At 46.8% G+C, this 63,555-nt stretch overlaps 1 protein-coding gene across 1 annotated transcript; it reads right to left on the reverse strand.

The window, feature by feature from the left end:
- Positions 1-647: 647 nt before the first annotated feature.
- Positions 648-51,147, reverse strand: CACNG2 (calcium voltage-gated channel auxiliary subunit gamma 2). The gene is made up of 4 exons (XM_010206348.2): positions 50,937-51,147; positions 5,533-5,616; positions 1,660-1,800; positions 648-1,183 (listed from the first exon to the last, which is right to left on the reverse strand). The coding sequence occupies exons 1-4, from the start codon at positions 51,145-51,147 to the stop codon at positions 648-650; spliced, it is 972 nt and encodes a 323-aa protein (XP_010204650.2).
- Between the last annotated feature and the right edge of the window lie 12,408 nt (positions 51,148-63,555).

The following is a 63,555-nucleotide window of genomic DNA, read 5'->3' on the forward strand; positions in this document are numbered from 1 at the left end:
CCTGTACCAGGTTAAAGGTAAGTGGGAAAAAAACCCCATAAAATTAAAGAACAAAACCCCCCAAAACCCAAAGAGCTGCCTCCTCCTCCTCCCACTTGATTTAGTGTTATTTGTTATTTCTTGCTTCCCTTTTACTTTTTTTTAAAGTCTGTTTTTATTAAATGTTAAAATAATGGTACATGGGAAATCATGCATTTTCTTTTAAATTTATTTCTATTTTTTAAATCTCTTTCGGTTTTAAAGTTTTTCTTTTTTTTCCTTTTTTTCTTTTTCTTTTTTTTTTTTTTAGAGATTTTTTTTTCGCTGTTGTCTCTTTCCTCACGTTTCCTTTTCTTTTGTTTGTTTGGTGTTTTTTTGTTGTTGTTTGCTCACTTGTTTGCTTATCTGCTTGCTCGTTGTGTTTTTTTGTTGTTTTTTTTATTTGTCTGTTTTTGTTGTTTTTTTGTGGATTTTTTTTAAGGTTTTTTTATTTTTTTGCGTTGGGAAGGTCCCCACCCCCCCACCCCCCCCTTCAAAAGGGGCATTTCCACCTCCTCTTTCCCACCCCTCTGCTGCCTCCCTGCCCCCTTCCGCCCTCCCCACCCACGGCAGCCCACCCCGTCTCCTGCTGCCCGCTCCTGCCCCATTTTCAGCTCCTGGCGACGGCTTCATACCGGGGTGGTCCGGCGGTTGGCTGTGTTGGTGTGGATAGAGTCCTTGTTCTCTTTCTGGATACAGTTGTGAACCTGGAGGAAACTGTTATCCCTGTCGGAGTTGTAGGTGGCAGTGGGGGTGGTGGTTGCCTTCAGCGGGTCCCTGGTCAAGGTATACATCGAGATCTCTGTTGATGGGAGGGTATTGAACCCTTTGATCCCGACGGGAGAGGCATCCCTGGAGTGTGAAGGCTCGGTGGAGCGGGAGCTGGAGCGGCTGCGTCTCTGATAGCGGTACCGGTAGCTGGGGATGCGGGTGATGGCGGAGGACTGGAGGTAGTCCGTGGCACGAGCGTTGGCACGCAGCTGTTTGTGCCGGTCTATGAACATGTGAACGGCCAGCACTCCCACCATCTCGGCTATAATGAAGGACAGGGCCCCGAAGTAGAAGGACCAGCCGTAGGAGTAGCTGTTCTTCTTGGAGTCACTCTTGGAGGGGTCTCCAGCGTTGGCTGATATGTATACGATGATGCCAATTATATTACTCAGACCTGCCAGCCGGATGGCGGGGGAAAGAGAATGAGAGGTCAGGAGGGGCCATGCACAGTGGCAGTGGGGGGCATGAGGTTGAGCCCCTGCCCCGAGGAGGTAGAGAGGGGAGGACCCCCAGCCACCCATCCCAGTGGGCATCTTTCCTTGGGAAACTTGGGCAAGACCCTGCTCGTGTGCCTGCTGCATCCCTGGACTGCATCCCGGATGGTCCCTAAGAGATGCCAGCCACAGGGAAACTCTCTCCCTCCAGGGGCTCCCAAGCTACAGAAAAGCCTCTGCCTGCGGGGTGCTGCTGCCTGCTTCTGCAGGACAGAGAGGCATCCTTGAGAGGCTGCTTTCACCTCCAAATATGGCTCATTGGGGCAGAGAAACACACACACTCCTGCCTAGGCAGCCATGCCCTTGCAGGATGTTCTCGCTGGGCAGCACCCCCATTCCCTAGAGCCCATCTCAGAGGTCCTGCACGTTCATTTACCTGCAGACACGAAGAAGATGCCGGCACTAAGGATGATGTTGTGTCGGGTTTTGTAGAACTCGCTGGCTGCAATGCAGAGTCCACCCATGAAAAGCAGAATCACGCTCAGGATCGGGAAAATACTAGAGGCTCTAACAGCCCCTGTGGGGAGAGAGGGAGAGGGGCAGAAAGAACGGCACAGGTGTGAGAGAGAGGAAGAAAGGGCATGGACACAGTATCAGAGTGAGCAAGTTCCAGGGGTGAGGGCAAAGGGGAGAGACAGAGAGCAACATGCAGGAGAGCAGTAATTCAAGGAGAGGGAAAGGCATTGGGGGACAAAAGGAGCGAGGGAGGGAGGGAGAGAGAAAGAAACAAAGCGTGTCAGAAGAAGACTAGTCTGAAGCAACTCTCCCATGCCCTGGTTGCTGCTGCGAAGCCGATGGCCCAGTGCAGGGAGGCAGAGGGGACCGTGGGGCTGGTGGCTGAGCTGAGACGGTGCCCCTGCTGCCTGTTCCCCCTCATGCTGTCTTTTCCTCCACTTTTGGGGGGACTGTGTGCTGGAGAGGGAGCCCCAGCACCATCTGTCTTCATCTCCTGCTGCTCACGCCCACTCTTCAAAGAGCAGCAACCCAAACGCTTCCTGCAGAGCTGCTCAATCTTGAATCCTCCCAAAAGGACACGAGCATCTCCAGGAGAGATTTGTAATATTTTTATAGGGCTGGGAAGGAGCTCCTAGTGCTGCTCTGTGACTGCAGCGAGGACTGAGAAACCAAAGCCCCAGCCCTTTGTGCTGGAAAATGGGGCTTATCCTAATGATTAAATGACTGGGCTCCTTCCAAAGGGCAGCAATGGGTTCGGATGTGCCAGCTCCCGCACACGCACGCTATCCGTCGGTCAATAGGGGAAGAGCTCAGCCAGCAGAAGGCAGTGGCAGAGATGCACATATATGCTCATATGCACATGCAAAACATACCCCAAAGCTTCTGTGGCCACTCTCTCTCTCGTATTGGCACAGCAAAAGGCCAGGACTGTGCGTACGCACAACCACAGACACATGCACGCGCTGCTCGTGGGATGCTCAGTGGGTATCAACGGTCTGCCTCAGTTCCTGTTGCACATATTCTCATTTTTTATCTAAGAAGGCCTGCCCTCCTCCCTTCCCAAGAGAAAATAAGCTGTTAAAGTGTGAAATGAAGCCTTGCTTGATAAAGAAAGGTATCAGACGGGCTGGTGCCATTCTATTTGTGGAGCAAAGATCTGGGAAGGGGTCATGAAAACTTATCCTTCCTCGCCTGCAGGACTGAACCCTACTGAAGCAAGCACAGGACTTTTTCCTAAGCAGGCAGAGACTGTGTTTCAAAGACCCTGTTGGCATCAGGATCCTACCAGGCACAAGCAATGTGCCCCTTTTGAGGGGGGCCTTAGCCCACCGTCTCTGCATGCAGAGTGCAAAAGGCAGGGAGAAACCTCTCTTGCTTGCTTTCAGGTTCTGCCTGCCTGTGTTTCAAGGAACAGGATAGTGATAATAGCCATCATAACAGTTTCTGGAAAGCAAGATGGGATTTGACAATGTGAAGCTTCAATGGCAGTAAGCAAATATCAACCAGACATCCGTTGTGCAGAGGGCTTCTAGAGGCATGCTCAGTCAGTCATGCAGCCTGGCCCCGACCACATCAGTTTTATCAGGGTCTTAATTCCGAAATTCGTGTCTGTTGGGAGAACACAAAGTTGCCAGCTGACGTGGGGAGCTGCAGACATTATGTGATGGGGGAGGACAGCAGCCTCACTAGGCCCCTGCCTTCTGCCCCTCTGAAGGACTATGCCAGCAAAAGGGGCAGAATCTCATCCAGTCTTCCTCAGTCCAGAGCCTTTGGTCTAAAGAGAAGAGGACTCATGATGATGTTTAGATGCTCTCTTACCATCTGTCTACTAACTCGAGTGTCATCTAGCAAAGAGATGCAGGGATGATTCTACTTCCTCTTTGGCAACAGGCATTTGATTTCAAAAAGCCTGAGACTCCTTATGTGGACAGCTGGCAGAAACAAAGCCTGAGCCTTTCTAGCCAGGCCGTGGACACTGCCTCACAATTGTCCTGGTCCCCTGAAAGAGGGAATTACCTAGTCTGATACTAATAAAGGTCTTCCTGGCTGTTCTTGTCAGTACCACCGGGCATTGCCCATGCAGAGCACCCAGGGACTCCAGCTTGGCAGAAGTCCTGGGAAGAGGCTGTTTGGTGGGGTCCCTCTCCAGTCAAGTATAAGCCAGGAGAAATCCCACTTCCCTCAGGAATGGCCTGAGTAGTCCTTTATTGACTTGCCAAATTCCTCTTTGAACCTGGTTCTTTCATAAGAAGGGCTTTACTGTGGGGACACAATCAGATCCTGACGTTGGGCCAAGTTTTGTCTTCAGATCTTGTTCCCTCTGAGGCAACACACCCGTCCTTCCTGAGATGTTCGCCCCTTTCCCCCAGCTCTTCTTTCTGAAGTGCAGCTGATGCTGAAAACAGCTTTGTAACTCCCAAACAGCTCTGCAAGAGCTGGTTTGCCCTCAGAGGCAGCCTGCACAGTTGCTGTGCCAAACCGGATCAAACCCCAGCCTTCAGCTATGCTGTTTAGGGGCCACGCAGCAATTAAGAGACGGATGCTGCAGAAAGGCATTTGAAAGAAGCAATCTCCCTGGATTATTTACAGTTTGCAGTGGATGAAGAACTGTTTGAGAAACCAAGAGGAAGCGGCATGAGATCCGCCTCTTTTCACATACAAATGAGCATCGCGGAGCCTAAATTATCTCTCTCATTGCTGCCGCAGGGCTGGGTCTCCACATCTGGCTTGGAGCACGCCCAGATGACAAGGAGCTATTCTGAAAGACTCACAGCCTTTCCTTTGGAGACCTCTGATGCTTGACCTTGTAGGGTCAAAAGCTCTTATCTCAGATTTCTGAAGGGAGAAGAGCTTGTGATGTTGAAAGGCGTTTGGCTTGTGGAGGGAGGAAGGGAGGGCAGGATAGCAAGGTGGAGTCCTAAAAGGAGGAGTGATCCCTGTTCAGCTGTGCTAAACGAAGAAGCTGCGCTCCTGTGGCAGGTGGAAATGCTGGTTTGTGATCAGGGAGGGCAACACATCATGTGGATCTTTCCTGCTGGACAGGCTGCCTTGCCTGTCTCTGTGTGCAAAGTGGCACAAGGTTCACCTGCGCATCCCAGGCTGGACTTGGAGCTCCGGCTGGGTTTCCTTAGGGACAGGCCATCTGCCTGGGGTACAGCACACACCTCTCCCAGAGGCTCTGAGCGAGCACCAGCTCATTTCTTCAACTGTCTCTGACTCTCCTTGTTCCTGCTTCCCTTTCCTGACACTAAAGTCACTAAAGCCAGCAAAGATCAGGTCTGCAGCCACTGCAGGTAAGTGGTATTTGGGCAAAGATGAAGACAGAAATAGGTGCTTCTTGGACACATTCCAGCTAATTTCTTAAATCTGGTGCAACTGGTATCAGGTAAGGAAATATAAACTTCCTCTGCTTTAGGAGGATGTGCGCACACACACATACGCACCCACACACACACGCACACAAAGCCTCACGTAGCCCAGTCCTGACCTTATGCCCACTCAGCATATTTCCAGTGGATTTGAATGAAGAATCTGGATATATAACTTAATAATTGCCATTAATAAACAATGCCACTGGTTGTTACTATGTGTTTGAAACTTGTGCTGCCGCGTGGGCAGGGCCCCACAGAGGTGAGGAAGGAGCTGTTTTTGGAGAGTGACAAAGCTCTGGGGTCATCTCTGGCCTGCTAAGCCTCACAGTCCCAGTGTCTCCACCACCCTGCCTTCCAAAAGCAAAAAGCACCCAGTGCTAGCGCCTATGAGCTATTGCAAGGAGAAGAGTCTGCGGACTTACGGAGGAAATATTCTGCTGTATCGGCTTCATAATCTGCATCCTCAGGGAAGTGATCGATTTGCTTACACAGACCTTTAAAATTCCCTAGGGAACAAGAGACAAAAAACAAAAAAAAAAAGAAAAGAACAAATGAGAACACCAAAACCTGCCTGGCAGGAACAGCTGCCCTCTGCTTTGCCCTTTGTGCCCGCCCTGCCTTGCCTTCCTCGCAGGCAACTCGCCCAATCCTGTGTGGATGACCGTTAGATGCCCGGGTACTCCTCACACGCTTGCACGCATTATCTCCTTCTTCTCTGCACAGGAACGTGAGGTTTGCTCTCTTGATACAGCCCAGCCTGATGTCCGCCTAGCCCAGCACTCCTTACCCAAAACAGGAGAGCACCAGAGGCTTTGGCTGGCAGGTATGACTCCTGCCCAGTGATGGGAGGAAGAGACAAAGACTGGGTCACGCTGGGAAGCACAAAGGTCAGGATCTCTTCCCTTAGAATCGACCAGCATAGCTGTGGGTGTTTGTGTTTCACCTGAGGTGGCCTCAGTGGATCCCAGCAGTGCTGTGCAGGGTGATCAGGTTTGAGTGGAAAAGGTTTGTTTCTCTCAGCTGTGAATTTGCTGCCTATTCATTTCAGGATACATCCTGTTGTTCTGGCGTGGTATGAGAAGAACAAAAGCTCCTAATCTACTTTCTCCATATGACTGCTTACATTTGCATACCTTAATCAGGCCTCCTCTGTGTCCTCTCACAGACTAAGGCCACAAGAAGCTTGGTGGAAATGTGTGTACACAGCTCAGCAGCAAAATCCTGTTTGCACCGGGGAAGCAAAATCTTCCACCGCAAGCTGGGCCAGTCATCCTCCGTTTCATCAGGCTGCTTTATGTGCAGGGCTTTCTGTTAGCTTTAGTCATGGGGCACCCTTTTACACACACTCCATGACCAGCAATGCCATCCCAGCAGAAGGCCAATGACATCTTGCCATTTTTTTTTTTTGTCATCTGGGATGTCTACCAGGTTCTTATATTTGTCATTCTTGTCTCTGTCCTCTTGAAGTCAGGAATACTAGTTCAGAGAGGTAATCCTCAAGCCATGTCATTGTCATGACCACCGGCTGACTAGTATCTTAAGTGATGAGGCTGTTTGTGCTTGTACAGGTGTGACCATGTCGAAGACAGTTTCACTATACCTTCTGGGATTCCCCCACATCTTTTCTTCCACCTTCCCTTGCACTTCCCTCTGGACTCTTGCACTTACTGACCATTGGACACAGAACTAAGGGACATAATCTCTCCAGAAAGGAGGAATGCAGTGTCTGCATGAAGTGCATGGATAGGCATGGTGATCTCACAGGCTCCTTCATTACAGGTCAGCCACCAAAGTGGCTCAGGCTGACTGATCCTTCAGCAGAAGAGCTTGGAGATGGAGGCTGGAGGGTGACAAATGCTGTGGCAACCTGGGAAAGCTGTTTGGCACCCTGGCCATGAGTCCAGCTGCTGGACCATCGAGGTGTGCAGGCTGAGGGGACAATAAAGCCACCGCACTCAAGGTTGCTGCCTCTGGGAAGGGTTGTCTGTGAGGAACCCAGAGCTCTTCCAAGCCAACCCTACCCAGGCTGAGGCCTTCAAGGGCTGTGTCAGGTCCCTGTATCAGCTCTTGGTTTATTCCAGATGAATTCCAATGATCTTTCAGGTATCTGGGACTAGCTGGAAGAAGGGCCAAGCTCAAAGGATTCCCCTTGAGTTTCTTGTTGAGGCAAAGCCTTGCTGGAACAAGGTTTGGGAAGTCAGGTGGGTGGGTTCCTCTAGGTCAGCCTCCAAGCTTGGCTCTTGCATCTGTCCAGCTTGTTTCTGGTGTTTCTGAGATACCTATTGCCTCTAACTACTAGTCCAAAGAGCTTCCATGAAGAGGCTGGAGACAGCAGAGACGAGTGTGTGTGCATGTAAGAGGTAAGTAATAGGAGAAGAAAATAGGAACAAAGCCTCTCCATGTACCTCTGAAGTGTTATTCCCACGTGTAAACTGTGGGTTGTGAAAAGAGATTATTAATCAACTATCCCCAATTCAACCACTTTGTTCAAGAACCATCAGCTTTGCAGCCACGGCTCTTCTGGAAGAAAAGCTTCATAGCCAAGTAAATTCCCTTATCACACTCCCACCCTGCTACTTGCCCACTTAAATACCTGTGAGGAAGGCAGATACAGCATGAAGGGGTTCATTTCCCTTGCTTGCCCCTGACTGCCTGCAGCCATCTGCCCGTGACAGACGAGCAGCTTGTCACCCTTTGGTCCTTTGGCTGTGGTCACTGCTGTACAGTGCACATCAACACTGCTGCTCTCCGAGGCAACCGGGGAAGTCTCCAGCTTCAGATTACAGCTCCTTGCTCAGCAGATGCTGAGCACTGAGTGTCTCCTGCCCATACGCTCTGGGGAAGCAGGCTGAGCCTGCATGCACCTCCCAGGCAAAGCTCCTGACACACAGCCAGAGCCTCCCCAGTTGGAATCAGCCAGGGAGGGAAGAGGCACTGCATCCGGAAACCCCCTCACTCTATGCCATCCCTTCTCTGCTTTCTCTCTTCTCCCTCTCCTCCACTCCATTTCTTGCTGTGTTTGAGCCTGATTAATTCCTATGTGAAGAATCAAACTGCTCGGGAAAGATCCTGCATTGTGTGCAGGGTGACTTTCACAAGGGCTTGTGCAGGACAGCCAGTCAACGGTTCAGATGCTTAGGCAGGCTGAGGGGACCTTTGAAAATCTGCTTCTGGTGCTGAGTGTCCAAAAGGCCTTGCCGATCTGCCTCAGCAGATTGCTCAGCCATTGGGGTGTCCAGCTTTGGCTTGCATAAAATGCTGTGGCATTGATGAGCCGCCCCTTCACGGCAGGCTGATATGCTGAGCCAGGCTGATCCCCCCACCCTGGCTCAACTGTACTGGGATTCATGAAGAGCAGGGTGGGCACTGTGAGTCCCACTTTAGCCCCTGTGCTCAGTGCTGTATGCTAACTATTCCCCAACGCTGCCACCACACCCTCTCCTCCAATGCCTCCCCGCTCCTTTAGGCAATGGATGGGGAAAAGATGCAGAATTTAGGTCATTAATGTGCAAAGTGGGAATTCAAGAGAACAAGATCCCATTTTTGCTTGGCCACAGGCATGCTGTTAAAGCCATTTCTCTCTGCTTTAAGAGTCACACCCTGTAAAACAGGGGTGACAGCACTCCTCTGCCTCATGCCGTATGGGGAGGTGTTAAAGAGGGCATGGTGTGGGTGCCACAGCCGGTGTCAGCGGCTGTGCCCACACGTGGAGTCGGTGAGCAGCAGATGACAGTGGCGCAGGAACCCACTTGGGATGGGGAAGGCCTCCTCCATGTCATTTCTTGAACCAAGGTCACTCTGAAATTCTCTGATGGACATCTGTGGCCTGCTGAGATGGTGCTGCAGCCTCCCTGGCACCTGTGCTGGTGGAAGCGCCGCAGCCAGACGCGGGGAGGGGGATGTAGCAGCTCAGCAGCGCTGCCAAGGTCTGATAAAACAGCCTTTTCCCGGGCTGCACGTGCTGTTTGCGGAGCCAGCGAGTGAAGAGCCATGTGCCACCCTATAGTTAGTATTCCTGAATGCCTAAGCTAGAGCTAGGTAATCAGTATCTGGGAAGGAGTTCAGGGCTGTGAGGGCCCCTCAAGGGGCTACAGAGCAATCTTTTCTCTGTACTTGTGTCCCTTTGCCCTTCTCATTCCTCCCAACTTGAGCTATTTCGTGAAACAGGCAGGTGCTGAGCTCTCTGGCTTCTCCTGCATGCCTCTCTGAGCCACGTGCTTCCACCTCCTTCCTGCAGCTCTCCCAGCACAGTTTGGGCTCTCCCTCATCGTTTTTCTTCTGCTCACCCACCAGATCTTCCTCCTGTTTCTCGGTCTCTCTCACTCATCGCAGCCACCTCCCTCTCACTGGCGTTATCAGTGTGGGCATCCTTGGAGCAGCCTGCTTTGCGATCTGCAGGCTGCAAAGGAGGCGGGGAGGAACTGTGAATTGTCTCAGGATGGGAAGGCCGGGGATGCCCAGGTCCATGGGAAGTTATAGGGTAACCCCAAAGTCCCCTGGATATTACTGTCTGATCCACACTGTTTGCTTGTCACCTTCCCATGCTTTGGAAAATGCAGTCTGGAGGAGCTAGGACTAGTGCTACACCCCCCCTCTCCAGCCAGTACCTGGACTAGGACAGAACTTGCCCAGCTGGGGCATTAAGAACAGAAATGATCTGCCATGCTGCCAAGAGGTACCGAATGTCTAAGATGCATGAAAATCAATGTTAACTGTGCGTTCAGCCCTCAGAGAGACCTCCTCCAGCGCTCCCGGGTCATTGTTTGGGTACACGCTGTCTATCCAGGACAGTTGGCAGCCGTCAGCTCTGCTGCAGCGAGAGTCAGACTGAGTTACCCCCGATGAGAACCTGGCTCGCTATCGTTGGTGATACGGTTTATTTTTGTGCTGCTTTGTGCAGCCCTGTCTCTCTCAGAAGTCTCGCTTGCCTGCAGAGTGCAATCTATTGCAAAATACTAAGTTCCAAAGAATGAAAGGCTACTCCCTTCCTGCAGGGTAAGAACACTTTTAAATGGTCAGGACTGTACATCTGAAAACTGGGAGCCAGAGGCAGAGGGAAAGACGTCCAAAAGGAGAGAAGCAGACAAAGCGGGATGAGAACAGAAAGACCTGTTTTCCCAGGATGATTTGTGGTATTTCCATTTATGGAAAAAAGTAATCCACTGAAAGCTTTCCTTCAGTCTCACTCTCTAATTTAGCAGAGGTTCTGGCATGATGACTTCTAGAGAAATAAATAAAGGGGACTGGATATAGCTTTTGTCTCTAAAAGCTCAGAGAGATGGCTCAGTGTTGGCCAAGGATTCAGTACCTCATTCTACCACACGCTCCCTGTATCATTTTAGGCAAGTCACTTAACCTCCTTCTTCTTTCACTCAAAATGGGAATAGCGGCATTTCCCTGCATCAGGGAAATAGCCTGAGTATATTTATATTAAAATCATGAAAGTGATCAGACACTGGATCATTTGGACCAGATAATTCTCTCCACCTACCAGTTCAAACGTTGCGTGCTCATCTTTGATGTGACCTCCCAGTTCAACGTGAAGGCTGCACGCACATGAAAGCTCTCCCAAATTCACACTTGGGATTCCTGCCTTAGATGTAATCTTTGTTGCAGATTAAGCTAGTATTTGCTATCTAGCAATGAAACAAATGAGAGCAATGGCTCACAAAGGGCAATTTCTGAGCCACAAACACAAATGTTCCTTCTTGCTCCGGGCCCCTATTTCTGAGAGGAGTCAGTTTGGTACCAGGTGGTGAAGTGGGGCCCAGAGCCAGCCTCTGGGCTGAGAAGGCAAATTCCAGAGCTATGTGGCAAATAGTTGGCATGCCTTTCTTACATGTATTGGAAAAAGTCTTCCAGACCAGGAGAGGAGGTCCGCCATCCCTGTCAAAAAATGACACTAGTGATACTGAGTTTTTAATGCCCAACCCGACATGACTTCAAGAAGGAGGAGTGAAGTTTCATGAAGTGCCAAGGGAAGCATAGGAAAAGCCCTTCAAAGGCATTTCGATTGCTCTCCACCCTTCCCTGAAGGAAGCACTTGAGAGCACTCATCATTTGGGGGGATCTGAAGCTGATGAAGAGCAGAGGGGCAGGAAGCACAGGCGGTGCTGGCAGGCCTCTGTTTTTTACCCACCCGTGCTGACATGACCAAAAGAAAGGCTGACTTTTCAAAAGTGCTCATTATCCCTTTTGGGGAATCTCTCTGTTGTTAGCACCTTACAAAAACTAGGCCATCTTTCCACATGCCTCAGGATGCTTTTAAGGGTTATACCAGCAAATGTAGCTCGTGCCACAAGGGATGGTCATTTTGGGGCTTGAGCAGGTGCTGCTCTGGTAGCCCTGACCCTGAATAGTATCAGGGAATGCTGTGCTAGGGACAATACCTTTTGACTCAGGAGGATAATTTTAAGATCAAAGAGTCTACACCTCTCCCTAGGAACAGAAGAACTTTCCATTAGGAGGTGAAGCTCAGTGGGGCAGCAAATAGTGTTTGTGATGGAGGGGGAGCTTAGGACAATAGCAGAGATCCCACGGGAACAAAGAGCCATCAGGAATCTTGCCACCTTCTTGTCCAAATGTAATGCATCTTCTTTGATGTGGTCTTTTCCAATGTAAACATGTAGCACTGCATATATTAAAAAAAAAAAAAACAAACAAAACCTTGGCAACATAACCAGTATGTTGCATACATAATTCTCTCCCTGGGGAGAAGATAAAAGAACAAACCACATGCTACTGATATCAGGCCCCATCACTTAAATGTGCCACTGGAAATCATTCAGATATTGTGGTGAAGAAGCCTGTAAAAGAACCGATGCAAAATAGAAATTGATCTTACAGTTATGAAAGAATATCCCCCCTGCCTACAAGGTAGAGCCATTATACCAGCTCTCCTCACCTTGTTATTAATAATCCTGTTTATTGCAGCTATTGCCGAGGACGAGATGATAAAAGGAATTTGCTGCAGTAAAAATGCTACAAACGCTGCCTTACAGACCATTGCTGCCTTGATGAGCACGAGGGAAGGGTTATATCACAGTGCATGAGCAACGACCAAAGCTACAGCTGTAAAACACCCCGATAATACCAATTCTAGGGAGATGAGTCTAGTCAGGAGATGATTAATAAATAAATACAAGAAATGCAGAAATAGATGAAAAAGGGAGAAAAAAGTGAGGGGAGAAGGGAGCACGGGGTAGCACTGAGGAGGAGATGATGTGTTGCAAGGAGAGAGATAGAGTGAACAGCCACTGAGCACCGGGGAGAGAAGTCTCACCCAAGCCAATACCAGTCTCCTGTTTTTCCTTTTCCAGCTCCCTGCAGCCCTCCCTGTCAGCCACCCTATGAAGGAGAGGGGGCTAATGATAGGAGATGCCTGTGCCACCGCGGAGGTCGCCACGTGGTGCCTCCACATCCCTCAGCCTGCCCGGCGCTGCAGCTGTGGTGGCTGACGGCGATCGGATGGCGCTGCATCAGGGCTGGGCCCTGCGCCTGCTCTCAGCCTTCAATCACTCCCTGTTCTCTGTGTGTTCTCCCTCGGAGGCAGCAGCCTCCTCGCCTTCCCGCCCCGCTCCGCTCCCCAACACTGCTGCATGCTGTTAAGTAGCCGATAGACTCTGCCTCAGAGCTGGCTACAGCTATTCCTTGTACGTGGGTGGAGATGCGGCGGTAGCAAAACCTATTATTAAGATTCCATGAAGATTTCCATTTATAAACACCCTTCTCTTTACAGGGTTATAACTTGCAAAAATATCCTCGCTGCGGCTCGAAATTTCCCATGCTTTGTCACAGGCAGAGAGCGAGATTGGCTGGGAAAACTGGGCAAATGCTCTTGAATGCGTTTTGGTGCAAACACAAACCCAGCACGTTTGAGCTTTACAAGCTGAAACATTGACGGTGGCTGGTTTTCAGGGAGCTGCTAGACATCTGTCCGAGTTGCAAATGAAAAACCTCAACACAGCAATAGTAAAAATCTTTCCAAAATACCCTTCTTTTTTCTTGCATGCATCCATTTCAAACGTCTCCCCTGGAAAATAACTGTTTCTATTTTCTAGGCTTTGCCAGAATCAAACCTGAGCTGAATTTCTTCTGAAAATAGTATTAAACACAAAGGTATTAGGCTCATCTGCCTCTTCCAAAGCTGTGGGTAACTTTGCTCCCCCTCATGTTGCATTTCTTGCATTTCCCTGCTGTATTGTCATTCTGGAATTGAAAGTAGTTTTATATATACATATATAACAAATGCATGTTGTGATTTCATGTATTATGCCAATGAAATAATTTTGGGGTTCTAACTGATATTTTCCCGTGTGAGTGAGTGAGTGTGTAAAAGCACTGACAATATCTCTGATTCCTCAGCAGAGAGAGGTTAGAAACTACTTCTACAGTTGTTAGAATGACTAGTGATAGTCTAGGTAGGAAAAACCACAGAAACTTTCCGGTATACAAGCGCTATTGCAGAGTTTTCAAGGTATACCAGCCGAGTTGGTACAAGCCATTGCCTTTGCCTTGTAAGAAGAGGCAGAACTAGTCTTTAAATGAGATGAGAACCAGAAAAAAAGAATCGAGGAAAGGGTTTGTAAATAGTTGTTGTGCTCAGATGTTGTAGCACTGTGTTAGGTTTTAATCTCCAGGAGCACGACTTAACTGCTGGAGCTGCTGGGGTGGAGGATGGAAAAGTGAAAGCAGAAGTTGATCAGGAGGTGGAGAGAAGTCCAAGCAAAATGGAAAGGGCAAGTGAAAGAAATCAAGATATTACAGAGGATTGAAAAAAAAAATATCTGGCAATTTGTAGCAAGAACATTTGTGTTTGTGTGTGTGTGTGTGTGTAAGGAGTCAAATGTGACACTACAACTGTGAGCCGAGTGACAGGAAGGGTGATGCAATTATCTGCAGTGAGAGGGAAATGATGTGCATAAGGTGTGGGAGGAGAGGAGAGGCTCCATAGCTGCCACAGGCAATCCCAATCCACGGCTGCACATCCAGATGTCAGAGGAAGGGAGATACTAATGTAAGCCTGGAGGGAGAGGAGTGGATGGGATGAAGGAAGTATTTAAGAGCTGTTGCTTCTCTTTTTTTTTCCCCCCCTATCATGGCAACAATATTCTAACTAGGACAGGTTTTGCATATAGAGATACAACATCGAACTCTCAGAAATCAGACCATGTAAACAACATCCTAGCTGGATGAAGACTGGAATGTTTGGAACTTGAACTCAAAGACCTAGAGCTCTGGTGAGTTAGTCTCTCCCCTAGAAGTACGCAGAGGAAATCCAAGGGCCAGAAAATGTACAATTTGGCTCATCTTATTGACTTGCATTCTTCTCCTCACATGTAACTGTGTTGCTGATCTGTAAGCGTGCGTCAGAGGACAGACACATGCTCACCTTGTCCAGTAGGTTGTGTTTGGGGTCAGTGGTGAGGCTGTAACTCTGGGGTGATTGGAAGTTTTTATGCACATACAAGAAAAGAGGGAAAACGAACCCTCTTTTCTCTGTGAAAAGTGGCCTGCACAGCCTGGGACACAGCCACAAGCTGTACAGTGCCTTGGTTCAGATGAGGGCTGAGCTCCTACCCCAGTGGAAACTTTGGCTTGGCTATTCCCAGACTCTAAATCTTGAATCTTGCAACTGTAATGCTGCGTTCACAAGGCTTTTTGCATGCAATTTCCTTAGTCATTTTAAGTTACGAGGCAGGAGAAGAGGAAATTAAAATCTTTCATCTCCAACTCCACACTACATTTGTCTCTGACACATCCAGCCAGATCTATAGGGAGACTCTGTCCTCAGTTAAACTGGTGTAAATCTAGTGTGACTCTGAGCTGCTCCTTCGGCAGATATGGTCACATTCAAGAGAGGAATGGGGCTCGCAGCTGGTAATTAGCGTATGAAGTGTGTGCTTTAGGGTCCATCAGGATGCAAAACGCTATAGAAAAATTATTATTATTAGTTCTTAATAATCGAAATACCAGGGAACCCCGGGGAAATAATCTAAAGAATGGAGCAAGTCAATGACAGAGGCAGCTTTCAACCCACCCTCCCTTTTCTGTGCCACTTAATCCCTCCTCCACCTTCCCTTCCAAGGCTCAGATGTGGAGGAAGGGAAAGACCCCCATTGCATGTGTTTAGCAATTTGGCAGTCTCAGCAAGTCTCCTGTGTTCTCCCACACAGCATCGTCAGCCTGCAGCAAGAATTGTCAAATCTGTAACATAATTGACAGCCAGCACTAGAAATTTGGGAGAATAAGAGGGTGTGGGATTTTTTCAGCTTCCTTCCCAAGGGAAAACCACAACCTTACCCCGATGGACTTTTCACCTCACGGCCCTCCCTGCCCCTATGAAAAGGACTGGGCAGGTAGGAACCACTTGCTTTTTTTAATGATGTCAAGGTGAGAGCTGTGAGTCCAGCCACGATTTCCTGAGTTGGAGTGAGCAGCTCCACTGGGGAGGCACAACTTGTTTTGGCTATTCCAGTGCAGCATTTGAGTGTGAAGTTTATTTTAGGCAGGGAAATAGAACAAGGGAAGGGCTGGGTTTTTCTCTAGCACTTTTTGTACCCCAGGGAACCCAAAGCCCTTCATGCAACACTGAGAAAGATCCCCAGCACGGTGGCTCTGCAGATGAGCATGGCAGCCATTACGTGCTCACTGAACTCGCACATGCTTGCCCTGGGAGAGCAGAGGCAGCTTTACCCATCCAGGGAAATGTTGGTTATCCCTTACTCTGTTCAGAAAGCGCGCTGGGATTTTTTACTGTCCCTTCAGGCAGCCCACCAGAGATGGCCAGGAGGGAACTAGACATAGGGTTTCCTTGGCAGAAAGCCCTGCTGACAGCAGCGCTTTGGATTCAGCTGCAACGTGCGGGGCTGTGCACTCGTGGAGCTTTTCTGCCATGTGCCCCTTATGCCCTGAAATGCACCACCTACAATCAGAAAACGACCCCTCCCCACACACCACCAAGAAAGAGGTCAGGACATCCTAGCTTTGCAATTGCTTCTGGCAGTCGCTAAGTCTCACACTGCAGCACTGGTGTTTCAGGAGAAGCTCGACCCAAAGCAGCTCCCCAGACATGCCAGGGGCTGGGGAGCACCCTGGGAGGAGTGGAACATGAGCGTGCCAAACCTCTTTAGGATTCTCGCCCCTGGTAGGTCCACTCCTAACCTGGGCCTCACTCACGAAATGATCCAAAGCCACCCAAATGCTCCTAAAGCAATAAAAGATAAGAAAATGGAGGGAAGACGGGGTAGGAAGAGTGGAGGGCTGACCTGATGTACAGCAAGACACTTCTTAAAGACAGCTGCAGAGGAAGCCACTGGTGTCTCCAGATCTCTGAGTTGGTGATGGATGGGGACAGACTCCATTGCAGCCCTTTTCCAATCAGCCTGAACAGTGAATGCAAACGTGGCTTACGATTCTTTCTTGGTTCAGGATTTGAAGAGTTGAGTGTGTTGCATGTATGGGTCTCAAGCCATTTCAGACTCATACTTCCCTGTGATTATTTTGGTGTAATGGCTGGCAGGGCCACTATCCAGAGTAACAACTGGACTGGTGTGTGAAAGCTGTAGGAAAGCAGTGCCCTCTCTGCTAAAGGAGCCAGGGCACAGAGTTTATGTTGCTACATATGAAACAAGCATCATGTTTATTTTTCACTTGGGTCTCAGGAGTTCAGAAAGTGTTGGTAAACACAGTCTGTATCCCACAGGGCCCAACAGGGTAGCTGGCTCCGTGTGAGTCTGATCAAATTGCTTTAGGACAGCCGTGCTGTGGCTCTCAATGTCTCCAGATGAGCCGCTGCTGTTTCAATTTGCTGCTTTACTCATAATCCACATCAAACATTGGGTGTTAAAGTAGATATTGCACAGATTTGATTTTAGGTCCCTTTTTATGCAGCTGAGTGAAGAACAAATGCCAAGCCTTGTGAGTGTTGTTAGCTTTTAGAGGTTGCTATTAGAACATTAATAATTTTATTATTGTTATTTCCTCCGGGTTGCAGGTACCCCAGCGATTTACAAGGAAACAAAGTGACTTGGCCCTCTCCTGAAGCGCTTACAACAAAAGTTAGACTTAAGCACAGCACTGGGCTTATTTAACAAGCAAACAGTGCCAGCAGGGTGTTTGGAAGAGGGAGGTTTATAACAGCACAGGATCGTGAGGCATTTATGGTTACGTGCATGCCTGTGTATCCCGTTAGTTTATTCTGGCTTTTAAAAAGAGAACCGTGGAGGGGAAAAGATTTAGGGAGGATGTCTGAAAAAAGGTGAGTGGAGGTCAGCGAGGGAAGGATGATTCGGAAAGGGGAGGTTGAAGGGGAGGCTGCGAAGGAGAAGCGTGAAACTACCTGTGGCACAGCCAGGGAAGGCATACGAGGGAGCAGGTACTGCTGCTCAGTCATAATGACTCCTTTGAAGCTTGACTGCAAGCCGTGCTGCTGAACCAATATTTTTTCATCCATTGAGCACGCTAATTTATTACAGAAGAACCTGTAGGTGTGAGCTATGTGCTAGGACTAATCTCTGAAGCATTTTCAGCTACTCTACACATAACATTACTCTTGCATCCTGGGGAGGAGGCTATTCATAATGGGATAAAATTTACTCACAATACTAGACTAGGGAATATTATTTCTAATGTGATCTGGTCCAGTTACACTCAGTTAGAAACCTGAAAGGCCGTTTCAGGGTTTTGAATCACGTCCAAGCCAGGTACCAAGCCACCTCCTGTGGCCAGGATTGCATTACTTGGAGATATACCCATGAGGGTTTCTTACACCAGACTGTACCTCCCTGCCTACTCCACACGTGGAGTAACGCGGGTGTCAGAATTGGAACTTCCTTGCTTTAAAGTCCATAACACAGGAGCTCGTCTCCCAGGGACTGCCAAAACCCAGACTCCTTCCAGATTTGCCCACTCTCCTCAGAAAAAAAAATATTGCCAATTCTCCACTGGGATCATGAGGCTGAAATTCCAGGCCCTTCCTCAGTTTCTGATTTACTGCTAGGGCTACAGCAGTCTGTGAACCAACAAAAGAAGCTGTACTACACCTTGGATCTTAACCTCACTATCTTACCTTCCAACTAGAATTGCCAGTCAGGAAATGTGCCAAGGTCAAAGAACGGCAGCATTTCAGCCTTACTGCGTGTTCAACTCTCCATGAGTAAATCCCCCTTTTTTTACCCATTCTACAGCCAGTGCTGAAAGTCTTTCTCTCTCAGAGTTGGTCAGAGTTTTTAAAGCAAAATGTCTCAGGAATACAGAGATTTTGACCTGACCACCCGAATCCCAGGTGAATAAGGCAAAAACCTGAACTGTTGTCTTACCGACAGCGTCATCAGTGCATCTAGCTCAAGGTTTTGGTCTACAAAAAAGCCTTTAAAAAACATCTTTGTCCCATCCCAGTGTAGAACAGGAAGCTTTATAATTTCAGAGTTTTGTGTCGCCTGGAAAATAGTTCTCTCTGTTTTTCCAGCCTAGTCTCTGCATCTATCTGACCTCACGTCAGCCACCATGCACCTTAGCATATGTTTGCAGCTTCTCTCTGGGTCCTGCTGAGACAGCTGTGGCTGATGAAGGCACAGCTGGTCAGGTGTTCCTTGGGGACTGTTTGTCCCTTTAACTCTACCCACTGCTGCCACATCTCGGTCTGTCAGTTTGTTGCTTCAAAACCGATCTCTGAGATACGTTGTGCACCAAGACCTTGTCCTCTTGTCCCCTTTGAACAGCACAGCCTTGTAAGGCTGTGACCTCGGTTTTGCCAAGCCAACATTAGAGTCGTGTCAACCTCAAACATGAGATTCCATAAATGCATTGGTCTTTGTCCAAACTATCTCTCCTGGAACCACTTGTAGTGAACACCAAAATGAGCTTTGGTCAAGCTAGAACTGAAACCATGTGGGTTTTCCTCTTGCTTCCTCTGTGGCCTGAAATAACGAATGCACTGTGTAAATGCCTCTTCAGGGCTGCCCTCCATTCCTGCTGAAGGGCTCCTCTTTTCCTGTAGTGCATTTCACAGTATTCTGCAGAGCAGAAGTGGTTAATATATCAGAGCAAGAATGAATGACTTTGCCTAATCACTGGGATCCTGTAACAGCCTGGGCATTTGGAGATTCCCCTGCAGGGGGGAGAAGAAAGAGCATTTCTTGACTAGCTGGAAGTCCTGTGTACAGAATACCTGTGGAGACTGGCAGGGAAAGTGAGTGAGCTGGGACTGGATGCCTTCCAAGCATCAGAGCAAAACTGAGTCTCTCAGTGGAGGATGCTAAATTTTGACAACGGGAAAGAAACAGATAGACAAAGGGTGAGTGGGAGGGGGAAAGCCTTTCCCTGCTAATGCTGTCTGCTCGTAGCATTCAGCACTATTATGTATTTCCACATGCCATCATGTGTACACAGTGTTTTACTGGCAGCTAAAAAGGCAGGATCTTGCCCCCAGGATTTCACAGTACAAAGGCCTCAGCCTTCGGGGCACTAGCAAGTGAGGTTGCCTAGCTCTTCAGAAGATGCTTTGGGCAGCTCTTAAGCAGCAAACTACGAGGTCTGGATCCTGCTTCTGGTGAGATCAGCAGGAAAACAGCGTGGACAGGATTTGGTCTGAGACATACAGGCTGGAATGAGGGAAGAATGTGCCTGAGAAAGGTCACAAGCTGAGCTGTGGCATGTTCGTGTCTTGTTTGCTCCTGGCTTTGGCTGGATATCTCTGAATCATTCCTCATTCTAAAGATGTAATGTAGTAAACAAAGTTAATAGTCAGAAGGGGCAAAGCTTGCCAAGGGCATAGGAGAAGTGGAAGTCGTTAACACAGGAAGACTAGCTGCAGTAAATGAGTCCTGAGGGCAGGCATAAGGGAGGTGGATAAAGTTATGCAGTGAAAGGAGGGGAGAGGGCAGAAGGAGAAGAGGAGCAGAGTCACTGCTGCAGGGAGATAGAGAGAGGGGCCAAGGAGGGGGAGGTGTGCTGAGTGAGCACCAAATAGGGTTGGAGAGGAAGCAGGAAACTAGCTCCAAAAGAGCGATATGAAGACTTGAAGATGAAATGAGTAACTGAACTTTGATGTAGAAGGAGACTGGAAGTTGTCAGGGGATTCGAGAAGAGAGTGACACAAGTGGAACAGCAGGTAAGGAAAAGATAATGTAGCTGCTGCACGCTGGGTGTTTTAGTGTGAGTATTAAGACTCCCCTATAGTCCTGCTGGGCCTCTCCATCTCTGAGAATTGAGTGGGTTTGTGCTTTCATGATCTGGTCTAAATAGCTTGGTAAAGTGTTGCCTCTATATCGTTTTTGCTGAATCAATCAGCCACACATCAGGAATGTTAATTTGTAAGGGGGGGCAGTCGCAGGGAAAGGACTGTCTGTGAGCAGAGGGATGGGTGCCGTCACAGCAGCGGGACACCATGACGCTGAGGGTTTGAGTACCTCCCATCCTGCCCCACAGCTTGTAGGGTCCAGAGCATTTCTACAGAGAGGAAAGCAGTGGGATCACCTCCGACCTCAGGGCCTTCCCAAAAGTTGACCATAGCAGTAGAGCACTTCTCGTACTCTTCAGGTTCGCAAGAGATCAATCTTTGAGCAACCTGGTCTAAGTGCCTTGTTTAATTTGCACCAACCCTTGTTGGATGTTCATCTCAAGATTACACCAAGCCTTTGATTCCCTTAAAGCATTCTCTCTGCATGCTTTTTAGTGCTCATCTGCAGTTTGACTGACTGCTGTCTTTCCTCTCTTAGTCCATTATGGCAATATGTGCAGTGCTGCATTAATCTCCGTTTCTGTCCAATACCATCTGCATTAAAAACCAAATCCAAAACCAAACAAAATCAACGACTTGAAGATATTCCTTGTGATACTTTGTCCAGTCTCTGATTTTCAATCATTTGAGTTTTACTTTTGGAAAGAACAATAGGAATTCCTCCTCCATGTTCAGCAGGAGACTTAGGACGTGGGTAGTCTTGTTTCCATCCCTTCTTAGTTTCTCAAGCTGCTATTAGCTCTTCCTCCCTGTTTCTCTGACACTGATATTCTTCCCAGAACACCCATGTTATTCTTACCTCCTAGCCCTTTTTCCGGGCAAGTACAATATATGTTTTTCATCTTTCAATCACAGATTGCCCTGATTTATCTCAGACTTAACACCACCCTTTCCTGAGCCCTTCTCATGCCTCTCCTCCTACTCTCTTTGCAGCCCTGGAAACATCTGACATGATTCAGTCGCTCATGAAAACAACTACTTCTCTTGACCCTGGTACCTCACATCATTTAGGCCTATCTCCTTACTCAGGCTTTTTACTCCCGTTTCCAGTAATTCCTTAGCTTCTGGTACTCTGCTCAGCTCTTTGAAAATAAGCCATTATCTGCCGTGTCCTCAGGCTCCTCCACCGACACCGCCATTCCATTTAACAAGCACCCAGAGCCTCCTTATTCTTCATAGAGCACTTAAGAGAGTCACTCCCTCTCATCTCTCCTACATGACCGTCCTCGTCCATTTTCGCAGTAGGTTCAGGCAGACTGTAGTGCAGAAATCTAATGATCTCCTTCCTGCTAATGACGCCTGGTCCCGTTCCTTTTTTACCTCGTGGTAGCCTAGTGAAATGGTTGCCCACTCCATCCGTCTCAGCGTATTCATTGTCATGAAGGTACTCTGGTTTCTTAGCAACTGCTCAACTTTCAAGCAGTTCTTCGGACAGGGATGCCTCTTCTGTGCTGGGATCCCTTCTCTGGAGATAAATGATCCTTTAAATCTTTTTCTAACAAAAATTGTAATAGTACTTAACATTCATACTGCTTTTCATCCATAGAGCTCAAAGCGTTTTGCAGAATCGGCGAGCATCATTTTCTCCATTGTGGAGATGGAAAAGCTGAGTCACAGAGATATTAGGGCCAATATTTTCATGTGTTCATTCATTTTATGCATCTTCATTTCTGGGAACCCAGTCTGAAATAACTTAACCTAATTGCTTTGCCGTAGGACTTGAAAGGGAGCAGTAGGTCTTCACCACCTTTGAACAATACAGAATAGAACAGTAGGTGCAAAATACCTCAGACGAGGCACTGAGAAATGAGTACCTATGAAAATGTAGGTGTACACCATCTGATCAAGACCACACAGAGCTCAGTTACTTCTGGCATCAGAGCCAGAGACCTCCATTCACCTGCTGCTTCAGGGCCTTCGTTCTGCCCTAAGTGGTGGAGAGATGTGATGGTGCACAACATCAGAGTATTTTAGAAGTTTCAGAATCAGTCTTCGGCTCGTACTGTAACACATCCATACCTCCTCAGCTGTTTGGGTTTTTTTCTCGTCTGCGAGGAAGGGAGACAGCAAACCTGCCCTAGAAGAACTCGAGGTCTGACAGCTAGGCTTGATGTTCAAATGGTGGAAATCGCTTAAAAATTCTCACCCAACAAAGACATTGCCCTGGGTTTTCTGCATTCTAGATGAATTAATTAATTATTTGGCTCTTCCGATTGCCTCTTCTCTTTCTTTTCTCCGAGTAGTGATCCCATCTCAGATCTAAGCAACCTTTTCCACTGAGACTAGAAAGTGTGTTCCTGCAGAGTGTCAGCTTCAACAAACTGACGTTCACAGACAAAAAAATGTGTTTCAGTAAAGAATTCCTGTGAGCTCTACCGTCCGCTTTAATGTCAATAGTACTCAAATACACATACCTTTTATAACTTCACTGGCTCTTCCCTGCTTACCTGCGGCTTCTCTTACCTAAGAAAGCTTCTGGATTTGTATCAGCTTTGCTCAGTTAACTCCTTCACAGGTAGAATAGTCCCTCCTAACCTAAAATGTTTCAAATAATCCGTATTTCTTTCCTGACATTCTTTGAAATCCATTCTGCATACGGTAGGTGTATCCTGGGTGTTTCTGTGAATTTTTAACTCATCTTCTCTACCTAGGTATGTCACAATAGCAAATCTACCAGTCATAATGTCTGCAGCGTGGTCTGACCTTTGGAATGTTCTTACTCAGAGCTTTCCCAAATTCGTGTGTATAACTAAACACAACTGATATTACATCTTTGCCTTTTCATCTCAAGCTCTTGGTTTCCTGTTCGTTTGGAGACAAGTTTTCAAATTCCTCGCCTTTGTTTTCCAAGCTGATTTGCTCCAGTCAGTGCCAATGCTCACATTTCTCTGCTAGCTCCAGCTTCCTCGGTGTCCCACAGCTCCAGCTGTTGACATACCCTTTTCCGATATTGCTTCCTTGGCTTGGACTAAGGTTTCTAACTCTCTGCTTTCTGGACTCTCTCTCTTTCCCCTCTGTCTTGGTTTCAATTGATCTCGGATTTGTTTTCAGTTGTTTTTCAAAACTTTAGTCTTGTACTTTTCCACTGTGAACCCAGGCCAGCCTGTGCTCTTCTAGTACACAGTGCAAACGTTACAAAAGATGGCATCCAAAGCAATGTAAAAGTACAATCCCACGAGTGATCAGCAGAAATCCCTTCTCTCTTTTGAAGAACCTGGGTGATACCCACTCCCTCAGAACTGTTAACCCTCACTTCCATCTGTTTTCAAACAATTATTGGAGAAAAAGAATCACTTCCCTTGATTTATTTGTTGACTGACACTTTTAGAAGACACGAGGACAATTCAGCCTCTGTCTTTTTTGTCAATCCATTTCTGCCAGCATTGCCTTCAATATATGAGATGTGAAATCCTTTTTATATATTTTTTTTTTTCTGACTGGATATATATACTGAATGACTTTTATCCTATGTTATCACCTGGAAGTGGAAAACGTTTAGTTTCCATTTAGCTTCCATTTAGTTCCGTCTCCCGCCCCCCAGAAAAGGAAGAACATATCAAAAATACACCCAGAAAAAAACAGATGCTTTTGCAGCTTTTGTCATTGTGCGTAAATTCTAAGTTCCTCTATGACAAAAACTTCCAGTAACAGTTTGGTAGTGACTTTAACTCATCAATGGCAGCATCTCATCAGAGTGAATACTTTCTGATTATAGGTTCAAGTTTTCCTTTTTAGAAACACGTTCGCCAAAATGCTGCCATTTGAGTGAAAACCCATGCCAGTAAATAAGTTGCTCGAACAGTCACAGAAGGCGGACAAATGGAGTGGGGACGTGATTGAAGGAAATTTGTTTAAAGCAAGTGGAATGATCTCACGCAAATATTTTACGTGATGCTTACTAGAACCTATCTCCTTGCCTATCTGATAACCGCCACATAATTTTTGCCAAGTAACACACAACATCCCGACAACAGCTCATCAGAGCCCAACCTGTCCCTTTGAATGGTAGGAGTTAACCAACAGTGGAAGATGTAGCATGCTGAGTTTTCATAAAAAAAGCACTAGTTTTCAGTCTAAAATTCAGGTCACATACACTTTTCACTCCAAATGCACATATGTACGCTCAGCCCTGGTTTGACTGCAACCGCAGAATGCCTCCTTGATGAAATAAGCCATTAAACTAAGAAAATGTGACTGGAGAATCAATACTTAGGAATAATGATAGGTAGAGGGTATGAATTGCTACCTTTTCATGGTGAAAATACATCAGCTTTCTCAATTACTGGTGTGTCCAGCTATGTTTCTTTTCTTGGCTGCTCCAAGAAACGCTACTGTTGTAGTCCCGAGTAGTCTTACAGGTGCCATTAGGAGCACAACATCACAATCCTGTTTATTGGGCAGCAAGGAACAAATGCGGGGGTGTCCAGAGATAGTTAAGGTAGTTTAAGTTGTGTGAGTTATGTACTGGGAGGACAGAGGAAAATGACACATTACAGCAGCTCATGCTGCCTCCAATTCACTCAGCTCAAGCTGCGAATGCAGCCAAATGTATACAATTTGCTGGCATTTTCATTAGTTGTAAACTTCCATCTCCTCCGTTCGAGACAGTGAAACTGTTCTTGTAGCTCGCTAGATGAAAGGCCTTTGCTCCCAAGTGGAGAAGTCCTGAAATCAAATCCCAGATGCTGGGTGCAGTGAAATGGCTGCAGTGCAAAGTAATGGCTGCGGGTAAAATAAAGTTGGTATTGGAAACTTGTATTGCAAACATCCGATGATCTGCTTAAAAGAGAGATGACAGTGTCACCACATCTATCTCTGGATCAATCCTGCTACTGTACACCATTACATGCCTAACATATAGATTATAAGCCAGCTGTAAAACTGATAAGCAGCCCTGGGAATCACACACATTTCAAAGCCCACAAAACACCAAGTGCTCATCTACCATATGTGGAGCAGTGACACTCTGTGCCATGGGGAGTAATAGTGAGTACGAGCAAGCAAATCTGGGGCCGTTTGCAAAGTCATTTGTCTGGCTTCCTCTGGCTGCACAGCGTTAGCTTTAGAGTACAGTATCTCTCTCTAATATAGCCCCACTGCCTATCTGGCCTGGGCAGTCAGCTCCAGGGAAATGAGACTAACAGTAATGAATACGTGTGTGTGCGAGGAATTACTGGAAGTGACAGTAAAGAGGAGATGCCTGTGATCAGTGCAGCAACTGCTATGGCAAAGGGGAAAGTTTCTGACCATACAAGATGCCCAAGCTGTTATTAGGAGTCTGCACAATGCTGTTTGCAGCCCTATGGCCAGTGTCTCTGGAGCATCAGCATGCTTTATGACCCAGAGGTTCGGCATCATCTGAAGGCCCAGAGTTTGGGAAGACTCCTCTAGCTTCGGGTTTGACTGCTGTGACTGGACTAGATCCAGTGGACCAGCCTAAAGGCTTTTTTGTGTGTTTGTCTAACATGTATCACAGCAGGAAAGCCTAAAGCCTTTTTGTGTGTTTATCTAACATGTATCACAGTAGGAGATACAGCTTTATGAAATACTTACTGTTTCTAATTACAACCCAGGGTTTTCCAGAACTGTGGCACTGGCTGGCAGACATTCACGTGGTCTCAGATTGCCTTTTACTGTGTTTCTCATCCTCTCATTTGTCCAATAGACCATTGAACTATTGAGCAGCCCTGGCTGACACAGTTTTGCAGCTCTGGGACCTACAGCAGTAGAACCTCAGCACATGGGGACTGTGATCTCTCGTTACATTTCAGAAAAAAACCAAAAGTAGGTTTTATCTGAAACAGTTTAAATTGGTTTGTGTTGCTGCTAAAACTTTCCAGTGCACTTTGCACTATATGATGACAGTAATATACTCCCTGTGCTGTTGTGGAATTTCCTGAATAAGGAACCAAACAAATGGGATTTCAGATGGATATTATTCTCCTTGTGTCTTCTGGCAGGACATTATAACTCAGTGCAGGAATCTTAAATTCAGTAGCATCCATACAGATCAGAGACAACTTCACTGGGTTCATACACCCACCCCTGCTTCCAGGACCCTCAGCACGGCCCAGGTGGGTTATGACATGATGATTCCTCCAGCTTAACCCTTTGCCAACCAAAAGGCATAAGTTCCTGCTCTGTGTGTGTAAATCTGTAAGAGGTGGCTCACAATGAAGACTCCTCTCATCCCCAGGATAGCAGGAAGTCCTGTGTGCATCCACCAGCAGGGACTAGAAGCAGGGTGCATGGGATTTTGCTGGTGTAGAGAGGCATCAGAGATGTTCCCATGGGTTGACAGCCTCCAGTGTGCACACAGTGAGCTCCCAAGGAGCTTGATACTGCAGATCCCAATTTCCTACATCTCTTACTCTCTAGTTCTTGTGATAAAGTAGATGAAGCACTGCTTTCTCTCTACTTGTGTGCACCACTTAGAAAAAAGTCATACAAGGTTCTTTCTCTGTCTTTCTTAAAAGTATATGGTCTAAGCAGGGCTTACAGCTCATATTGATTTGAGATCTAAGATAGGCTATTTTCAGATCTTGATCAGTGCCTACTGAGGGCTGCTGGAGTGAGAAGCTGGGATAAGTTTCAAAGATGTGGTGCACAAGCCACAAAGTATTAATTTTTAAAAAGCCATATGCCTCTCTAAGTTTGGGCATGGCTGTTCTTCAGTGATACACTACATTCATTTGAAGTTCTGCTGGGATATGATATCAAAATTGGCCCCAGCTGGATAAAGCTCTGAGCAAACTGGCCTGGCTTCACAGCTGACCCTGCTTTGAGCACTACCTTGGTCTAGAGACTTCACAAGGTCCCTTCCCACTTGAATGGTTTGGTTATCCCATGATTCAAACTTAACCAACACAACTGACTGACCATCTTTTTCTCTACCAACACCCCTCACCCTGTGATTGGAGGTGAAAGTCACATAAACAAGCACAACTGGAGGTGAAAGTCAGTGCCGTGTCATTGCAAAGCCTGGCAAGCCAGTGCTAAAACACATTCACAGCATGATAACGGCCAAACTATAAATACCTACAGCGTGGCTGTAAAATTTCATCCCACCACAGGATCCAGCTGCTGAAACGTGTCATAACTAGGAATTTCAAGAAGAAAAGGAATCAGATTGAGAAACATATACAAGGGAAGAACAGAGTTTCCCAGATGGGCAACATATTGACAGATTTCTGTCAGCGCATTATATATTGAAGAGAAACTTCCATGATAGTCCAAACATGGGAAAAGGATGATTGCTCCAGCAGATCCACCCCATTGGCTGGTTATGATGTTCTTCATAAGTGGTAAGCTTCTGAGAACATTTTGGGATGGAAGCCCAGACATGGCCTAAGATGTATGATGCATTATTTTTTCCAACTTACCAGTGAAACTGAATCAGAGAAAAAGGAATGAAACTGAGCTCAAACTCAGGTCAGGGATGTTTTATTCAGCTTGGGGTGACTGTGGCTCCCACCACGTTTGAGAAGTGATGTGTGCAGAGCCAGAAAATTGAAATCCTGAAATTCCAGTGAAGCAGCCTTGACAGCCAGAAAGCAATTCACTTTGCTGCATGTTGCTGCATTCTGGTGGAAAGCAAAAGAAAACCCCAGCTTGTGGTTCACAAGAAATTGCAGCAAGAATCTAAAATCCAATGACTCTTTAAAACCACCTTCTCCAGCCCCGGGCATGAGGTTTCCTCAGAGGCACATCAATTCATTTTTGGGCATGCACTTGCTGCAGGAAGAGAGGATCGGGATTATTAGTTTTGTCCCTTCTCCAGTGGGGCTTGTACAAGTTCATTCCATTAATGCACTGAGGAGACTGGTGCAGGCAATGAGGTCATGACTGCAGTTACCTTGGCCCTTCAAGGGTCTCTGGGGAATTGTAGCCCTTTTCTCTAGGAATGCAGCTGCATGCTTTCAACCTGCATTTATCTTACAAAGCAGAGTGTCTCACATTGAAGTTCTGCACAACAGGATTCTTCGTAATGGACTTGACAAATCTGGGGCAGTGCATAGAAAATCTCCCTGCAAGGGAACAGGTTCAGGTGCACCGATGCTGATTTTCACTCTTCAACAGATGGAAGGCTGTTTAGAAGTGGAACACTGAAGATGGCATTATGGCCATCCTCACCCTTGCACCCTGGAGTTGAAGCTGTCAAATGGACAGTTTACACTGGTGAGAAACTCCCAGACCACCCCTACTCCACTGCAACAGGAGGACGGAGCTACTTCTTTCATGAGGGTACTGGGCTTTGTAAAGAGCTGATGTCCCTGTGGAATGTGTCCAAGGACAGATGAAAGATGTGTCTTAGGAAAGAATCTAAGATGAAACGAGAAGTGTAGAGCCATCCAAGCAGATGTAAAGTGGTAGCACTGACTGGCCTGACAGACTCATTTGTATGTGCAAGGTGAAGCCTGGAGATGAGCTGTCAGGGGTGACTGAGCGTATTCTCTCCTTCAAGACTTCTGGATGGGATCCTTAGACTGGGAGCTCCCTATGAGATCAATGAAGCATACCAGTTCCAGACTGTGTTGCCACGCTCAATAGCCTGTGGGAGAGGAGCAGTGTAAAGGTAGTCTTGCCACTCTGGACTCCAGAGGTTACTCTGGCAGCGGTAAGGATCTTCACTCCTCTGCTGTAAGGAAGGAAATGTCTCAGGCAGGAGTAGAGTCCCAAAGGGTCATACAGAATACAGCTAAGACAGGCAGCTTCAGCTCTGTATGAATGGTAAAAGGAGAGGGTTGAACAGGCATTTCCTGACCCATTTTGTTGACCCATCATGCCAGTCTTGGACTCTGTAAGGCTGTTGAGGTACTGCTAACTCACTGTATTAGAATCTGCTTGTTAACTCGTCACGGTTATAAGAGAAGAGTGAAGGCTCATTTTGGAAAAGGCAGAAAGAGAGGGAGTATGGAAAAGATCTTGGAAGGAAATCCAAGGACAATCAGATACAGTCACGATGCTTTGGCTGGGATGTATATTGAATAATACTTCCGAGTTGCCCATAAAGTCAAGATCCTGGCAGAGGATGGATCTGGATGCTAACTCAGCATTTGTGTACTATGGTGAGAAAACCGTGGGGACTCAGTCCACTTTCCTCATTGAAATGATCAACTCAAGTGAATTAACTTGGTTTCCACTTCACCCAACCTAAATCGTCCTCCTTTGAAGTTCTCTTTCCTTTGTCATGCCATGCTGGTGCCCTACATATAAAATCCAATGTGCCTCAAAGGCAGCTGGAATAGAAACCACAGAAGGGACGCAGAGGCCTTTTATCCAAAACAGACCTGCACAGAAAATTAATCCCCTTTTTTGAAGACCATTAACAGCTCTCTGATTAGAAGAAGGTAGCACACCTGGACTGCTGACTATACCTTTGCTAGCTGCCCTTGAAAGGGACAGACTCAGGGGACTTTGCTCACCCACACTAAAATACTTGGTGTGTTAGAGAAAGGTGGAAGGTGGAAAACCTTGTCCTGATGTTACATAAACACATCGTGTAACTTAAACTGTGGGCTCATGAACTGATAACAGTAGTGAAGTAAAAATTGTTCTAAGGGACAATGAGAAGGGGTTTAGTGATTGACTTTTCTGCCATATGTCTCAGAGAGAAAATCTCAATGAAAGCCACCAGTATTAATAAAAGCCAATGGGAACTTGAGGGGAATTATTTTGCTATTTTGTCAGCATTGGTTGGAACACAGGGATTTAGGAAGCTTTCATTTCTAGATGCACATCTAGGAACACTGCTCTGTCTCCTCTGAGCTGTGAGATGCACAAGCCTTTGGGAATGTGTATTTCTCTCAGGATCTGGGTTGTATTCAGCTTTTCAGATTTTGATGGGAGACCAACAAACTCACTCTACTGGCACTCCATTAGCTGGATGAGAACACATGGAACACAGGCACAAAGCCTACCTACGTGCTGTGAGGGAACGGGAAGGATGGAAGGCAAGTTCTAATCGCTGCACCTCTCCTAAAAATCCCCCCACTAGCTAAGGAGAGAAAAGCCAGGATGGATAAACAAATACCTTTTTGCAGTGGGGTAAACTACCAAGTCACAAAGAATGGACTTACAAGAAAGCCCTTCTTGAATTACTAAACAGGACATGTCAAAGAGATTGCTCTCGAGGAAGTGGCCTTTGTCGCTCACTGTCACGACGAGTCCAGGGACTGGAGTGGAAAGGGGATGTAGGGATCCCATAAAGAGGCACATGCTACAGCTGAGACCTTTCCTAACTGCATTTGCTGGTGTTGTACCTGGCTCTGACCAGAGCCATTCGTTGCTCTTTCTCAGGAGCACACAAACATTCTCTCCCATTTAAAAGGAAGGAGAAGGAAGAGCTCAGCTGCAGGGGAGAAGAGAAAAATCAGAGAGCGAGGGAGGGAGCAGCGAAGAAAAGAGCAGGTATAGTGCACGTCCGATGATGTCCATCTGTTCCTCATTAACCAGATGTCCCCCACCCACCTCCTGAAGTGCCATTGACTGTATATTGTCAGGACAAGAAGGGGATAACAATGCCACCATGGTGCAGACATTCATACACCAACAGGAGTCCTGCCATGCAGCCATCCCTCCCTCTACTACCCTTCCAGACAGGATGCCAAGTCCTTCTTTTTCCTAATCAGCTTTTAAACACCTACATCCTCATAAAGCTTCTTGCATTATAATCACCATGTGTTTCATCCTGCTCTGAGAATGACAAGTTATTTCAGCTCGGTTTACCAGAATCAGACTTTACTTCCTGTGTGTCACCACTTCCTGAGGTATTTAAATGTGAGGACAACAAATCCTTGATTTAAAAAGTGAATTCTGCTTGCCAAACTTCATCATTTTAAGAGTCAGAGAGTCCTTGGATTCACACCTGTATCGAAAGAACAGCAACAGATTTATGGACAATTCAACCTACTAAAGATTATTCAGAAATGCAGGAAGAGACATAAATTACTTTGTCCATGTTGTTAGCCAAGGATCATTTATAATAAGAGCCCATCAAGTCATCCTAGCCCATCAAGTCATCCTTCCTCCAAGGGTGATCTGTGCATTGGTCTGTGTGTGGGCATGTCAGAGTAGAAAGACTGTCTCCTACCCTAAGCTGTACTCACAGACTGTTTGTGGGAAGCCTTCCCTTGCCTCCATTCCCCTGATGAAGGCAAAGCACTCTGTCCTCTACCCTCTAAATCATTCCACAGCACGTCTCTTAAATTGTAGCGTGCAAATGGGGCATCTGCTGAGCTGCAATCACAGATAGTGCAGTGCTTCCACCTATTTCCTTTTATAAAAAGATGCAAGCTATGCTGTGCACAGGGTCCCTGACTCACATAACAGCTAGAAGATAACCTGTATCCTGACCCTGTGTTTTCTCTCTGAGCTTCTGCACAGGGAGCTTGAATGGATGGAGGAGATCCAGGTGGGCAGGTGTCCTCCAGAACCAACAGCTCTGAACGCTTGCCAGATGGGCAGCTGAAGGCCCCAGTTGCTTGTTGAGATAAATGTCTCTACCTTTTTTCAAAGTCACGGCACTTACTGAGCTTGCAACGCTACTAGAAAATCACTAAGTTTAAATGGCTCTTCCCTGGGTGCCAGCTGTTGAACGACTGGTCCTGAGCCTCAGGTTGATGTGGGACTTCTGCACGAGTTGCGAGCTCTCCTTGCTCCAATGGTATTACTATGTTGCTGTAACTATGAGAGGAGCTTCAGTGTGGATGCCTGCTCACTATTAGGCAGAAGAGTCCTTCACACATCCTTGACAGTATCTGATCCTTGAAACCTGGTGGGTGATGACTGGGATTGCTGAGCCCTGTGCATATTACAAAAAGCTGAACAAAGCCGGGTAAGAACAGAAAGGATTAAAGAAAGCCTTGAGCGAGGAACAAAGTGGGAAACTTCATCAAGAGGCAGGAGAGAATGGATGGCAGAGAGAGGAGTGACTAGTTTTTGAAAGAAGAACGCCCAATTTAGTGAAAGGAATAACCATGTTCATAAAAGGCAAATTATGAGCTGGCAATCGGAAGGCAGGAGATCCCCCACTGAGTCAAAGGAATAGGGAGCAGTGGGTGGGGACATTTTGCTTGTTGTTTTCTCATGATCTGTACTTTTTGAGAGATGTTGGGTTCGGACGTTGTATGCAAAGCACACATTTGTCACACACGTATGTTAGGTCCAGCAGTGCTCGATGAATTAAAGTGCAAGACACCAGCCTTGTGCCTCATTATAAGATTCTATGAAAGGCTGCTCTTAAGCTACCTGGGGAAGCTGTGCAAGCCTGCAGGGAGAGGCAACTACAGTAGGAGGTCAAGCTCTCAGGAAGAGATGGTCGATAGAAGCTCTGTGCACCTCAAACATCCCTGGAGATGCCCAGTCAGGTGTAGTGCTTTTGTCTCTCTTTACGCTCCAGAGGCTAAAAAGCACACTGGAAACTCAGCAGCTGGAGTCTGCAACAGCAATCTGATTAGTGTCCAACAAATGGCTCCCAGCCAGATTTGTGACAACCTGATCAATCAAACTCAGAAAATCCCTTTTTAGCTAAACAGCTGACTTTGGAAAATATCTCAGAACATAGTTTGGGAATTGAAGGCACCTGCTGAACATGAATGAGAAAGAAAAAAAAAAACCCAACCCAGAGATAAGCAGGTGGAGAAAGAAATGAATGGATAATGGTGAGATGATTCCTTGTGCTGCTGTGTGGAAGAAGGCAAGCAGTGTGAGATGCCAAACTGTGTCTTTTTGCCTGCATTACGTAGCACACACATGAAGCTGTGCTGCCGTGGCAAGTTAACGTGGATGCATTTCCAGGTCTTGTTTTTGCCATAGAAGAACACACCAGAAAATTTCTCCAGGTGAGTTACAACTGAGATGGAAGGTCTGAGGAGAAAGTGGGAATCCAGAAAGACGTGGAAAGGCATACTCACAGTGACTGTTGTTGCTATTAAACACCATCTGTCACAGATGTACACAGGAACTCAGTATTGGATCCTTCCTACATCACAAAGGTTAAATGAGATAATCTGTGTCCTAGCCTCACATGCATCGATGCTGAACATAAGAATCAGTGGTTTATGCTCACTTGGAGTAGCTGTAGATTTGACTCAAATGTCAACTTCAAGCCTTGCTTCCCTGACACTGACCAAGACTTCAACAGCATGGATTTTCTTTGTCTTTTTTTAATGTTGCTGTTTTCTTCTTCTCACTCAAAGCATTGTAGAGCTGGTTTGTATTTTAACAAAATCCTTTTTAGGTACCAAGTAAGCCTACAATTGCAGCAAGAACAATGCCCCAGTGTTCTCTCTTTCCCCTTTGGTTCTAACAACCTCTGAGTATCAAATGGACTTTGCTTTGGAGAGAAAGAACATAATAATGAATGACTTAAAATAGCCATGCTGAAGAAAATATGAGTTTAATTTCAATTGCAGAGGGAATAACGTTTTTTTCCAGGCTCACTCACAGACTCCAGCAGAAGACCAGCAAAGTCTGATGCAGACCTTGCAGAGACCTCTCGTGTTCAAAGAATCTGAGAGCTTACAAGAAGTACTGAAGAGCTCGAATCAACTCTAATACGTCATCGATCTCAATCCATGACATTTCCGTGTTGTTTTAAAGATCATCGATGTACTTCACACTTGGAAAATAAGGCAATACCCTTCTATGGTGTGACAGGCAGTGGAGTCAGGTAAACAGTGATCTAGAAGGATGGTGGAGTGATCTGGATATGGATTTAAGACTTGGTGAAAAGAGACTTTAGCTCTGCTGCAGTCTTTGTGGATACTGGGCTAACCACTTAACCTTCCTGTGCCTGAAATTTTCCACATATAGAATGGGCATGGGACCATTTTCTTGTGCATTGGGGACAATGGGTGATGAAAGGCATCAAGGAGTTAAAAAGCATGCACTTACAGAATGATTTCCGATGCTGTAGAGCAGACAACAAGAACGGAGTGAATAGGAAGCACAAGCTGAAGCTTCACCAGAAGCATAGGTTTTGCTCATGAAAAATGAGACATTTCCTTCAGTAAATCATCTGCTAGTCTTTGTTTACCTGGCCAACAATGGCACTAGTAGGTTGGGAATGTCATCCTGATTGGTACCAGTAAAAACTTTCATATCACAATCTGCCACTTTCTGTTCTGGAGGTGCCATGTGTGTCATGGAAAATAATTTATTTTGAGAGGTTTAAAAATGTTATTGAGACAATTCTTATGTTCCTTCCCTCTGAAAGAAGACATCGGTAACTACTTCAGATAACCACACAGACCTCACAGGAAGTCATAACGATCTTTTAAAAAAAACCCTAGAATAGTCTTCCTAAGCATAAAAATGTCAGTATTTTAAACTCTTGCCATTCAAAGTGACTTCCATAGGGAAGCTGTGGATTTCCATCTTTCTCAGTGGTATCTGAAACAAGGATGGATGGTGTGGGTGATTAAAGATGGCTTTGTGCTGTGTTTGTATTTTTCTGACCATCAGACCAGAAGAGATTGGCTTAGTCTCTGATGCAAGTTAGAGTCACCTCAGGGCTGTTCTAACATATACCTGACCAAATCAGAACTCAAAACAAGGTAACACTGAAGCAGGGGACTCCTGGAACATGATGTCTTGTTACTTGTACTATTTGTCCTTTGGCCACATCCAGTAATTGAGGGGAGGTTTACGCGCTCCTCATCTTTGTTGGGGTTTTCCTATAACAGGGAACTGAAACCAGCAATGTGCAGCAATGTTAGCAGAGGGCAAGGTCTCTTTCCGACTCTATGGAGTCTGGCATCAGTGAAATTAACTGAAACAGCATGATGTTTTCTGTTGTGAAAGAAAGAAGTCACTGACTCAAGATCAGATCTTGCCGGTTTTGGGCCTTGGGAAGGTGTTCGTTGTTTTGGAGGAGACGAATCACAAAAGTCACAGAGTCTGCTTAATAAACGAGACTAATTTTCCAGGGAAGACATACTTCAGCCATGAGAAGAGGTCATAACTGGGTGTACTAGAAGGCTACACAGCACTCCATTCTCATCATTCCCTTGACATACTCTAGCAGGGCTTCTCTTGAATTCACGAGATGGTATCTGCATGACCCCATGACCTGGCAAAAACCTGTATGACACAGCACTACCTGATAGAACCAGTGCAAAAATCACCACAATAACCTCACCTGACCCACAGGACTGACCCTGCGACGACGTCTGATGTATTACAAGTGACACGGCTTTAATCACTCACCAGAGAACAAATGACGCAGGGCAGTGTTGCTCACTGTGGCTCTACTGAACTGGCACGCTCTGATTGGCTTTGGGAACACACCCATTGGGTGATTCATCCAATTAAAGAGCAACCAATCCTCTCAACGCTAACGAAGCACATCTCTCTTCTGCTTGTAGCACTTTCTAGCAACTCCTTTAGGTTTTCTGCTGCTGTCATCACCCTAAGGTATGAGGACATTGTGACTGATGGACAGCTGGTTTGCAGCTAAGGGTAACAGGAAAACACACCTCCTTGTAGGACAGAGCTGAGTGATTTGTGAGCTGATAATCAGAATACAAATGTTTAGCCTGCTAATTGATCACTTTACTGGATTAGTGCTGGTGGGATGATGTCCCCCACCCCAGTAACATGAACATAGAATGGCTAAGGACTGTGCTAAGCAAACCGGTGTTAAAACACTGCTGTAAAGTTGGTAAACTGTATCTCAAATATGGTTTGAGATTTCCTGCAGATCGTGAGAAAGACACTGTGGTTCTTCTCCACTGGAAGGAACAACAAAGATAGCTTCAAGGTGCAGAGGAAACTGCTCACTCAGTTCACTAATGTATTAGAATATGTCAGCCAGAGCATAGATGTAAGGTTTGGGCCTCAAACTCATTCCTGTTGTTTCACCCATTTACTAGCACAAACCAGCAAAGAATTCTGCTTAAATTCCATCTCAAGATATTCTGCGTGTAGGGGAGATCCTGGATGACCTGAGTTCAGTAACTCTTTTCTCCTCCTCTGTCATTCTGGACCAAGTATAATCCAGATATGCTGGAAGATCTAGTCTACATGTGAAGGATAGACAATAGGTTCTGTCATGAGCTGAATTGGTTCTATGGCACCCTCACAATAGATCTATTTTTTCCTGTTAGAACCTGTTTCCCTTACTCCTTTCACATGACCCTTGGTCTAACATTATTGAGATCCCAGTTTGCTTCCTTCCCTGCATGAAAACTGGATCTCCCCTCAGTTGTAGGCTCTAGCTTGGTTCCTCACTCATTTTGCTACTGTATAGTTAGAAACCAGGTTCTCCCTCATTCTCTCTCACCGTCCTCTTAATTTAATGCCCTGGTGTTCTTCTCATCACAGCAGATGATGTGAACAGTACAGATGGGAACCAATCTACCTCCGATCTTGTCATCTCCTCTCACATACCCGACCCAGTTCCCAGGGTCTGGTTTTACACAACTACAAGCATTTATTCTTGGAAGTTGATCAATGGTGCAGAGGCTAAACGTTTGTTCTCTAGAAATAAAAAAGAACCAAAACAAAAGAAAAGAAAAAAGACAACGCTACAGTTATTCTTGTTTTAGGTCCTGAAAAGGGCAGGAAGTCCTACTACATTAGCAGTGAAAGGAACAAGGGTGGCTCAAGGGGGTCTTGGCATGTTCATAAAGTCATAACATTTGAAAGCAAAGTCCACATTTGATCATCTATCAACAATTTATCAATAGCTCAGTGATTAAAACCAAAGCTCTTTCACTTCATTAAACACATTCAGTGCAGTTTGCTGTACACTCCAAATGGCTGAACTGATGTTCCAGTGCAGCCTATTTTTAGTATTCCTGATTAGTTCATTATTTGGGAAAAGCTACTGACTGTGTATCTGTTGCAGAGATCTAATTCTTCACATGGATCCCAAAGAAGGGTCGAATAGGTCTTAAGAATCTGTTTGGATGTGCATTCTACCTCTGTCCCTTCTGTGGTGCAGTTCAACGCAGTGGCATCCATGGGAGTTTCCTCTCCTGGAGTCCTTTCCTTTATTTTTGTCATGAGGAAGAGGCCATGTAACATACTACACCTTTTCCCAATAAAACTAAGATCAAGAATGGCAGAAAACTAGCAGTCTCAGTGAGAATTAAACAAGATACTCAAAATAAGTGATCTCTTGGGTGCCTGAGTAAATTACCACCTCCAGATCAGATTTTATGTATTTTCAGAACAAACTATTTCTTTGCTGGTAAATACTGCAGTTTTGTCATGAATCCAATGAATTTTCACTGGTGAGTGACAACCCTAGAGACGGAAGTGGCCGTGTATCCCCAGGGCAGATACCACATGGGCAAAAGCATTCCAGCACTGCCTCTTCAGCAAGCTTCAGCCCTCATGTGAAAGAACAGGATCTGCAGGTCACATGGAGATTAGTCTCTGTGTCCTTCATCCCTGCCTGCTAAAACTGCAAAGGAGAAATCCAGCTGTGATGGCATCTTCAGGCTCCAGATTTCTCAAACACTCAGAGACATATCTGGGACCAAGCTCCCTTTCAAAACCCCAAATAATAATAGAACGAGATGTGATCTTTCATTCCTTTCAGACTATCTGGGGTTAACAAGTATGGGAAAAACCCTTTCAACCACAGAGACATGTCCATATGGGGATATGGGTACTAAATTTGAATTGAGAGCTGAGAGAGACTCCTGCTATAAATCTCCATGGCCCAACGTAATGTGACCTTGCATGGGTCTTGGAAGCAGCACACCTGACTAAGTGCTGCATCCTGACAGCTCTCAGACGTGCTGCTGATTTGCCCGTGCGGAACACCATGCTTGAGTAGCCATTAGGGCTTGAAATACCTAAGCAAGCTTGTTTGGAGCTATTCGGGTATCTTCTTCTGGCAGTGCCTGGTGCTGGGCAAACATGCCCTCTTCTGCATTCTGCTCTACCTGGAGATGAAGTCAGTTCTGGGTGTAATACTCTCTTACCCACGTCAAAAGCAACAACAGAAAAACAAGTTCTAGACATTTGCTGCCTTCTGCTTTGCTGCCTTTCATATGTCATTTGTCATCTTGGATTGTCACTTCTTTGATGTAGGGATGACAGCTTTCGTGCATGCATGGTGTCTAGCATAAAGGTGTTTTCACCCAACATGAAGCTTTTTGGTGCAGCCACAATGTCACAACAGCAATAAAAGGCAAAATACTCAGAAACCTTCTGTCAAAGAGCAACAGCCAGAAAGGAGCATTAAGTTTTGGTTCCCCTGCTTTAACCAAAGATTACCTGGCCAAACCATGGGTTCTCTGCCATGAAAACTGTGCCACGGGCTTCAGAAAGAAGGATAATTTCATGTGCTTACAGATGTGAGATCAACAGAGAGCCTCAGAGTAGGAGGTGGCCATGTTTGCCTTAAGGTATTTACATAGATTAATTTCTTGAGTTACCAAGTTGGGACAAAAAAATTTTACTCTACTTCCTTTGATTCTTCCTCTCCTCAGCTTTCCTGTGTCAGGCATGACCATAAAGAGCCATGACCACTGGTCACAGTTTCTAAATTGCTGCAGGTCTGTGGCTGGTTAGTTTGCGTGATTGATACTGACTCGTCCATGTGTGTCTAGACCCTTCTTTCTTGCGTGGACTGGAGCAGGAGGGAGAGGCAGAAAAAGCTCCTACATGTAGCAGATGCTGGCATCAGACAGGTAAATCTGTCCCATTCCACAAGGCAGAGACAATGAATGAGGAAGTCTTTCTCTTCTTCCCTCAGCTTCAGCTGAGGTTCCTGCTTCTCTCAGCAATACAAGTCTCTCCTACCTCTGAGTCCCAGGGTTTCTTTTGACTCACCTCTTTCAGACCATATTTATCAATTATCACCTTCCAGCACTCACACTGCATTCCTATTGCCACCTCCCCATGCCATGTTGTGGACAAGTGCTGGGTCCCCTTTTTCCTAGTGCTTCCTTCTGGATGTCTATACTTTCCAGCTGCCACAGACCCTTTCAGCCCCAACTGTCCTTCTGTTTCCAGCACACAGAGATGCTTTCCTCCAGGAGGGGAGGAAATGAGGAAAATGAGGAAAGCAGGGCCAGTCCACTCCCAGAAAAAGAAAACTTCCCTTCAGCTTCTGCAGAAGAGTATAAAACCTCCCTGGCCCTGGTGCTTTTGCATCCTCACAGTGCTCTTTCTCAGAGTCTTGCTTTGCTCTGAACGCTTTCCCCCTCGCTGTTCTTGTAAATGTGGGCCAAGCTGTAATGATGCAGCACACAGAAAAACACCTTTCTCCTGTGATCTTAGACAGCCCCTGGAATTAATTCCTGGAAAGCCACGCTTGGCCTTTCTGAGCTATGCTTTCCTCTGAACACATGGATGAGGTGATGAGTGAACATAGGGAGAGCAGAGCAGTGATTGAGGAAGAGTGGTGCAATGATTAGGCAGTCACCTGAAATTTAGGAAAATGGTCAGTCCCGTGCTTTTCCTGCATGCTGTGATGCCATTTGTGTTGCAGTTCACTCGACAGGGTAGACATATTAGTTTCTCTGTTGCTCCCTTTCCCAACAGCAAAACAGCTGCACTGCTCTGCTCTGATTCTTGGCAGCTGTTTCCTTCGAGACCACAGCATACAGTTGCAATGGAGATGTCTCAGCTAGAGGACACTGTACGACGTTCAGCTCCAATTAATCTCCAACACCAAGCCTGTTCACAGCTGCTTTGTTACCCCAAACCCTTGTACTTCATGATATAGACCGTCATCCTCCCTAGCTTCCTCCCAAACCCCTGTCAAACTTCTCTGTGAGTTTTCTCTTCCCTATAAGGAATTACATGGCTCTTGCTTTTGGAGACACTGAGATTTAAACAGCTCCATGACTGGAGGACTTAGGGCTCTAGCCCACTGTGCAAGCCTTCCCAGCCTGGAAGATATGAAGGAACCTATCTGTGGCTAATTCTTCAGGGAGCAGATACGTGTCTCTACTCTTATTTTACAGGTCAACTTAACAGTTTCTCTTTGTGCTGCAGAGACTGAGATGACAGGGCTCCAGGCAAGCAAATTATTTGAGGAATATCTGGGACAGAGGCTTCTACACCCAGCTGTTGCACTTCCTATCCCAAAAGCACACACAACAGGGGTGCTCCGAAGCAAGTTGGAGGAGATAGGAGCCTAGAGATAGCTATTCTTGGACCTTTCCTCTCCCCTAGATGCATTTTCACAGTGCACTGGGAGTCTCTGTCTCTCAGTTGCTTCCTCTAGACACCGACCCCTCTTACTGCCCCCAAAATACTCTAAACCAGTCTACGGTGTTTGTGGCCAAGTATGAACTACCAAACACAGGGAAACCATCCATCCCATGGTCATGTAATTCAGTAAAACTTCATAGTTGTGTCAACCTATTCCCTGTACCTCTAGAGCTCCATTCCTAAGCCTCTGAACATTTGATTTCTCTCCCTGCAATACCACCCCTCCTGCAACCCCCCACGGGATGACATTCTTTTCTGCTCGAGTCCTTTCAGACGCTACTGATCTTGAAGCTCCCCGATTACCACCACTTTTCTTGTGATGGTGACACCTTAAAAGACAACAGCAGCTGCCTATAAAGGGCCTCTGCCATCTGTTTCCTCTGCCACTTCTTTGAGACAGCTCTAGCTATATACAGAAAAAATATTTATCACAGTTCATTCACTCCCTCACTCAAAAATGAGCAAGAGAAAAATGTCTTCTCTCATGATTTTGCCACTGTCCTTCAAAAACCCGTGACCCTCAGCCTAAGGAAAAGGGCAATGCTTGAATCTAAAAGGAAGCAGCAGAACCTCTTGATGATTGATCCCTTGAGACCTTGTACTCTGAAGGCAATTCTAGGGGGAAATCTGCATTGGGAAATGACTCCTCGTGACTGCCTGAAAGGCAAAAGCCAGAACTGGCCTCTTCATCTCAACAGCAAAGCTTTCATACCGACCATATCTGAAAGGAGACACACATGTGCACACGTGCACACACAGACACACATACACAAACACACTTAGCTGTCAATCCTTTTCCACCACCTCTCCACAGAGGTTGAATGGGATGGAATCAAGGCCAGTAGTTCCTACCCAAGAGGACTATGGGCTAGAAATATAAAAAGGGAAGAGACGTCATTGGAGTGAGGGCTGGGGGAGAACATAGGAGACACGAGAGATGATGTGGAGAAAAAGGGAAAAACCAGCAAATTCTAAAGAGGACTGATGGAGAGAATGAAGAAAAATTGAAGCTGAAAAAAAACCTCCCAAGAAAAGAAACTAAGAAAGAAGGTGTTAGGCAGCATCTTCAGGAGGAAAGAAAGCTCCAGGAACAGGTTCTCAGAAATATACTGATTGCAACGGGCAGGTCACAGTAAGGTTGCAGAAGTCAGCAAATAGGTTTGGATCAAAAGTAGCTTGATTGACAGTGCTTGGTCTATGCTAGTGAATGAACATGACCATAAATCTGGGAAATATTCAGTGTTCAAGTGTGATCCATCACACTGCAGCTACACTGTTGGTATAAACAAGACCTGAAGAGAGAGGGAAGCTCTCTGAGTGATAGCAGATTTAAGAATGAAATGTAGTTATGAAGCAGTGGGAGGAGAAAAATAAAACAGACGCTTAAAAAAAAAAAAGTATTTAGGAGCAGAATGAAAACTGAGAAATAGGAAAAGAAAAAACCAGAAAGGGACAGCAAATCCAGGGGACGGAGGTGGATAGTGTTATTCTTTATTTGACAGAATGTATGCTTCATACAACAAGCTAAATCAGAAATTTGTAGTTGTTCGCTTCTAGCAAAAACACACATCCAAAGGAATTCCTACCGTGGAGAGGGTGGCATTGCATCCTCATTTTCTGTTTTTCTCAGCTAGCAGGTAGGAGTATATGCTCTGGGGGAATGGGAGGTGCAGGATAAAGTCCATATGCTTCTCGGGGGAGTTATAGATTTGATGGGAAGCTAGTATAAAAACTTCAGTGGCCTGTGCCACAGAAACAGAAGTGGATTTCACCTATCCTGCAGGGCTTGTTATGAAAACTCTGATTGTGTAGTTTGGAACTTTATGGGAGAGCTTTTCTGTAACACAAAGAGGATAAATGGGGCTGGGAGACAGAAAGCTGTCAGTAAATAAGAAATATTCAGTGAAAGGTAGAAATGAAGAAAAAGAGAAAGGTGAATGGCAGAGGGCTCGTGGTCATCTCTGCCATTTTACATGCTCACCCATCCAAGGCGAGGAGTCCCTAAGAGGATTTTTGCCCCACTGGGAGGGGCAACAAGGTTGAACTTTTCTAATAAAAGTGAAAGACAATGAAAATAGTCTGAAAACAACCTGCTGGACCGGGTGAACAGCTGGTATGAATAAATGCAGAATCTCATCAACTTTGGGGCAGTCGCACCCACTCCGTGAATTTAGCCCCTGATTTGTTTGGTATGGCACTGGCAAAGTGGGGCCGTGGGGTGACCTTGGGTGCACGGCTGTGTAAAGCATGCACGGCCCTTCCTCAGTCCCCTGCTCCCCTCACCTACACAGACAGCGTAAGTGCTGTGGCTCCATCCGAGCCAGGGAGGTTGCATCGGTGCAAACGAGGGGAGAACTGGGCCTTCATCTCTTGTGCAGAGAAACACTACAGCGTTGTACGTCATCAGATGCCAGTTCAGTAATCATTTCCACAGAAACAAGAGAAAAGAGACAACCTTGTTTCTAATTTAGTCATGATAGCATCAAAGAGACCCAAAGCCTATTGCTTTCTGGGAAGCAGGGACTCGAACAATAATAATTCTTCGCACATATATAGCACCTTCATGGCAAACTACTTACTTTATACCCTGGGGTGTGAAGAAAAAGGACTCCACTTAATTCCATATGCTCTTAATTGCTCTCTATCCCAGATCCTTCCTACAAAAATATGATAGAAATACCTAAACTTGCTGTTTAATTTGTCAAATTAGGACAGTCATCGACACCAGCAGAAACGCAGGCCTAGTTTGCATCTTACATTGCAACTGCACGGCAGAGCATCTAGAAACAAAAGAAATGCCAGACTAAGTAAATCTAAGTAATCCCTGACAAATGTTTCAGGGAAGAGGCAAGAACCACATGGCAGTCAGACAGGGGATAGGCTGCCCTTGTGAAACGTTATTCTGGTTTTTATGGAGACTGGCTTAATTGCTGAGTTACGAAATACCCAAAATGCTGTTCACATCCATTAGGAAGACGCTTAATTTTCGTGAACTCTGTCGTAAATGCCCACTTGCTTGCTAAATGCTGTTAAAATCTTGGCCACGGGAGCTCCGATGGCGATGAGCTCCACAGCCCTGATACGCATCAGATGAGAAAGCTTTAACTGGGTCTCCGGTGACTCACGTCAGGTCTTCTTGTCTGTGTGTTACAAAATGGGGAAATCAAGAGCTACTGATCCATCTTCTCCAGGCCTATTCATTATTCAACACAATCCAATCACTTTCCCTCTTGTTCACCTCTGTTTCCAGGCAAACATGTCTAGTCTTGCAGGCTGCCTTCAGACACGGGGTCTTTCCTACTCCTCCTTGTCCCTGTCCTCCTTTGATGAACCCTATTCAGGCTTTGCCAACCCTGCCCTTGGATGGCCCTTGCTCTTGAACTCTCTGCTGCTCCCCATGGTCTTCTTCTGATGCCTGGGGACTGGCTAGTGGTGGGTTTTTGGTCTACAGCCATGTGCTGCACTGGGCCACTTGCAACAATATCCCTGTTTCTGGCATCCAGAGAGCTGCTGTGGTTCATGTAGAGCCTTGCACAGTACGCAATCCCCCTTTTCCCCACCAGTCAGCAGTACCCTCTGACCTAACTCACTGGGCTTGGAGACCTGAGCCCCGCTCACCTCACACACTGACTCCTGGGAATCTCAGAGAAAATCATCCCCCTGTGAACAGCTTGGAAAGAGTGACTGCTTTCTGAGACACTTCTTTCTGACAAACAGAGATCCTTCACTGTAGTGCACAACAACTGCCCCAGGGTTATGGCTACAGAGACCCTTATTTTCTATTTGGATCCTGGCCTGATCCATGTCTGAGGGTTGCCAGGGAGGGTATTTAGGGCTGCCGTGAGCTTCTTCCAGCCCAGTTGCTGGCTGCATGAAGATGAGGCAGCTCATCAGCTGAGCTGTCAGTGTGCCCTCTGGCCATGGGAGGTTGAAGGCAGCAAAGTGGAGGGATGTTGGCTTGACCACAGGCAATGAGCAATAAGGGGAGCAGAAGGAGGAGCTTGCGTCTCACTTCCCCCAGAGATAGCTGGACTGCCTTGGGGACAAGAGAAGATAGCAACAGCAACTGGTGTCATACCTTGATTTGAGGAAGGGGGACACTGGCCACAGAAAAGAGGAGGAGGGGAGCCAGAGAGGGTTTGGAAAAGTGTCGCTTTAGGGCAGCACAGCTCCAAAAAGATGGGGTCCTTTGGCTGGAGGAAATAACTGTGAGATGGGGAAAAGCCAGGGGAAAAATTATGGCAGAGAGAAGAGGAAGAACGACGGAGAGATGAGATGGCAGGAGTGAAAGGGACAGAGGAGACCAAGGGCAAGGTAGTATAACAGAGGAAAGAGCAGGGGGGATGGTCCTCAGAGACCTTGGAGAGAAACAGGGAGAAATAATGAAGGAGAAGCTGCTTTTCAGAGAAAGTACAGAAGAGACATGAAGATGAAAGAGAAAAATAAAAAGGAAAATCAGGGAAGGGAAACGAGAACAAATTAAAATGGAGATGGATAGAATGAGTCAAAGATGGAGGGTGAGGAAAAAGCTGGGGTCACATAGGCAAGGAAAAACAACTTTTAGGTGTATTATATTTACAATAGGGTCTGTGTATGCCTGACCTGCTCTGTGCTCTGTGCTCTGTGCTTCGCCTGCCAGGCAGTTGTCACCCTGGGATGGGGGTTGAGGGGGCATGAGATGGAGCCAGAGCCCCACTGCTAACTCACTCCCCTGACAGCAGCACCCTCTCTTCCCTCCCGGAGAGCCCCCTGCAAGAGGGAAGCTTTCATGCCGGTGAAAGGCAGCAGCACATCCCCTGACAACGAGTGCAATATGGAAGAGAGAAACAGCGCAGGATGGAGCATCGAGGGCTCCCCCTGGGATAAACCGGGTATGCTTGATTGGGAATCTGTTCTTAAAACAGGGGCAGGGGGCAGAGCCATCTTGAGAGCCTGAAATGTTCCCTGCTCCCCCCGGCAACCTCCTCGCTACTGCTTCTAAATTAAATAAATATGGAGATTCTGCTGTCAAACCTCAGCTGTCCTCCTCTCCCCAAACTCTTGCTCAGATCGAACGAAACCGCAGCCAAGTGAGGCGGGAGCTCGGAGGGCTGCGTGGGGAAAGGGACGGGTTAAAAGGGAAACGCTGGATAGGAATAGCTCCTGGTATACCTGGCAAAGAGGCATTTGTTCTATCTCTGTGTAATTTCTTTATACATTACTGCTGCCACACTGCATCTCCATGTCCCTCCCACCGCATTTCGCTCTCACTCTCTTCAGCAAGGCAATTTCTGGTGCATTTCAGGACAATATTAACCCATTCCTCTTTCTCTGGCAGCCGGAAGACTCATAATTTAAAAACAGTTTAAAAGTCAGTTCTAGCAACTCGCTAGCGAGAAGCAGCATTTCCTTGTCAAAGGTACCAAGCTTGCAGGTCTCAAATACCTGCCTTATCAGTGACTTACAGTCAGGTGTGAATTTAAGCTGAGAGGAGAAACAAACCCACCTGGAGTCTGGAATCCTGAGTAATTCTCCCTCACTATTTGCCACTTCACTTTCTAAAATCCTTTGTCTCCCTCTCCATCCAAGGCCTGTCCAGCTCTGCACCCTCCTTCTCTCTGGCAGATGCAATGCCAGCAGCAGTCAGCTATGTGCCGGGCCATTGCCTCCTGCTGCATTTCCAGGCTGTGCTAGGCTGCTCATGGTCCTGAACTGTGAAGACACGGAGACCCTCACTTAATCTACTGCTGTTTTCACTGTATGTTCCAAAAAGCCCCTGGATTAGGACAGCAAGAGTCAGGGGAAAGGATCCTGGCAGATTTGTGGATCCTTGGAAGTAGGACGGTAGGCAATTCCGCAGCGCAAAACTAAGCACGCCGACAGAAATGAAGGGTAAAAGAAAGGAAGTCAGGGAAGGTAAAAAGGAAGACAAGGGGAAAAGAACCACTCTTAAGATGAGTGTGAAAGGAAAGAGGTGGCCCAGGAGCAAACAGCAGCGAGGAAGCAGCGCAGCACCAGGATTGCCTGGCAGAAGCTCGCCAGCTGCCTGCGCCCGGCCTCACTGTCCTGTCAGCTCTTCATTTCTGCAAACACTGGAACTGCGCTGAACTCTCATGCGCTGTTCAGATATAACAAGCTGGAAAGGGAACAGATCAGCTCATTAATTTTCCTCGGGAAGGGTCTCTAGGCAGGAATTATTTTCTGCACCAACATCCATTCAATTACTTGCCTTCACACCAGTCAGATCTACAGGGATGTCTAACCCCATGCACATCACTCATGCCTGCCTGCTCTGGACTCTTCTCTCCCTCCTTCTCGGTATAAAAGCCTCCCAGACCTATCCCTTTCCTAATAATAATGACAACATGACAAAACCAATAACCTACAGATATAAAATACATTTCATTTGCTTGCTTCATAAGACCCTGATAAGGCATCGTCGCTCACTTCTCGAGATCCTGTAGAAGATCTACAGGAGCTAATGAAAGAATTAGACAAGGCATCACTCATAATAAAAAGTGGGTTTTAAAGCATTTGGTGCCAAGAAGGAATTAGGCTGGAAGATCTGCAGCCATTTCAAAGTTGTGAGAAGTGCAGTATCCATGTGTGGCATGAGCTTCTAGATCTCAATCGCTTGCTGTATGAGAGTTTTGTGCCTACGCAGTTAAAGGGCTAAGAAAGGCAATTTTTCTTGAAGATTTTTGAGTGGTCTGGGGACACAACTGGGCAACCTCGAAGTCTGAGAAAGGATTATGTCAAAGAAGACTAGGAAAAAAATCAAAGGTGTGATCTGCAGTGATGTGAACTGACACCACCTTTCTGTTTTAGCCCCACCATGGAACAGGGGCTCACTGTGGGACAGAAGAAAGGAGGGAAAGAAATCCCGATAGAGGAGGAATATTCCAAAAGATACTCCTCTTTGGAGCAACACAAAGATCTGAAACCACTGATTGAAAGTCCACTAAGGAGAACAGAATAACTGAAAAGAGAGGAACTCAAAAATTGAAAGCCCTGGGACCAAATTCTCCAAGAGGAATTTGCAATTCTGACTGCAGTCTGTCTGTGTGTACCGACCAAGAACTGAGTCCACACATCCATTTTTGCTACTCGATGTCTTGACCAAGAGAAAAGACAATTTAGCACAATATTTTGAACACAGGAGGTCAACCATCCTTGACGGTCCACAGTGTTGACTAATGGCAGCGTTTCCCCACATCCCCAGAAACGAAGGCAACCTCATCAGAGGCATCCTACCAGTAGCAGGAGGCAGTCTGGACTCCTTGTTTGATAATTTTCTTGTTAAAGAGCCTCCTGTCTTCCTTTTCACTACCCCCCTCCCCCGCCCTTACCCTGTTAACCTGCCCTGACACCCACTCCAGGCACCAGTAGCATATCTGTCAATACTCTTTGTCCAATGCCTTTGCCACGGTGGCACGGTGGGCATGGTGTGAGCAGGGTCCAAAGGTTTTCCCCTTTTTACAGCCTCCTGGTACCAAACCCTTCCCTCCACAAATCTGCCCACTCTCTGCAGCATGAGGGAAGGGTGCCTTTGCTGCACCCTTCTCCCTCCTGCTCACCAACAGGCAGTTTCCACCAAGGAGAGTGAGCCAAACAAAGATACTTTTCTGAATCCTTCCAGAGAGGAAGAAAATAATTCCCTCTAAGGTGGTCAGACATGACAATAAGAGGCCTGTTGTCCCAGAGCTGGTGGTGATACCTGGTTGCACTGTCCTGGGAGCAGGAGAGTGCCAGCCACCAGCCCATGCAGGCTATGGGACCATGGGAAGCCAAGCAGAGGCATCCTGTCAACGACGGTGCCAAATCTGTGCCGTGCTGCCCCGTGAGGCAAACCCATGCTCGGGCCCTGCTCAGCATGTGGCCACAGGAATGGTTTTGCCTTCTGCTGAAATGCTCTTGCTACTGAAGCTTTATCCAAGTTTTGGTGCAACCTGTGCCCTCAGGCTAGGGATTCGGAGCTGGGCTCAGCTCTTGTGTGGCGCACTGCATGCTCCTACCCCACTCATCACTTCTGCCCTGCGTCCAGGGATTGGGTGAAAGGGCCAGCCCACCCCTCAGACAGCTAGGATGAGTGACAGCACCCTACCAGTGCCACAAAGCTGGTGCTCAGGCTGCATTTTGCAGCCCTTGCACAGGGCTGTGGTTTGAGCCCGCTGGAGAGCATCGACAGGGAGAGCAGGGGGATCAGGCTGCCAGCACAGCATTGGAGGGGCTGGGGGCAAGTCAGAGCTTTTATTTGGAAATATCCCAGCACTTTCCTTTGCCATGAAAGCCACTTCTCCAGAGTGCCTGGGGGGTCCTGTCAGATGTAAAGGAGAAGGAGCCCCAAGCTCCTCCGATTTGACAGACCTCACCCGCCCCTTCCTCCTCCCCCTCAGACCGCATCCCTCTGGGTACGGCTCTGTGGGCAGATAGACATGATCTGAATTCACTGCCTCTCCCGGCCGGGGTCCTCATACCTCCTGTCTCCACCACAGCCTCCCTCCTCCCTCCAGCCTGGGGACACGGCTCAGGAAGAGAGTTCTTTCCTGCAGCCTCCTTTCCCCGCATGGCTTTGCATTTGGGCTCCTTCTTCCCCCCCCACCTCCCCTTCTCTCTCTCATTAATTTTTAATTAAGGAGATGTCTCCTTCCCCGATTGTAATGAATAGCTGTGTGAAAGGTTTTTCATTTTTTATTAATATATACCCTTACATATTTATCTATTTGGAGGAAATGTGTGCGTGCGTGTGAGCGAGCGTGTTTAAAACATCCCCCATTAATTTACTGCTATTGATTTTCTGGCGTGGAGACAGCATATAGTATTCAGCATAGAGCTCCTCTGCAGGATATGTTAAAAGGCAGCAGTTTGGGTTGACAAAGGGCACTAAATGCAGTATGCGTCAAATAGACCATCGCTCAATGAAGTCACTTAGCTATTCAAAACATGTCCAGCCATCACTCAACCGTTTGCACCAAGAACGGGGGGGAAATTCGCGCTTCTTCCCGGACACAACCATTTCCAAACAGCAGCTTTAGCTCGCTTTGGTGAGAGACATCAGGACATATATAGTTTATTCTCCCCCCTCCCCCCTGCCTTCCATCTCCCCAGTGCCAGTCTTAGAAAATCGGTTCTGCGGTACCCGCTCCCCGTTGTCTCCCGCCGGGGAGCTCCAGGCACACCCAGCTCTGGTGAACACCGACAGACGCCGGCGCTATCCCTGGATGTCTGTGAAGCCCCGGCAGCCCACCCTCCAGCTGGGAGCTGATTCATAAACAGGGCTTTTACAATGGGCTGCAATGTGCGCTCTTGTGCTCACTCGCTCTCCTCCTCGCTACGTGTGTAACGCCAGCCACGCATTTACATCGGTTGCCCCTATCCCTCCAGCACAAGCTGAAGACCACCTCCCCAGCCCACACGTACACCAATAGCAGTACTGAGCAACACATATTTAAAAGCGAATCACTGGCCCCTCTGTTTCTTTCCCCCTCCCTTAGGAAGGTCTGATTCCAGAAGTTGGCTGCGGCGGTGTCTCTTCTGCCATCAGACATGTCACTGAGTTGCTGTTCAGTTTCACCACATCAGACTTTGGCTGATTTTTCCGTTCAAACTCGTTTATTTTTAGCCTTTACCACAAACCTTAAAAAAAAAAAATGCCCCAAACAAAAACCCACCCTCCAACAACAAGCAAGCGGGGGAAAAAATCCCAGCCATGAACCAAACCAATCAGCCACCAACTAGACCCCTCTGCACCCAGCTCAGTGAGATGTGGTTGCTTACAGACATTACGAAATGCTCTGAACTCTACTCGAGATGACTGAAATCGTTAGATTTACTGTATGAGGCTTTTTGGACATAAGAGAGCTACTTCCCCTTTCTCTCTTTTTCCCTCCTCAAGTGAACTAATAATTGCATCCAAAGTGCTTTACACTCACCCACTCCCCACATTGCCCCTCACCCTGAGTCTTGTCTCTGCAAATAAGCCACTTGCAAAGAGAGCAATTATTTAACTCTGTGGTTACAGCCGGAGCACAACAATAATACAGTATTTTGGCATTGATTTCCCAGGCAATACAAACAAGCTGAAGACAGGCAGACTGCACAGTTGCTTTTTTAAAGGGTCACTCAGTGTTTTTGTCACACACACACACACACATTATTCCAGTTGGAGAGGGGAAGTGAATTTTTGGAGAAGGTGGAAGGGGGTGGGGGGAGCAGAGGAAAAGGGAGAAGGGAACAGAGCAGAAAATGTTTTGCCTGCCTTCTTGCCTCTGTGCCCTGAGTAACTGAGACCACTGCTCTCGATCCATGGTGAAAGGAATGAAGTGAGAAAATGGTGGAATGTGGAGGGATTTATCTCGGGGGGGGGTGAAACAGGGGGTAGTGGGAGAGGAAAAGAGGGGTGTGTGGAGATCCAGAATCAAATACCTTCCAGGCAGCAGGTTCTCCATAATCCAGAATGGGTCATGACTTCCTCGTTCTTTTTGCTGGTTTCGTTCTCACTGACAGTTTTAGTCTTGCAAACCCCTCTGGAGTAAAGCCAGTAGTCGGTCCCCACAGCTATGGTCATCAGGCTGAAGGCAGCGAAAGCACCAACGGTGGTTAAAAGCATCTGAACACCTCTGTCAAAGAGCCCCATAATTCTTCATTATACAAATACCCAACCGCCTTCTGATTCTTGGGGTGTGTGTGTTTAATAAAATAAAAGAGTAATAATTCCGACTAATAGTATAACGGGTGTATATAGAGAGATAGATATCAAAAAAGGGAGGTAAGAAAGCCCACGGAAAAGTGTAAATTAGAAAGATCACACGGGAAGAGGCTTGCCTTTTAAATCGGAAACGTTCTGGTTGAAATATAAAAAAGGAAAAAAGGAAAAATAAAAACAAAAAAAAAAGAGAGAAAAGAACCAAGAAAAACCAAACAAATAAAGAGAGAAACCCCCCCCAAAACGAGACGCCTTAATCCCTTTTTCTAAAATTCTGGTCTCCAGTTTCCATATGTAATGGCTAATTTGGAGATGGCTTCCACAGTGAACAGGGGAGCAGCAGCAGCATCCTCAACACAATCTCTCATTATCTGGACCTAGACAGTTAGAGACTGTAAGAGCAGAGATGCAACCTTCAGTCTTCTTGCTTAGCTCTGCAGCCTGCGCCATGAAAATCCTTTTCCTTCTCAGTTATCTTCCTTGGGTTTTTATTTTTTTTTTTTTTCCCGGCAGCAGCAGTCGCTCCAATCCTCTCTCACTTTTCCTTGCTTGCTTCTTCTTCCTTTCGCTCGCTCCTACCACCGAGCCAGGCTGCTGCCCAGTATACTGTAAGCCCTTGATTTCAGCTGAACAGGTGCCGAGGTCTTGCCTCCCATGGCTTTTCCGCACAGCCGCGGCGCTCGCTCCCGGCGGAGGTGGGCGAGGAGAGAGGGGGGCTCCTGGAGGGCCGGGCGTTTTGGGGGGGTGGGGGGAGGAGGAGGAAGAGGAGGAGGGGGGACAGGCGCAGCTGCCCTCCCGGGCGGGGGGCGCGGAGCGGAGCCCGGCTGCGGCACCCCCTGCCCCGCGGCGGCCGCCGGCGACTCCCGGGCCCCGCTACTGCATCAAGGCGGCGGCGCGGCGCTTGCCGGCTCCCCCTCGGCGGCGGCGGCGGCGGCGGCGGGCGGTGGTGCTGAAGGACAGCTCCGCGCTGCCGGGCCGCCGGCGGTGCTGCAGGACAGCTCCCCGGGCGGCGGTGCGGGCGGAGCGCTGCCGGGCCGGCGCTGCTGCTGCTGAAGGACAGCTCCCCTGCCCGCGCCGCGCCGCCCGCCCTGCCCGCGCCGCCCGCCACCCAGCATCCGCGGCCGGCAGCCGCCCTCCTCCGCCCCGCAACGCGCCGCGCCGCGCCGCTCCGTGCTGCGCGGCCGGGGAAGGAGGGGCGGGTGGGGGGGACGACAGAGACACACACACACATACACAGAGCCACCCCCCGCCCTGCTCCTACCCCGCCGCTGCCGGCCACGAAAAGGGTTTGCTTCCAGAGGAAGGCGTAGTTGGGGCTACGCTTTCTGCCTTTCTGTCCCTTCACCTCAGCACCCACCGCCCCCCCATCCGCCCCCCATCAGCTCAGCCTCCTTCGCATCCCCCCCGCCGTACGTGCCCAGAGCTGCAAGTGCAACCCACACAGAGCAGTCAGACCAGCACAAAACTTCGTTCGGCCGTTTCTCTTCCCTGGGAGATGGGTGAAATGTAACCTGGAAGGGTAATTTTAAAATAAGCGTTTATGGCTGTTATTATTGCTGTTGTTACGATTTCTAAGTGCTTGCTCTACACTCTTCTCGGGTCCGCTGCAAGTTGCATATGTTTTGGTGTTGCTCGTTTTCCATCCCTCTGTCTCCCTCTGATCAGTGTTGCGTGAATCCTTGCTCTCTGACTTTGTCTTTAGAGCTTTCTGTGAAATCCCAATGCTTGCTCCAAGAAGCAGACATGTTGGGAAGATTCTGCACGAGAAAAGACTATTTATTGTCATTACTATGATTTTGTTAAGGAAAGGAACAAATTAAATCCCTCCCTCCCCACTCCCAGCCCTTGGAAAGCAATCCACCTTCCACATCCTCATTTTACACAGAAAAAAATGCATGAGCTGAATGGATGCAGACTGAAATCTATCACTGCTTAAGTTTCCTGTGTCAGACGCAACCTGATAGTACTGGGAACATACACAAAATTGTGCAATACTGACATCCAAGTATGTCATAATCCTCTCTCTCTTCCTTGACGGTATCATTACACCAGGTTAATTACATTAGTCACCTCCTGGTTCTATACATGCAGCTGCTCATTAATGCAACAATTGTAAAGAAAAGAAATAATCTAATTCTTGATGCTACCGATTTTGTTTCTCTCTGACCGGATTCATTGTTCAATGAGAAAGAGACCAGAAGAGCTGCTGTAGGTTCACTGCTGTTCTGTGAGGGGGAGCGCGGATGAAGGAAAGGGGTGCCGGGAAGTTGAACCTGTTGGAGAGCTTCAGTCACCTTGCAATTTTGTAACTCTATGTATTTCTCCTTACTTTTCCCTCTCTGGGAGCAGGCTGGGGTTGTCCTTTCAGGACAATCTGCCTGAGGACTTGAGGGCTTGATAGCAAGCAGCAGCAGAACCATTGGCTGCCCTACAGACCACTGATCATTTTCCCCACTCAGAGGGCTCAGGCCAGGCTGCCTTCACAGCTGAGACAAGGTAGAAACGTTTACCAGCAAGGATTCATGGTGTCTGGCATCAGCCATATGCAGATTACCACCAGCAGACAGGAAAGGCCCTGGAGGAGGCAGGAGAAGGGATGGAGGGAGAAGTGTTAGGTGACAGTGCATGTTGGGACCATTCGACATATTTTGAGGAGACAAACATGGTTCCCAGACTTACCTGGAGCAATCCTGGCCTTGCCCTCTGCCACAGGAAGCTGGGGGTCTCTGGCTGCTCTCGTGGAACTGTCAAAAAGCTGAGGACGGGCACGGGGGGAGGTGGCCCCAATGTACCTTTAGAACTCTGAGTACAGCCTGCTGCAAGGCTGTGGAGCATGGCAGCTGTGGAAAGCTCTCTAAACTGTTGTTCTTGGTTCAGAGGAATTTGAGATGCAGAGGGATCTAGAGAACACCTCTAGATTGGGGGATTGTAGCTCTACAAGGATGGTCTGTGTTGAGGAGGAGGCTCTGTGAGGCTCTTAGCTGGGGAAGTGCGGGAAACTTACTTGAGGACCTCTCCTCAGCTTCTGTGACATTTCCACTGAAACAAGGAAAGGATGTTGAAGAGGGAAGGCATAAGGGAGGAATAAGTAATTCTTAGAACTCTGAGCTATTTTCTTTTTGTGTTGGTGGTTGTTCTCTACAACCTCACCTCAGTACTCAAGCCTTCTCATTCTTCAGAGGAGGGCAGAAAAGCTGGGCCAGAAGCCCAGAAGACTCTGAAGATGAAAACATTCATCTGGCTGTTCTGGCACTCAAAGCTATCAGGCACCAATGCCGCATATGTGGATGGGAAGGGCACTCTGGAAATCTGTGGAGCTCATAGCAAATGGAGGCGAGCTTCTCAGTTACCTTGTGCTCTCGAAAAAGTCTAGCTCAGCTCTTCTAGTAATGCCACACAAGCAATTTGGTTAGAGTGAGTGGAAGTAAACAGGGCTTAGGCCCTCTGCAAGTTTACCCATCCTTATGCAGCAGGGACGTTCAAAGAGGAGAGGGAGAGGAGTGACACTACGTGTTTTCAGTTAGGTCTTACCTGTGTAGCCCCTGTGCTTAAGTGATTATTTTACTGTTACAAATGGTAGTGTTGCCTTGGGTCAGGGTATGCTGAGCTGCACAGACAGGGATTGTCTCTGTGTTGAGGAGCTTGCTTCTGTTGGTGTCTGAACCTAGTGAGACTAGTAGTGTGAGTAAGCAGTCACTGTGATGTTGCGCATTTGGGCTTGCAAAGGAGCCCAGAACTGTGAGAAATGACGGATTTCATCTGTAACAATAAAATATATTACTGAAATGTCAGCATTACATACTTTTGCATTTATTGAATCCAGTCAGCTGCAGAGGATGACACAGCAGCTGGGCCAAAACAGAGACCCTCAAACCAATCCAGAACTACTGGCGTTATTACATATTTCTAGAGATTTGACAAGTTTGGTTTCAAGAGACTACAGCAACAGGAGAGGGTCACGTTCTCAAGGAAATTGCCAGAGTGAGCAGGCCAGGTTTGCAGGGCGGTGAGCTCTTTAACCCCTGCCTAAGAGGAGTGAGACCTATGAGGGCTTGGCATATCTCAAGATCAGGACTAAACATGGCTTCCTGTCTCACACTTTCCAATTTCCAGAAATAATTCTCTTCCTGCTACCCTACTTATATACTCTTAGCCCATTCACAACAATCCCTCTACAGTTCTAAATGCCACAGGAGAAGAATGGAACAAAGGCAATGCAAATGCCAGAATGTCCTTTGTGACTGCTTGTGCTGTGGCTAGATGCTGTGCTGAGATTTCATCTTTCCTACAAAGAATCATTAAAAATGATGATACAAAACAAGAACACAGAATAAAACCACTGTGGCAGATTTTTACAACAGTCGCATCTTACTGAGGAGCACAACACAGAATGACATCTATAGAAGAGTAAGGAGAGAGAAATTAATAGTCTGGAGGAAATAGAGAGATTTTAAATTACATTTTAAATTACTTGAAATGAGAAGCTGATGAGACAGGGAGCTGCAGGAAGTCTGCTTCCAATGGCAAACCAAGAGTGCTGCTATTTGTGGAGAGAAGGGGCAGTGCTGTAGGAAAAAAAGGGGCTCAGGAAAGATTCAGGAAGGGAGATGAAGGACACGAAGTCGGAAGCAACTCCATGGGACGGTAATGGAACTGAATAGAGTGTTTGTGGATTGAGTGCTGCAGTAGAGCTTTTCGGCACATATGAGAAAATCAGACAGCGATAGTCTATGAAAACCAGTGTCTAGGAATCTTCAGCCTGCGGAGGCCAGCTCTAATGACATGTAAAAGACAAGGAGTCGATGCAGCTGTATTTGCAGGCAGAGCAGAGGTGTTAATAGACAGACGCACCAGCAGAGGAAATGTTAGGAAAAGTAAATTGGGGTTAGGGTGATGATTATAGAACTGGAAGGCAATGGGGCAGAGAAGACAGAAGTGAGATATGATGCAGAAAGAGAATGAAAATATAAGAGATTTCACTGGAGAAAGTAAATGAAGAAAAAGTCATATATCTGTATAGTTAGACTAGCAGAGGGAGTAATCGGAACAATCATCACTGGCATCCAAAGCTGAGAGTCGCAAAGCACTGAAGAAATGTTATTCACATCACATCTGCATGCTGGTGGTTTTCTTAGATCAATTTGTCAAACTACTAAACTAAGGAAAGAAGACTTATGTTTTTACCAGAGAATTGCAGGTGGAGATGATACAGAAGAAGGTGGAGATGGAGATGAGATGGAGATAGGGAGATAAATACAAATGGAAAAAGCCTTGGTGGTCCTCTCATCTTCAGGTTCATGTAACTTGAAGAGCAAAAGACAGATTATATGTTAAATATCCAAATACTACAGGACAGTCATCCCTAGTGTAACAATGCGACCAGAAAGAATGAAAGAAGAAGGGAGATATAGGGCACAAAGGTCTAACAAAATGAATGGCTTTCCATGCAAAAGTGATGCTGGTTCTGCCCTAAGAGTACATAAAAACTTCCCATGTCAGACCGGAGTGGAACTCTGGAGGGGACCAAGCATGAGGCTGCAGGGCTGCAGTACAAAACTCCCTCAGTCTCTGACCTATATCCCCTTCCAAGCTAAGTGTTGTGCAAACAACCCATTTAGCCTCATAACGCTCTTACAAAGTAACATGTTCAATACTTTGTGAAGGCACCGAGGCACTGAAAAATTCAGAACATAATCACAAAACCCACCAAAGCGAAAGTATTTGCGTTGGCTTTAGTGGGATCTGTGTGCTGTTACAAATGAGTTGGGTACCCATGGATACCCAAGAAATCTGTTCCAGATTGAGTTTTGAAGCTAGAACTCCTGTGCTTTCCATGCAAGACTTCTTTTTCTCACATAACCTTTTCTTCCATTGAATAGCTACCTTTTAAATGTTTACTGCTTGAAAATGAGTGGGGGGAAAAAAGGCATTGCCACATGAGCCCTGTGGGTTGGTTTCCTCAGAAAGGGAAAGACTTCCTTCTTCACATGAAAGAGACGGTGGAAGAAGACTCCTAGGATTCCTAGGATGCATTTTCTGCTATGATGAATTGCTGGGATGTGAACTACTTTGCCTCCCTTTCTCTTTCCATGCTGTGCTGAGGTTTGTATCTACAGCAGCCTCCTAATCAATAGGGAAAAAAAAATAATCAATGCCTGCAACCCATTAGCTCTAACAGAGGCCAGGCTGCTAACAAGTCACTCTGGCTGTAATTTCAACATTTGGTAAAGTATCCTTAGTCAGGCTATATGCATAAATATGCATACAAACTTACTGAATAAGACTAGCAGAGAAAATAAGTTGTGAGAACATTCCCCCTCCCACCAGCATGTCTATCTCTATGTATTTGCATAACTATGTTAAAGACACTGTCCTCCCAGCTCAGATGCTGTCCCTCACGCTTTTCCACTCCAAAGCACACATTTTTCTACACTCAAGCTATAATCCCAGGCTAACTTCATGCTGGACCATCTTGCATATAAATACATACATGCCTCTACACACCCTTATCCCTGCATAAACCATACACTATAGAGATCCAATTTGAGACTCACTTTTTGACAAGCACATAGCCATTCCTTCTCCTTTGCTGTATCTCCAGATCCTTCATGGAAATCCCCTTTTTTTCTTCTCATTCCTGTCCAAACTCAGGCACAGCTAGTGCCCACCAACATCCACACACATCCAACCCTGGAACCATATTCTGGGAAACAAAAAGATCTGCTGTAAGGTCAAGCCACAGGGAAAGGGTTTTCAGAATAGATCAGAGAAACAATGGGTCTCACTGCCCACCGTGTATGAAATATGGGCACAAATAACTGTCTTGCTCCCAATTAGGCCATCTATCCACTGTCTATAGCTAGAATAGACTCTCACTCCTCATCTGTCTTTTATGAAAGGACTGGTCTCCCCTGATCAGCTTCAGAATCCATGAATTAAACAAGGCATAATTTCATGGCAAACAGGTTTATGAGACTCCTGTGAGGAAATATGCATCGACCGTGGTTTGGTTCTTTAAGAAGGAAAAAAGCTTGTTTTTGTGTAAATGCAGCACTAACCAGAGAATTGCAAAGAAGAAGGCAAGCGGGAGAAAAGCTGTTTTTTGGTTGGTTTTTTTTTCTGAACTAAAGGTTTTCAGAACCTTCCTGGAAGAACCAGCACAATGATAAATGCTGAGGGAGAGATGAGGCCTACAGTGAGGATGGCTCATGTTGACACTGATCAATATTCCGTGATACCAGGCTTTCTTCCAGTATAAAGGGTGCAGATGGGGCCAGAGAAGAGGATTTTGTGCAGCCTCTTCTATTCAGTATCATCATTTAAAGACACAGTTCAGCCCAAATACCAGCTTTTACCAGCTAGTCCTCAGCAGCCACAGAGGTATCACTGGGCCTTGCTGTATGGGGTAGAGTTGCTCTCCTAGGTCTGGTGGTACTGATGCAGATGACCCTTCTGTAAGCCAGCTGTACATGCATTTGTCTTCTTTAGGACATGCCTAGCTCTTCTTCTGTCTGATAGTTTAGGATACCAGTGGAGGAATATTGAACTTTACATTTCTCTGATGCTCAGTAATAAATCAGGGTTGAAAGAGACTCCTGAAGGAACATCCTAAGAAAAACAAGAGAAATGGTTAATCTCCGGGATAGATTATTTAGTCCCTCTGACTTTTCAGAGGGATAAATCAAGAGAAGCCTGCATCCCAACATCTATTCCAGAGTTTGGTGAGTGGACAATCCTAGAACACTCAAAATCATCAGCTTCCACTGATGCCAGTAACAGGCTACTGATTTTAATGAGAGAAAAGTTTCTTTCTGTAGTCCCACACAATCAGGAAGCCATCCCATGAGATGTACGTGTACTTTAGACATTGCTTCAGAGAAAGGCAGCTGGTGTATTGTGTTCACAGAGCTATGATATGAATTCATAGGATTTGTTTTTACATTACCACTGTAATGGTATAAGATCCCCAATGTGAATTCCTATAGAGGAAGTAGGTTAAACACATCAGATTAAGCCAGTCAGATGCTAGACTGGAGCATTATGGTGATGCACAGAAGACTATACTGTGGATAGAAATTGTAGAGAGGTGATATTCTCTGCCTTGGGAGTAGAGGCCTATTTTAAAAAGGAAGCAAAACACATGCATCTATTCAGGCTTCTGACTCCACATTTAGACATCGAAGAACTGTCCTGATTTTCAGTTGTGCTGAACAGTCAGCATCTCACATTGATTTCACAGAGATGTAGAGGCTCCAATTACCTCTGAAACTCTGGATGTCTGTTTTGATGACTAACTTTGACCTCGCATAACAACAACATTCTCAATAGAAATAAAATCAGATGTCCCAAGGCCAAACGCCGGGTTCATGGGGATTTGCCACTTTCAATCCTTCACCACAGCTACTGACCACTTGTGAACATTTCTGGGAATGCTCTGAAAGCAGAGTTAACCATATGGTGGCAGACCACAGGAAGTGAGGAGTCTACCTCATAGCAAAGCAATTCCCAGCAGTATGCTTGACTCGTGCAGCTCCACCAGAACAAGCTCAGGCCTTTGGTGATGCCTTTCTGTTGGTTTTGTGGGTCTCTTGGGCCACATTGACCCCTGCAGAGGCTGGCCAAAGACTCCAGCCTGTCGCCCAAGGGTGTAGGGGTATGGTTCTCCCTTGTGCTTCTCTGATTTGTTTGCTCCATTGTCTGCTTTGACAGTCTGGCAGGGGGCATGGGGAAAAGTATCTCAGCCGTATATTGCATATCAGCAACACAGGAACAGGTGCAGGACACAGAGCAGGAAAAGGGGAATCTCAGGCTGCTTATTCCCTGGGTTAAGAGGGTAGCTGGAAAGAGAGAGGGAGATGAGCAATCCCCTGTGCAGAGCTGTTCCCTCTCCCACACTCAACACTGCTGCATTCTTTGATAGGACACTTTTCCAGTTTGCTTGTGTCTGTTAGATAAAACTGTTCAGTTGCCATCTTTCCAGGAGCCAATCCGAAGCAGCAAAGCACTTCTCTGTTTCACAGACCATCGGGACTCTTCTCTGCAACTGACCTATATTAGTTATAAGCTTCATTCGTTCTGGCCTGCTCTCCTCTCTCTTCTCCCACATGGAGCACATGCACTGCTCCTCCCCCTCAAACAAACACCTTTACACATCCAAGGACATTGTAAAAATAAAATGATCACAACCTGGTCCTCCGGGAACCTCAGTTTTACAGTTTGTCCCGCTCTGATGCCAACAGAATTCACAACCCAGTTCAAGAGAGACAGACAGACAGTGAGAGAAAGCAGGCAGACAGGCACAGACAGGCACAGACAGAAGGAGGCAAAGGAATTGGGGAGAGGTAAAAAGGAGCAGAAGAAACAGGGCAACTGGCAGCGATAATCTGAGACAACAAGGGAAGGAATGTAAAGTGGAAGTCTAGAACACAACAGAGAAAGGGGGTCTGAGTTACAGGGAAGAGTACAAATTTAAAATTTTAGAAAGCTGAGTGAAGAGAGGAATAAGAAGATGAAAAAAGGCAGTGGAAAGAACACAAGAGAAAAGAAATGGTCAAAGGGAAGGAGGTGAGGTTGAGTCAGGCAGCAAAGTGGTGTCTATGACGGAAGGTACAAGAACTAAGAGGGTACCTGTGAATTTGAGCACCGATTTTCCACATCTCATTTTTCATTGAGAGTATACTGTGAGGAAAAGGGCAAAGGGAGGGGGGAGAAAAGGATAAATAAATGCCTGAGTTGCCATCTTTAACAGCTCCTAGTAGTCAAGCAGATACACTGAAAACAGGCAGTCCACAGGTTGCAAATGCTCAGGTATACATTGCAGTTCAGCAGGAAGGAAATAGGCTGCACTAGCACAGTGGCATTTACACTCCCAGGTCCACTGGGTCTCTCTGTGCACTGGCAGTGAGCCCTGCATACATAAAAATGCTTCTGCTTTCTACTGGGGAACTGCTCTGATCTCTGCCCTGCATCCACTCTCAGCTCCCAAAATGAAAACCTCAGTTCTTAGTCTCCCTTCTTCGCATATGAATCTCCTTCCTCCCCCGTGCTTAATCCCAGTTCTTTGCACTCCAAGGGCTACCTTACCTTCCCATGCCTCTCCTTTCCCCACAGTTTATCTCTAGCCTTGCTCTTTTATTCCTTTGCTTTATCTCTCTCCTCTTTCCTTATGGCTCTTCCTCACTGTCATTCATTCAGCCCCCCTTTACACAGGCCTATATAACTATATCCCCCATTCTCTTTATCTCCATCTCTAGTTATCCACCTGCCTATTACTGAAGTACCTAGCTGACACACATCTCTCTCCCACAGATAATCCATCTATCTCCACACCACAAGTCTGCCAAATTTGCCTGTCTTTCCTTCCTTCACAGCCTTCCTCTCGCTGTCACCCAGCCAGTCCATTTTCTTTGGCTCCCCCAGCCCAGGTCTTCTGTCTTTCCCTCTCTACAATCCATTCCCCAGCTCCTTCTACCCCACTCTGCCCATCTGTCTATCTGTCCCTCCTTCCCACACTTCTCTCCAGCTGATACACATGTACCCCAATGCATCTCTCTCCCCTTCTTACCCCCCTCCCCCTTCACACGTTTCATCTCTTTGTGTCTCCTACACACCCAGGCCCACGCTTGCTCTCTCCCATACTGAGAGGAGGCGGCAGCAAAAAATTTGCTGCTGACCGCTGCATTGCTAGGAGGCAAACACATGGCTGGCCTTGTGCAGGCCAGTTTCTGCCTGAGTGCCCCAAGTCACATATCCCCAGCATCATCTCCAGCACTGGGAAAACAGATGGTAAAATAAATGAGCATGGTCTGATAAAAGGAGGAAAGGGTGCCTGCCTTGGATGCCCCTCACCAGCCCAGAAACACACACCCAACACGGGTACAGCTCTCTTACTCCTGTATCAGCCTGGTTTTGTGTCAGAACTGGCCAGCTGAACAGGGCACAAGCTCTATCCTAGTATCAGATGGAGAGGAGTGGGGTAGGAAAAGGTGGTAGTAGAAAGAAAGAACTGTTGGTTTTGTTATTTTTTTCCTGACAGCAGTGTATAACCCCAGAAAGAAAAGTACATGGGGGGACCATTGGGTAATGGGAGGGCTGTTAGCGTGAGAGGTGTAGCAAAATTGTGGGAGTGTATAGTTACAAGACCTCCAGGTGCAGAGACAGTTAAGAGGAAAAAGCAAGAGGCATGGATAACGTAGAGGAATCAGATATCAAAATGGTTGCGGACTGAGATGGCATCACTTCTGTCTTGGTAAAGAGGGAAAGCCACCCTACTGGCAATCTTAGCTGGGAGGGCCATCAAGAGTGGTGATTTGATCCACTTAAGGGAAATATCCCCAGGTCTCAACAGGTTCAGAAACTAGAGGACAGAGTCTACACTACTCTGCTTTTCCTCATATCAGAAATGTCCTCCTGCCCTTATCCAGTGTCGTGACATTGTCTAAGAATGCTCCTTTACCTTCCCTGCTACCTCCCCAGACATCTGAATCCTGAGACTCGCAGCACCCTTTCCTCTGCATTTACCTCAGTCACACGAAACCCGTGCTCCTTTCCAAACCCACCAGTGCTCCTTCTCCATCTAATGTTTTCACAGTCATTGCAGACTGATCTCTCTCTGCTGGCAGCAGCAATGAAAAGCATTATCGTAACCCTGGAAGACGTCTTTCCTAGACACTCTGTTCCGCTGTCCTTATGAGCTGATTTGATGCCCGATGCTTCAACTGCTACCTGAATTCCAATCTTTCCACTCTCACAGTCCCCACGCTGAAGCCATCCTCAACATCACAAGTCCTTGAAATAGCACACGATGGCCATGCACAACTGTCAGACTAAGACAAAGCCATGCTTCACTGGAATCAAAATAAATTAGCAAAAGCACTGAAAGGAAAACAACACAGGGAAGAGAGAGATTCCTCCCATGCAGAGCTGATGGCGTTTTTTTATTATAGGTAGTTTTATTCATGAGTTTTATTCATGATTGCTATCTGCTTTACATTGACCTCACACACGTGGTATTTTTACGGGTTTTTTTGAGGTTAAATATTGATATTCTGGGGAGGTCTTCCGCTGTGTGAACTGATCATAAAGTTTTTGTTGTGAAATGTCAGTGCTCAAGTTGGAGTGGGCACTTCTGCTTGGTTGGGTGAACATAATGTATTCGGGATGCTGCAGCACAATTAGGCTCAAGTTTATATGTTTTTTCTTCCCTCCTCCCTCCTAGAAATACCCAACTCAGAAAAAAAAATGTTTTAGCGAATAGATCACCCCACTTTCAGGCAAAAGAAAATAATAGATAGTGCTGGAACTAATTTGTGTTTTAAATGATAAAAAGATGTGTGGGAA

Source organism: Colius striatus, chromosome 1, assembly GCF_028858725.1.
Source record: "Colius striatus isolate bColStr4 chromosome 1, bColStr4.1.hap1, whole genome shotgun sequence".
Taxonomy (NCBI): Eukaryota; Metazoa; Chordata; class Aves; order Coliiformes; family Coliidae; genus Colius; species Colius striatus.

Excerpts from the sequence above, each read along its gene's own strand:
- CACNG2 (XM_010206348.2), bottom strand. The coding sequence starts at position 51,147 with ATGGGGCTCTTTGACAGAGGTGTTCAGATGCTTTTAACCACCGTTGGT. Across the intron at positions 1,801-5,532 it reads TACAGCAGAATATTTCCTCC|GGGCTGTTAGAGCCTCTAGT; the intron begins GTAAGTCCGCAG and ends CTCTCCCCACAG. Across the intron at positions 1,184-1,659 it reads CATCTTCTTCGTGTCTGCAG|GTCTGAGTAATATAATTGGC; the intron begins GTAAATGAACGT and ends TCCGGCTGGCAG.